The sequence below is a fragment of the Phoenix dactylifera genome, chromosome 9 (genome assembly GCF_009389715.1).
Source record: "Phoenix dactylifera cultivar Barhee BC4 chromosome 9, palm_55x_up_171113_PBpolish2nd_filt_p, whole genome shotgun sequence".
Lineage (NCBI taxonomy): Eukaryota > Viridiplantae > Streptophyta > Magnoliopsida > Arecales > Arecaceae > Phoenix > Phoenix dactylifera.
The window spans coordinates 6,988,622-7,060,710 of NC_052400.1; the positions used below are offsets into that span (position 1 = coordinate 6,988,622).

Consider the following 72,089-nt stretch of genomic DNA (forward strand, 5'->3'; position numbering starts at 1 on the left):
TGCCAAATTCTGAAATTCTATGTGCCAAATTCTGAAATTTGATAGAAATTTTTGACTTGATCATTTTCATTGTTGCAAATTGCTCCCCCTTGGATGCATATGCTTTCCTATATGATTTTCAAGTTGTTTTACAAGTTATTTCGTTATTTCTCCTTCTTTCTTTACTTCTCTTATCACTCTGTCTTTACTTCTCCCCCTATTACATTACTCTTTCTTTAGTTCTCCCTCTTTTTGTTATCATCAAATAGATGCATGGGAAAAGACACAATAAATAACAAGCATTCAAACTTCATTGATCAAAATAGGAACATTTTAGGACATTCATGCCCAAAAACAAAAACAGATACAATGTTCCTTAATCAAAGTTTAAACATACATGATAAAAGCAAAATACATATGAGAACTAGATATCTAGCCTAGGCTCTAACCAGAAATGCTAATATCAGCCTAGGGAGTATCTAATGGCTGGGATCTAGTCCTCATCCTCCTAGTGTACGTGGCGAGGGGAGGTCGAGCCTGGTGAGACTGTGTCTGGCGTGGAGCACGACGAGCTGGATGACTCTGTGCCGAAATCTCTGACTCAGCAGCCTGTGGCACAGATGGTCCATGGGTCTCTCTCTCTCCGGAGTGCTCCTATCTGCTGCCTCAGCTCACTGATCTCAGTAGACATGATGTCCAATCGGCTCGTCAGCCCATCAGTAATAGTCCTCGCCTGAGCTGACACAAGCTCAGTCATCCTACTCCAGAACTCATCTGTATCTCTCGGATGAACAGATGACGATGGTCCAGCCTCTGAAGGTACAGTAGGATGATCCATATGCTCCTCATCCTCAGGGATAGGGTCTCCAATATCTGGTGCATCATCCTCTGCCTCACCCTCTGGTGCCTCACCCTGAATCCCTGCTCCAGTATGAATCCACTGCCCGTTCACTTTCTCATAACCCATACGTATAAGTGTCCGTGCAGTGTATGTATCAGTATGAAGCAGATGCCTGGATACCTCCCCCTCGACAGATATGCCGTGCTGTCGAAAAACCAAAGTGAGTATTATACCATAAGGTAGGGATACTCTGGAGTTGCAGATCACTTTCCTCATCTGCTTCAGTATCATGGCCGGGAGATTCAGGGGAATACCCTGAATAATATACTCCATCACTACTAAATCTCGCTCTGTGATGCGATCGAATCTCCCGCTCTTTGCAAATAAAATTCTATTTATGATACTAAGCAATAATCTCATTTCAGCAGATAAAGAGCTTGCTATTACCTTTTCTGAGAAGTCAAAGCCCTCATTTTCCATAATCAACTGCAGAGCTCTCATCTTGTTTTCTGGTTTTTTCGGAGTGGCTCCTTCGCAGGGTAGATGAAGTAGCTCACTCAAACTTTCCTCGGAAACTCGAACCCTAACTCCTCGAACTTCCGAAACAAGCCCTCCCATTCCAGTTTTAAGGAAGGCATAGAACTCCCGAACTAATCCGGGGTAGATCATCACATCTAGGGAGTAAAGATACTCCCAACCTTGCCTTTGGATCCATTCCCTCAACCTAAACCCTTCTTGATCAAAGAACTCGGAATGGTTCCTTCTCCCCGTTGTAACCGGTCTCCCCGCAAATCTTGCAAGTATAACTGAGGGGGAAGGAGGAGGAGGTGGCTCGGCACGTGCCTCACGTTGTGGAGACACTGTAGATGGCTCCGTAGCTTGTCTTTCCTCACGTTGGATCCGTGAGACTCTTTCGGATCTCTTGGCTACGGCTCTTTTGGGTCCCATTTCTCCAAGATCTTAAGGTAATCTACTGTTTGGAGATGTTTGGAGGAGTTTGGAGAGTGGGGAATAGAGTATTCAGAAGAGGACAAGGGCAAACAGTGCCCTAATAGAGCTCTCGGGTCCTCTTTTTAACAGTGGGGTCCCGACGTTGGGTCGACTCAAGAAATTTCTTGGGTCGACTCAACGTTGGGTCGACCCTATTCTGGGTTGGGTCGACCCAAGTGCAAACTTTTTCTTTTCTCTTCCTTTTTGCTTCTAAAAATTTTTCTTGCTTCCAATCCTTATAAATTCTTTCTGGGACAATGATACATGAGTAAGGAATCTATAGATGACAAGTTTGACTCATGTTTCATGGATTTTTAGAAATTGGAGGAATGTATCATGAGAACTACTTGCTCCCTTTTATATTTCTTCAATAAAAAGGATCACATATGCCTAATTCCCTCCTTAGCGTGCAGAATCTATCTTCACTCAATGGTTTTGTGAATATGTCGGCTAATTGTTTTTCAGTGCATATATGCTCAATACATATGTTTCCATTTTGCACATGATCCCTAATAAAATGATATCGTATTTCTATGTGTTTGGCTTTAGAGTGCTGAACTGAATTTTTAGTAAGATTGATGGCACTAGTATTATCACACTTAATAGGAATATTATCTAGCTTGACTCCATAGTCCTCTAGTTGTTGCTTAAGCCATAGTACTTGAGCACAACAACTACCAGCAGCTATATATTCAGCTTCAGCTGTTGACAGTGCCACTGAATTCTGCTTTTTGCTAAACCATGATACTAAGTTGTTTCCTAAGAATTGACATGTGCCACTTGTGCTTTTCCTATCTAATTTGCATCCAGCAAAATCAGCATCTGAGTATGCAAGCAAATCTAGACAAGAGTCTCTAGAGTACCATAATCCAATATTTGTAGTTCCTCTTAAATATCTAAGGATTCTTTTAACAGCACTTAAATGTGACTCCTTAGGATCTGATTGGTATCTAGCACATATTCCTACACTAAATACGATGTCTGGTCTACTAGCAGTAAGGTAGAGCAAGGATCCAATTAGTCCTCTATAAAGCTTAATATCAATACTCTTTCCTTTTTCATCTTTGTCTAGCTTACTAGTAGGAATTCATTGGAGTACCTACTCCCTTATGATTTTCATTCCCAAACTTCTTTAGTATTTCCTTTGTATACTTAGTTTGATGAATGAAAATGCCTTCTTTAGTTTGTTTGATTTGTAATCCTAGAAAGAAACTTAGTTCTCCCATCAAGCTCATTTCGAATTCTCCATGCATTAAATCAGCAAATTCTTTGCAAAGAGTATCATTTGTGGCACCAAAGATTATGTCATCTACATATATTTGTACCACTAATAGATTTTTGTCCTTTCTTTTGAGAAATAGTGTTTTATCTACATTTCCTCTACTAAAGTCATTATTAAGCAGAAATTTGCTTAATCGATCATACCAAGCCCTAGGTGCTTGCTTTAATCCATATAATGCCTTATGTAGTCTAAACACATGATTTGGCAATTCATGATTCTCAAAACCAGGAGGTTGCTCTACATATACTTCTTCCTCAATAAAACCATTTAAGAATGCACTTTTTACATCCATTTGATACAATTTGAAATCCATGAAACATGCAAATGCTAGAAGTAATCTAATGGCCTCTAATCTAGCTACAGGAGCAAATATTTCATCAAAATCTATTCCTTCTTCTTGATTGTATTCCTTAGCTACAAGTCTAGCCTTATTTCTTATAACTAACTCATTTTCATCTAATTTATTTCTAAATATCCATTTTGTTCCAATTACTGAGTTATGCTTTGGTCTTTCAGTTAATGTCCATACATTACTTCTTTTGAATTGATTTAATTCACCTTGCATGGCATTTATCCAATTAGTATCTTTTTCAGCTTCTTCATAAGTCTTAGGTTCTAATTGTGAAACAAAAGCAAGATAATCATTTAAGTTTCTAAGAGATGATCGAGTTCTTACCCCTTGAGATGGATCACCAATGATTAAGTCTTTAGGGTGTCCATATGCATACCTCCATTCCTTTGGCAAGCTTTGGGATTGTGATGGCACGCAATCATCTCCCTTATTTTGAATTGGCACGTCATCAATATTCAACTTTTCAAAGTCGATAATTCCTGTATCATTATCAACAATATTTTCTTTCCTAGCAGACTCACTATCAGACTCATCAAATATAATATTGACTGACTCTTCCACTACTAGAGTTCTTTTATTGAATACTCTGTATGCCCTACTAGATGTGGAGTATCCTAAGAAGATACCTTCATCTGACTTGGCATCAAATTTACTTAGATCCTCCTTGCCATTGTTTAAGATGAAACATCTACATCCAAATACTTTAAGATATTTAGCAGTTGGTTTCTTATTCTTCTAAAGTTCATAAGGAGTTTTCTTGGTTATTGGTCGTATTAAAATTCGATTTAGAATATGGCAAGCAGTGCTTATAGCTTCAGCCCAAAAGTACTTTGGAAGATTTGACTCACACAACATCGTGCGTGCCATTTCTGCCAATGTCCTATTTTTCCTTTCAACAACTCCATTTTGTTGAGGCGTTCTAGGTGCTGAAAATTGATGTGAAATACCATTTTTAGTACAAAATTCTTCAAAGTATTGATTTTCAAATTCAGTACCATGATCACTTCGAATTGCTACTAAGGTGAGTTTCTTTTCATTTATGATATTATTATATAGTTTCAAGAATTCTAAAAATGCTTCATTCTTATGTGCCAAAAATGAAACCCATGTATATCTTGAAAAATCATCAACAATAACTAGTCCATACTTCTTCCCTCCTAGACTCGCAGTTCTAGTGGGTCCGAATAAATCCATGTGTATGAGTTCAAAAGGCCTAGTTGTTGATACTATATTCTTTGATTTGAAAGATGATTTAGTTTGTTTTTCCAATGAACATGGTCCACAGATTTTGTCCTTTTCAAAAATCAATTTTGGCACATCCTTTATTAATTCCTTCTTGACTAGTTTTGAGATTAATTCCATACTAGCATGTCCTAGTCTACGATGCCAAAGCCAACTTGTTTTATTTCTCTTTTCTTCATTAGTAATTAAGCATAATCCATTTTTCTTGCCTAAATCATAAAGATCTACCAAGTAAATATTTCTTTGCCTTTGTCCTACAAGTACAATGCTATTATCTTTAGGATTTGTGACTTTGCATACAGATGCTTCAAATGTGACTTTAAACCCTTTATCACAAAATTGACTTATGCTAAGCAGCTTATGTTTCAACCCCTTAACTAATAAGACATTTTCTATAAAAATAGATGGAGTAATGAAAATTTTACCCTTTCCAATGATATGCCCTTTACTATTGTCTCCATAGGTTACTACTCCACCCTTCTTTGATTCCAAGGTGACAAATTGATCTACGTCACCGGTCATGTGTCTTGAACAGCCGCTATCTAAATACCATCATTTTTCCACTTTATCAGCTGCAAGACACCCCTGCAATCAAGATCAAGAAAGAGATTTAGGTACCCAAACTATGTTGGGTCCTTTAGGGTTAGTACTTGATGTTCCTTTTGGAACCCAAACTTTCTTGAATTTAATCTTTTGATTATTACTTAATTTGTTATGACTGGACTTTCTATAGTTACATTCATATGCTCTATGTCCTAATTTATTGCAGCAATGATAAGTAATATTTTCACTTTTAGCTTTTACAAAAATGTTCTTTAAGAATTTTTGTTTTCTATTTGTCTTATATCCTAATCCAGCCTTATCATATACAGCTTTTTGACTATCAAGAATCATATTTAATTTGGTAGAGCTAAGTGTAAATTTATCTACCAAGGATTTATATTTTTCAGCATCTTCTTTTAACTTGATGTTTTCAGCAATTAGATTCTTGGTTTCATTTGTAAGTTTCCTACTTAATGTTTCATAGTTATGAGACAGTTTTAACTTATCTTGGATAAGAGATTGATTTTCTTCTTTTAGAATTTTATTTTTATTGATTAGTTTCTTATGTTCTTCCATGAGTTCTAAGAATGCATCATGCAATTCATCAACAGTAAAATCACAGTCAAGTTCAGAATCTACCTCATCGTCATTGGCCATATGACACACATTTGGGCTGTCTCTTGATGATCTTCCTCTTCCGAACTTGACTCCTCACTTTCACTCCATTCAGCCATGAAGTTCTTCTTTTTCAGTTTTCTTGCCATCCATTTCAAATCTGGACAATCTATCTTATAATGCCCGGGTTTGTTACACTCATAGCAAATAGGAGTTTCTTTTTCCTTTTCTTTGTCCTTACCCTTTTCTTTGCTTGAGCTACCTTTGAGGAAGGGTTTCTTTCTATAAAATCTATTCTTATCTCTCATAAATTTTTTGAATTTTCTTCCAAGCATAGCCATCCCTTCTTCATCAAATTCATCATCATCATCTGAATCTTTCGATTCAGTTTGTTGTTTAGGGGTGGTAGTCTTTAGGGCAATGGGCTTTCTTCTCTTAACCTCATCTTCCGAATTTTGCCTCATTGTCAACTCATGGGTCATGAGTGATCCTAGAAGCTCCTCTAATTGCAGTGTGTTGAGGTCCTTAGCTTCTTGAATTGCGGTTATCTTGGCCTCCCAAATTCTTGGTAGAGACCTGAGAATTTTTCGCACCAATTCAGACTTAGTGTAAGACTTTCCTAAACTCTTAAGCCCATTTGTAATTTCAGTAAAACGAGTAAACATATCAGTTATGGACTCAGTAGATTTCATTTTAAACAATTCATACTTGTGTACTAATATGTTTACTTTTGTCTCCTTAACTTGATTGGTCCCTTCATGAGTGACCTCAAGTTTGTCCCAAATTTCTTTAGCAGAGATGCAAGTAGATATTCTATTAAATTCACTTACATCTAATGAGCAATAAAGTACATTTATAGCTTTTGCATTTAACTGTGCCAATCTTCTATCATTTTCATTCCAATCCATTTCTGCTTTGGGTATGATAGTGCCCTCTATATTAAGTGTGGGTGTGTAAGTCCCTCTAGTAATGATGCACCATAATTCAAAGTCTAAAGCTTGAATGAATATCCTCATCCTAGCTTTCCAATATGTGTAGTTTGTGCCATTAAATAGAGGTGGTCTATTTATGGATTGCCCCTCACTCATAGAACATCCCACTTGGGTTGTCATGATCTTTAACTCTTGACTGTGAGATCAATGAGTACTATTGGAGCACCTTGCTCTGATACCACTTGTTGCCCAAGGTGACAAGCCAAGAGGGGGGGGGTGAATTGGTTTTTTTTAATTTTAACTATCTTACTTGTGTTAAATGATGAGTTAGTGAACTTAAACAAATCACAATGCAAACAACAAGAAGTATAGTGGTTCGGTGCTCTCCTTAGCACCTACGTCCACTCCCCAAGCGACCCCTTGGGAATTCACTATAATCCCGCGGATTACAGTTGGATTGTTTTCCGGGCTCACAATCCAAAAACCTTTACACTTTGGTTTTTCGGGTTCACCAAAAACCTATGTTGGTTTTACGGGCTCACCAACGAACCTATGTTGGTTTTTCGGGCTCACCAACGAACCTTTACAATTGATTTTCCGGGTTCACCAATCAACCTATTCTATTGGTTTTGCGGGCTAACCAACCAACCTTTACAAGTAGTTTAACAATTAAAGGAAGAAGATTTAAACTCCTAGATGAGCAAGTATAACAATATAATCTACAAAGAAGAGTTTAGAGAATAGTTATCGCTTGATGTGACTTCTCTCTTCTTTGTCAAGGATGCTTCACTCTTCAAGGGTGGATGGAGCTCTTAAAGACTCTTTCAATCTGCTCAACCACTTTCTTTTGATTCTTGAATGAAGCACTTGAATGAAGAAGATTAGGGCACTTTCTCTTTCTTGAGTACTCTTTGATATTCTTTGGAAAGGATGTTCTATCTGATGAATAGTGCCCCTTTAAATAGTTTCCTACCTCCATTGGACAAGCCCCAATGGTTAGAATTCAAAAACTAGCCGTTACTCACTGTTGGAAGGACAAAAAGTACATCTGCAGAACTAGCCGTTATGCTTCTGCTCGTGTTTGGGTCGGCTCAACCTGTTCTTGGGTCGACCCAACTTTCACTTGGGTCGACTCAAACATTCCTTGGGTCGACCCTCTCAGAATCCACAGAAACTTGAAATTCAGCCTTCCTTCACTTGGGTCGACCCAACCTTTCTTTGGGTCGACTCAAGGTTCAGTTGGGTCGACTCAACTTCTTCTTGGTCGACCCTTACAGAGTTTCTAGAGAACCTTTTCTGTCTTCTGTTCTGTCTTGCCTTTGGGTCGACCCTCTCAGGGTTTGGGTCGACCCAAGCTTGGGTCGACTCAACTATACCTTGGGTCGACCCTCTCAGTAAATCCAGAGAACCATTTTCTGTCTTCTGTTTGAGGATCTTGATGTTTGGGTCGACTCATGCTTTCCTTGGGTCGACCCAACTCACTGTTCATTTGTGCTATTTTTGCAGAAGTGTGCCAAATGCTTTCTTGATGTGCCGGGGTCGACTCAATCATCCTTTGGGTCGACTCAATCCACACTTTGCTGCATCTCAAGGTTAGATTCATTCAAATAAACAATGAAATGTATCTATATCAATTTATCCAAATATACTGAGAGTAATAGACTTATAAATGAAGTATCGATTTAACTTATAACATACTCTAGATAATTGCTTGTTAATCATCAAAATAACACTATCATCCTCAACATGGTGCATGACCAGTATGTCTCTCTTAGAGACAGTCAAATTTTTCTATCTTCGGAAATAGCATCTTGTTGATTATGTGATGCAACAGATGCATCTTTGCATTGAGTTGATTGGCACTAACTTCAGTCCAATCTTCTATAACTTTTCTATTCAGAATGGTGCTCACCCCTTCTTTCCTATTTTCCAGATGATCTCTATTCTCTCCAACAGCTAGAACTCGAAGAGCATCCTAAAGAATTTCTTCTAAAATTAGGATAGCGATCTCATTGACTTTGGACGAGATCTAACCTTGCCCAAATCTGGCGTTGTTGTAGAACTCTCCAAGTCTGGATAGATCGGCACGTTCAATGAGCACAAGTACTCCCAACCCTTCTCCTTCAGATTTTGACCTAGAGGAAAATTCTCCTTCTCCAAAAACTCAAAATCACTCTTCTTCCGGTGGAGACAGTTCTTACGGAGAGGGGTCCTTGCTTCAAAACTAAAGATGGAGGTGATAGAGGGGCCGAATCTGGCTGAGGTGGCGGCGTTTCTTGTCTTGGTGGATTCACGGTTCTTTCTGCCCTAGCTTTCGTTCTCCTCTCAGTTTGAGGAGTAACTCTTCCTCTTCAGTCTCGATGTGTGTTGCTTTCTTCGCACCATTGGAAGATCAATCGGGATCTCGGAAAGATTTTCTAGATTTTGGATGCTTTTTTGTTTGAAAGGGGGTTTGAAGACTGAAAACGTTCTAAAATGGAATGAGACGTTTCAGGTCTAACATTTCAGAGAGAATGTTTTTAAAATTTGTTTCAAATAGTACCATTTTGGTCGACTCATTTAACTTATGAGTCGTCTCCTATAGTTTAGGGGTTGACTCATGAAAGCAGTGAGTCGTCCCTTACTACATGAGTCGACTCCTCATTTACATGAGCCGTCTCCTCAAACAATTCAAGAGATAAAATATTTTTAAATAAGATTTTAAGATCGATTGCAAACCACATATCAAATCAACTAAAATTCAACCATTAATAATCAATCAAAATATACAATATAACATTCATAATCAGTCATCAAAATGGATCACAAATGCATAATTCTCTTCTTAATTTACAAAAGACTTCTTCATTAAGAGGTTTAGTGAAAATATCTACAATTTGTTTATCAGTATTTATTAATTTCATTTTTATATCTCTATTTTGAGCATGATCTCTTACGAAATGATGTTTGATTTCTATATGTTTAGATCTTGAGTGTTGTATGATATTTTTAGTTAGATTTATGGCACTAGTATTGTCACACCTTATGAAAATTTTATTTTGTTTTATGCCATAGTCCTTGAGTTATTGCTTAATCCATAGGACTTAGGCACCGCAACTTTCTGCAGTAATATATTTGCCTCAACTGTAGATAGTGTATGAAATTTTGCTTCTTGCTAAACCAAGAGATTAAGTTTATTCCAAAAAATTAAGAAGTTTCACTTGTACTTTTTCTGTCTAATCTACAACCAGCAAAATCAACATCTGAATAGCTAATTAAGTCAATTGTAGATGCTTTAGTATACCATAAACCTAAATGTTGAGTTCCTTGTAAGTATCTTAGTATTCTTTTAACAGCAATAAAGTGTTAGATGTATGCCCTAGAAGCCAATCTGGCGGACACATTATTAATTCTGGAATATAAATTTGTACTTGACTTTATTATTATTGAATAATAAATGAGCATCTTTTCATTCATATTGTTTATGTGTCTATGAATCGTCCAAAAAATTAATAAGATGATGATACATATTCTCAAGAGTTGAGAATTTGAGCCATGTATTATTGGTGATTAATTTCTAAATGCTCCTGATCAATGGATCATCACGAGGACGGTGATCGATCCGATCAGTGCACAGATCGCTTTCCTTATGGATGGACGAGACTCGAGTCCACAGTGTAGGGACACTGAAGTGATAGTGCAGGTGCTTGTTAGAGAACAAGGGTACTGAGCGTGACCAAGACAAGAAGTCACTTGGATGTCTATCCACTCGTCAGTGACTTACTTGATGTTGCAGTAGTGTGACTGGTCCTTTGACCTGCGATGCTTCGGCTACTCACAGTGAGGTTATTATAGTTTGACTGCACATATACATGGTCTCTAGTCATATGGGTCCTTGTAGTGTAGATTGGCTGCTGTAGATTCACTGTAGGAGTAGGGTATGCACCTAAATGGAATCTATCGACCTTGATAAATGAGGAGTGATCCTATGTGATTTATTAGACTGAGTTCTAAGACCTTGGCTTGGGTAGTAATATACAGTGGAGAAAGAGTTTTCTCCACTATCGAACTCAAGTCGAATAAATCTAGACATATGACAGACGACGGAGTTTGACGAGTATCCATGACCTCCGGTCTGTAAGGATCCACGATAGAAGGACTGTATCATATGATAACTGCACCTAGAGGTTCATCATTCTATTCTGCTAGGTAGCCACTATATACTGCTAGGTGTCGCTGGTGGATGGTGAGACTCACAGGATCATCTTGATGGTCGATAATCCCTGGTGAGTTGAGTTGGAATTGTTTCAACCCATTGAAAGAAGTTTTCAATGATATTGTGATAGAGATCGCAATATATCTTACTACCAGTCAGAATAAAATCTATGGAGTCACCACATTAGAGATAATGACCAATCCGATGGTTGAATTGTGATTAAGAATCACATATGATCAATTAGATTGATAATTGGTTAACCCGTTAAGAGTTAGTAGTTAGAAGAAGGAATAATTACAATCGGATTGCAATTTAATTTAATTAATTGGACTTGATCACGAGTCCTACTTGGAGTAGGATTTTTGGAATCCTAATTGGACTAGAATTTCAAATTAAATTAGAATCCTACTTGGAGTAGGATTTCTAATGTCCTAATTGCCTTAGGGCTGAAATTTAATAAGTCCTAATTAGATTAGAATTTTCTTAAGTCCTAATTGATTTTAATTTTAATCTAATTAATTAAATGACTCCTAATTGGATTAGGATTGCAGAGTTCAATTGAGTCATGGTTCAATTAAATTTTAATTAGATTATAATTTGGAGAAATTAAAATGGGTGTACATAATCCTATTTTGAATAGGATTGGACCCATCCTTTGGACCCAACCCTCCCTACTTGATTTGATCAACTAGGGGCTGACCATATGGGAGAAGAGGGAGGGGCCCATGCCTCTTCCTTGGCTGGTGGCGTGAAGGAAAAAGGAGGGGCCATGCCCCTCCTATTTGAATTCAAAATAGGGATAAAGATGAGCTCCTAAAATTTAGGTGCTCATCCTTATCCACACACCATAAAAGAAGGGGGTCAAGGGGCTGCGAATTTTGAGTGAATTCCTTTCATTTTCAGCTGTGAAGACCTCTCCTCTCTTCCTCCTTTCATCCGCCATCAGCAAGAAGAAAAGAAGAGGAGGCTTTCATCTCCTCTTGGTCTTGCTTCCTTGGTTCTAGCATATGGAAAAGAAAAGGCTGCGAAGGGCCTTTTATTCTTCTTCCTAGATTCCTTCTTCATCTTCCTCTTCTCAAGGGAAGAGGATCTCAGCCATCAATAGCCTTCTCTCCAAGGGAGCTAGCACCCCGAGGAGATCCAAAGGCTTCGATCGAATCATATTTCGTGTGGATACTCGTAGAGGCCGGACGCGTGTGCGGCTTCCACTGAACCTTTATCAAATACCACGTGAATCAGATTTGTGGAGACCATCTACCCGCACAAGGTGAAGATCTGATCTTCTTAATCATAATTTTAAAATAATTTAATAAGAATTTAATCCTAACCTATCTATAAATGGTTTTATAATACATTCATGGGATGAACGGGATATGCACATGTCTTTCCGCTGCATATCTGAAAATTTTTGAATTTTCAGCGGCATGTGACAGATCCTAACATAAAGTATGATTCTTTAGGATTTACTTGATATCTTGCACACATACCAACACTATACATTATATCAGGTCTACTTGCTGTAAGATAAAGTAAAGATCCAATCATGCCTCTATACAGCTTTGAATCAAAAGATTTATCTTGCTCATCTTTTTCTAATTTACAAGAGAGGCTCATAGGAGTACCTAATAGTTTTGAATCTTCCATATCAAACTTTTTTAAGATTTTCTTTGTATATTTACTTTGGCAGATGAAGATTCCATCTCTTGTTTGCTTGATTTGGAGTCCAAGGAAGAATTTGAGTTCACCCATCAAACTTATCTCGAACTCACTATGCATGAGCTTAGCAAATTCTTCACATAAACTTTCATTAGTAGCACCAAATATAATGTCATCAACATATATTTGAACAATTAGGAGATCAGCATTTTTCTTTTTAATAAACAGAGTTTTATCAACATTTTCTCTTGAAAAATTACTCTTTATGAAAAAGTTGCTTAATCTATCATACCAAGCTCTAGGAGCTTGCTTCAAGCCATAAAGTGCTTTGTTCAATTTAAAAACAAAATTTGGAAGTTTATGATTTTCAAAGCCGGGTGGCTGTTCTACATAAACTTCTTCAGTAATAAAACCATTTAGAAATGTCCTAAATAAGTTTAACCTAAAAGAAAAGATTCGAGATGGTTCAATATGCTTATGAGTAAATTAATCTGGAATCTTTTAATTGATTGGAGCATAGAATTGATAATCTTAAAAAGAGAGGTAAACATCAAATGGTATAAAGGAATTGTCAAGGGAATCTAGAGTTGGTTTAGTTCAAATTGGATCTAGAATATGATAACTTGATTATATAATGGTATAAATATAGCATTTATCTTGAGAGTTAATCATGATCTAGTATGCTTGGAAAGTAAGGATAAAATTTTTGCTTGATTTTTATTATAAAAAAAGGATAATGATCTAAGATCATTAAGAAATTTTGAAGAATATTGATCAGAGTTGCGCAGTGAAAGTATGGTGGATTGAGTCATTTTAAACTGATCAAAAATGTTAATTGTGTTTTGTAATATTTATGATAGAAGACTAGATTTTTTAAATAAAAAATGCCTTTGTTAATAAGAAAAGGTGAATATTATTGATTCTCAGGTTAATCATGATATGACTATGTTATTCTCTTCGATAGATTATTCCATAGTTGGCTATGCTGAAAAAAAAAATGAGTATATCATGACCAAGGTTAGTTCATTATTGACTAAATATGGTTTAATTTGTCAAATATCCAAATAAATCATGTATCATTCATTCCCACCTTATTATTTAAATATTTTAAGTTAAATTTTAAGCCTTGTGACATATTGAATCATGGTATCAATACTTTCCTTTTTTCGATTTGCTTTTATGATTTGATGCCTATTAATGAGGTATACCATTGTTGTCCACTGACCATCATTACATGTTTATTTTGTGAATCACATTCCTAGTGATATGATGATTTAACTATAATTAAGATTGGTCATTATCTTTTGTGGGATCAGCAGTCTACTATAATAATTGTATTGAATCCATTTCAAATTCGATCCCAAATAAAAATAATTTTAATCAATCTTGTTATGAATTGATCTCAATCCGAACTAGAGTGAATCTACATCAAGATGATGATTTCAATTTTAGATTTTAGTTAGTTACTTATCTAGTGCTAATCTTGCTGGTTTATATAAAATTTTTGATAATTGATCTAAAGTTATCTATCACACTGATTTTGATCAAGGAGAACGAGACCTTGGATTTACAATACTTAATTGGCTGAGCATCTCTAAATTTGGAAGGCCTAATTTTCTTAAATTTTGAGGACGAAATCTTTCTAAACAGGAAAGAATGTGAGAATAGGCCCCAAAAAGGGCTGAAGTCAGCAAGCCCAGCCAACTTCAGCCCATGGCCCTTTAAAGAAAAAAAATGAAACAGAGGATCGTGATCTCAATCTTCTACTCAGGCGTTACGGGAGTGGAGACGCTGCAGCAACCCTGCGTCCACTTGAATAGCCACTAATCTCACTCAACCACTAATAAATCACGGTGGTGAAAGAGCCACGATTTTCTTTCAGAACGTCGTATAAATTCCTCTCCCTCTGTGATCGACCCCCTCATCCCTTTGAGAGCCTTGCCGAGCCTTTCCTTCCTCTCCTCTTTCCTTCTCCTCTTTCTCTAGTGGCCGGCATACCGCCCCGGCCAAGCTCCATCCGAATTTTCTCCCATGGCCCTATTTTCTCCATTCCAAGACTTGTTTCGAGCGCCACCGCTACCGCTAGCCCGCCAGACTAGCTCCCCTTCCCCTTGTTCTTCTTTCCTAGATAATTCGAGCCTTCTTCCTCTATTTTGGCCCCAAACTAAGGACACTGTCGGTTTTCCTCTTCTCGTCAGCCGCCACAACAACTGTTGGCTGCTACTGCCGTCGATGGCTGGCCATCGGCCACCTAGGTTGGCCACCATCAAATCATCTCCACTCTTCTCTCTTCTCCTTCCTCTCTTCTGTTGCCCAAGGAGACAACCCAAAAGGGAGGGTGAATTGGGTTTTAATTAATTATTGACCAATTAAAAATAAGATGAGTGATTAACTAAATCTATTGCAAGTGAATTAGTTAGATCACTAGATGCAATGAGTGAAGAGAGAGAAAAAGACAAGGTCCAACACAAACACAAAAAGGTTTATAGTAGTTCGGAGCCAACTCTTGCTCCTGGCCACTCCCCAAGCCGCACTTGAAAGTTCACTATAATCTATAGGATTACAGCCGGTTGTTTTGCAAGCTCACAACCTAACTTGTTGTTTTCGCGAGGTCACAACGAACTCGGTCGGTTTTGATAGGCTCACCGACTAGAACCATTCGATTGTTTTTTCAGATTCACAATCAAACCCAGTTGGTTTTTTTCGGTTCACCATCCACAACCTTACACCGTTGGTTTTATCTTTGGCTCACCAACAAACCTTACAATCCTTGAATCAATCCCTTGATTGAATCAAGTACGAAAACAAGAGTTTAAAGTTCACAAGAAAAGTTTCTAAAAAGCAAATATGAAATAATGTAAACAAGATTGACTTAGAAGCCCTCAAACATATTTAAGATGAGGAAGTGGGGGCTTCTCGATTTTTGAGTCTCCTCTTGAATGAGCTGAAGGATGTAAGACTATAGGTAGAGCTTTGAATGTGAAGGAATCCCTTTTGGTTTGAGTTGAATGCACTTTTTCCTTCTTTTGCTTGGATTCACTCTACGGAAGCTCTTGGTGGTTAAAAACCTTTAATGCTCAAATGGAATAACTCTCTTGTTGTCTACTACTGTTCACTCTAGCTATTTAAGTGATTTTCTTCGAAAACTAGCCGTTAGAGAAGAGATTAGAGTCGTTCTGACCCGTCTGCACATTCTGACAGTGTATCCATTGGGATCGGAGTCGGCTCGCGTGATCTGGAGTCGACTCGGCTGTTACTGAAGTCGACTCACGCTTTACTGGAGACGACTCGCCCACTATTCTAGATTTGAATTAAAGTGCATGCCATGTCTTGGGATCGACTCGGACCAAATTGGAGTCGACTCGCCAACAGCTGGAGACGACTCGTGCACCCAGGGATCGGCTCGTTCTCAAGGTTCCAGAAATCCAACTTTCTATTTTTCTTCCTCGAGTCGCCTTGTGTTTACTTGGAGTCGACTCAGCTATCTTGAGAGGCGATTCGAGATCTTCGGAAGACGTCTCGCTCTCAGAGACCGAAAAATTGATTTTCTGTCTTTTGAACATATCTGTCTCAGAGTCGACTCGGACCTTACTGGAGTCGACTCGGCTATCTTGGGGGTCGACTCTGGAACATCTGAGGTCGACTCGTTCATAGAATCTTCGAAACTGCGTCTCTACCTTTCAGACTGCTTTCCTCTGGGAGTCGACTCGGACATGCTAGGAGTCGACTCAGCTGATATGGGTGACGACTCGTAGTCTTCGCGAGTCGGCTCGCTGACAAGGTCTCAAAAACTAACGTTCTGTCTTTTTGTCAGCTTTTCTTTGGAGTCGACTCGGAACCATCTGGAGTCGACTCGCCAAGCATCGGAGTCGACTCGCAACCTTCTGGAGTCGACTCGTTAATAGGATCTCAAATTTTATCGTTCTGTCTTTCTGTCTGTTCTCAGTCGGAGTTGACTCGGCATGTTCCGGAGTCGACTCGAGCTTGTGCTAGAAACTTTAAGTGTCCCGGAGTCAACTCACAAAGTTCAAGAGTCGACTCGTGATGCAGACTTTGGTTCAAATAGAGTCCAATACTTAACCAAAATACTTTTAACCAAAGCTCGAGGCACTTAGACATAAATTTATAAAGATTTATCTGAAACACTAGATTGAATTCATTAGAACAACATAAGATATACTCAAATGCTTTATGCTCATCAAAATCAATTAAGGAATACTCAATCACTCCACAATCTCCCTCTTTTTGATGATGACAAAATACTGAGTATTTGTAAAGGGAATTACTCATCCAAGAAATGATTCAAGGTAAAATTTTGAAATGAATTCAAATGTCTAGTCATTTAGTGTATCCAAAATTGAAAGGTATGAGTTAGTAAACTCTGAAATTAAAGCTCTCCCTTTCATTTGGAATTATATAAGCCTTCAAATCATACAATCAATTGTTTGGCTTATATATCCTTAATGAATTTGCTTTCTTAGAATTTCAGATTCTTTCCCTCAACATGTGCATTCAATTTTGTTTGAACTTTGTTCAAATTTTCTGGATCTTCCTTTAATGTTTTAAACTTGAACTTAAGTTCTTAATTATAGAAGAAAAAATCTGACGATTTGTTCTTGAATATGATCCAACTAATCTTCGAATATCTCTTAAAAATTTTCTTGTTTAGTGATTCCCTTTACTTGCAATTATATCATATGTTCTCCTCCTTTTTGTCATCGTAGCAAAAAGGTGAAGTATCAAAGAGTCAAAAACATACAAGAAGCATAGTTAATGAGACAAAAAGATATGCTTTTCATTCATTGTGAGCTTGAATACATAAAAAATGTTCAGAAAGTACATAGTACTCAAAACACAAAAAGCACAAAATACACAAGTTCTTAGAAAAGACTTTTCAATTCATTGTAAGTATTACATAATTGAGTACAATGATTGAAAGTCCAAAAGGACTTCAAATGATTTTTAAGAAAAATACAAGTTTAGGAAGGTGGACGTCTAAGAAGATGAGGCTCCCAAGGTTCGTCATTGACACTCCATAATCAAACGAACTGCCTCAGAGATATTGCCCAGTTGCTGAATGATTTCTGAAGTAGTCCTATTGTGGGTTTGGGTCAGCTGGGTTACACTGTCGATGTTTGCGTCAAGCTTATCTACAACAGCGTTTGCTACTCTTTTAGCTCCTTCATTTAGCTTTAACAACTATGATCTTACGGAGTCTTGCATCTTCTTTGTAGCTTCCTGAATATCTGAGAATCTCATGTATTGACCCTGAATAAGACATCTCAGACTAGATAACTCCTCCTTCACTTTAGCAATCATCATTGAAACAGCTATAGTGGAAGGGGTCAGATCAGTATAGGGTGTACTTGTGGTACTCCTTAGTTCTCTCACAATATCATCCCTCAGTGCTCTAAGCTGCTCACCACTAAGCCTAACCTCAAGGGGCTGCTGAGATGGTGGCACAGTGGATGAAGGTCCAGCAGTGGATGAAGGGCTAGCAGTGGATGGAAAGATGGAAGGATCTGTGGAGGTATTCAGATCAAGGTCAGAAGTGGGAGAGTGAGGAGCAGTGGGGTCAGATGGTATGGCAAAAGAAGTTTTTCTAACCCAAGTACCCTCTACCTTATGGAATCCCATTTGGGGGAGAGTCTCCTCGTCCATATGGTCAATGTAGCGAAGTGAACGAGAGGGTTTTCCCTCAAGGATAGGGACCTCTAATTTTCTAAAGATCAGGGTGAAGAGCATACCATATGGAAGACTCAATCTTGGTTTTTTTAGGGGATCACAGATATGACTGTAAATGAGTCTAGAAAAGTTGAGAGGGACGTTATGTAGGATGTTAAACATGATAGCTAGGTCTCTCTCAAAAATAAAGTCAAACCAACCCTTTTTAGGAAAGAGGGCGCGATAAATAATACTCAGTAGGAGGCGCATCTTAGCAGAGAGCTGATTTGCAAAGACCTCCTCAATGGGAGACTGGGGTACTCCTCCTAAAATGGTCGTAAGGGCCTCGAATCTATCAGAGGGGTGAGTGGGAGCTATACCCTCATAAGAGAGGTGGAGGTCTCGGGCAATGAGGTCCTCCGAGATACAGATAGGGACATTGGCTACCCTTTCTTGAAGACCGCCGCCACCCCGTGTGACGGTGCCATAGAATTCTCGGACTAACCCAAGGTATGTGGGTAGATCAAGGGAACAAAAGAAATCTAGACCTTGAGCCCTAAGATGATGCCTTAAGGTAAACCCTTCTCGAGAGAGGAAGTCAAAATCGACTTTCCTCCCGGTAGAGACAACTCTCCTGGCGCACGAGCACGAGGGAACCGACCGAGGCGGGGAGGAAACCGGAGGAGGTGGTCTCACGGGTTCATTCCTCGTCTTGGATCGTCTCTCGGTGCCGCTCGCAATGAGAGGCCTCTTCCGGCGAGATACAATGGCTTTCCTATGCATCCCGACCTACTAAAGGAAGGAGAGACGTGAAATGGGAGGAAAATCGGAGGAAAATGAAGGAAGGAGGCAGAGACGACCGTGGGAGATGACTCGAGGGTTTTGGAACAGTGACAGCCAAAAAGAAAAATTTGAAAAAAGTCGGTTCGTTTAGGATTAAAAGATGGATTTCCGACCTCAAGTCGACTCCTGAAAATTCGCGAGTTGACTCGCCCACGAGTCGACTCTCAGAATCATCCGAGTCGACTCGAACTTTGGTACAGACCAAAAACTCAGTTACTTAGAACCATGCCAAAAGAAAGAAAAATAGTAATCTTTAGAGCTTAAGGAATAATTTGATGATCATAGACGTGGAATACTATATAAAACATAAATTAATGATCAAAATCAATGAATGAGAGAAAAGAATCAAAGAAATGGATCAATCACTCCTAACCCTCTTCTAAGAATACAAAATCGATATTCACTCAAGAATTTTGTGAAAATATCAGCAAGTTTAACATTAGTAGAAACAAAATCAAGTATCACATCATCATTTAATACATGATCTCTTATGAAGTGATGTCTTATCTCAATGTGTTTAGTTCTTAAGTGCTCAATTGAATTTTTAGTTAGATTTATGGCACTTGTATTATCACAGTTTATGAAAATCTTATCTTGCTTAATGCCATAATCTTCAAGTTGTTGCTTGATACATAAAATTTGAGCACAACAACTCCCGGCAGCCATATATTCGGCTTCCACCGTAGATAGTGCAACCGAGTTTTGTTTCTTGCTAAATCATGAGATTAAGTTCTCTTCTAAGAATTGACATGACCCCCTGGTGCTTTTTCTATCAAGTTTACAACCAGCGAAGTCAGTATCAGTGTACCCTATTAATTCTATGCTAGATTCTTTAGAGTACTATAACCCTATATTTTTTGTTCCTTTTAGATACTTAAAAATTCTTTTAACTGCAATTAGGTGTGATTCCTTAGGATTAGATTGATACTAGCACACATGCATACACTAAACATGATATCAGGTCTACTTGCTGTAAGATATAATAATGATCCGATCATACCTCTATACAGCTTTTGATCTACTGACTTACCTGATTTATCTTTGTCTAGTTTGCATTATGAGCTCATGGGGGTACCGATTGACTTGTTTCCATCCATATCAAATTTCTTTAGCATCTTCTTGATGTACTTAGCTTGATTGATGAAAATTTCTTTTTTAGATTATTTGATTTGAAATCTGAGAAAGTAGTTCAGCTCTTCCATCATGCTCATCTCAAATTCACTCTGCATTAATTCAGCAAACTCTTCGCAAAGATGATTATTAGTAGCACCGAAAATAATATCATCTGCATAAATCTGTACTATTAACATATCGTTGCCTTTTTTTTCAAAAACAAGGTTGTATCAACATTTTCTCTAGAAAATTCATGATCTAATAGAAATTTGCTAAGTCTTTCATACCAAGCTCTAGGGGCTTGTTTTAGACCATAAAGTATTTTATTTAATTTGAAAACATGGTTAGAGTATTGATGATTTTCAAAACTAGGAGGTTGTTCTACATAAACCTTCTCATTAATATACCTATTTAAGAAAGTACTTTTTATTTAATTTGAAAACATGGTTAGAGTATTGGTTTTTTCGGGTTCACCAACCACAATCTTACACCGTTGGTTTTATCTTTGGTTTACCAACAAACCTTACAACCCTTAAATAAATTCCCTAATTGAACCAAGTACAAAAACAAGAGTTTAAAGTTCACAAGGAAAGCTTCTAAAAAGCAAATACGAAATAATGTAAACAAGATTGAGTTAGAAGCCCTCAAACAGATCTAAGATGAGAGCAAGTGGGGGCTTCTCGATTTTTGAGTCTCCTCTTGAATGAGCTGAAAGATGTAAGACAGTAGGTAGAGCTTTGAATGTGAAGGAATCCCTTTTGGTTTGAGTTGAATGCACTTTTCCCTTCTTTTGCTTGGATTCACTCTACGGAAGTTTGGTGGTTGAAAACCTTTAATGCTCAAATGGAATAACTTTCTTGTTGTCTACTACTGTTCACTCTAGCTATTTAAGTGATTTCCTTCGAAAACTAGCCGTTAGAGAAGAGATTAGAGTCGTTCTGACCCGTCAGCACATTCTGACAGTGTATCCGTTGGGATCGGAGTCGGCTCGCGTGATCTGGAGTCGACTCGGCTATTACTAGAGTCGACTCACGCTTTACTAGAGACGACTCGCCTACTATTCCAGATTTGAATTAAAGTGCATGCCATGTCCTGGGATCGACTCGGACCAAATTGGAGTCGACTCGCCAACAGTTGGAGACGACCGTGCACCTAGGGATCGGCTCGTTCTCAAGGTTTCAGAAATCCAACTTTCTATTTTTCTTCCTCGAGTCGCCTCGGGTTTACTTGGAGTCGACTCAGCTATCTTGAGAGGCGATTCGAGATCTTCGGAAGACGTCTCGCTCTCAGAGACCGAAAAGTTGATTTTCTGTCTTTTGAACATATCTGTCTCGGAGTCAACTCGGACCTTACTGGAGTCGACTCGGCTATCTTTGGGGTCGACTCTGGAACATCTGGAGTCGACTCGTTCACAGGGTCTCCGAAACTGCTTCTTTGCCTTTCAGACTGCTTTTCTCTGGAAGTCGACTCGGACAAACTGGGAGTCGACTCGGCTGATATGGGAGACAACTCATAGTCTTCGCGAGTTAGCTCGCTGATAGGGTCTCAAAAACTAACATTCTGTTTTTTGTCAGCTTTTCTTTGGTGTCGACTCGGGACCATCTGGAGTCGACTCGCCAAGCATCGGAGTCGACTCGCAACCTTCTCGAGTCGACTCGCTAACAGAATCTCAAATTCCATCATTCTGTCTTTATGTCTGTTCTCAGTCAGAGTCGACTCGGCGTGTCCCCGAGTCGACTCGAGCTTGTGCTAGAAACTTTAAGTGTCCCGGAGTCGACTCGTAAAGTTCAGGAGTCGACTCGTGATGCAGATTTTGGTTCAAATAGAGTCCAATACTTAACCAAAATACTTTGAACCAAAGCTCGAGGCACTTAGACAGAAATTCATAAAGATTTACCTAAAACACTAGATTGAATTTATTAAAACAACATAAGATATACTCAAATGCTTTGTACTCATCAAATCAATTAGGGCATACTCAATCACTCTATATCTTCTTTCTCTTCTCCTTTCCTCCATATTTTTTAGTTCACATGATGAAGAACACCATTTGGGACGTGATTGGGCCCAATTCATTCATTTTGGGCCTTTTGGGCCATGCTCATTGTGGGCCAATTTTGACCATATTGACACTGTTGGTTCATGCCCATTATGGGCTGAGTTTGGGCCCTATTCATCCTATTGAGTCGTGTCTATTATGGGCCGAGTTTGGGCCTTGTTCACTCTGTTGGGCCATGTCCATTATGGGCCCGAGTTCGGGCCCTGTTCACCCTATTGGGTCGTGTCCACTGTGGGCTACGTTCGGGCCTTGTTCATCCTATTAGGTTGTATCCATTGTGGGCTAAGTTCGGACCCTTTTCACCCTATTGGGCTATGTCCATTGTGGTTCAAGTTCGGACTTTGTTCACTTTGTTGGATTGTGTCCATTGTGGGCAGAGTTTGGGCTATATTCATCTATTGCAGTCATATTCCTTTTGAGCCCTATTTGGCCTTGTTCATCCATTATGGATCATATTTCTTTTGGGCCCTATTGGACCTTATTCATCCATTGTGAGGTGTATTCAATTTTGGGACTATACATCCATTGTTGGTTGTATTCCTTTTGGGCCTTGTTGGGCCCTGTTCATCTATTATGGGCCCTATTCTTCCATCGTGGGCCGAGTTCGTTCATTTTGGGCCAAAAAAAAGAAAAAAAAGAAAAAAAAATTCTCTCTCTTCTTGACTCATGGACCAGATACATTGATTGATCCAGGTCGGCCCAAGCCAAATCTCTATTTTTCTATTTTGGTCAAACCGGACTGAATAGGCCAAGCCTTTGATTGAACCTAAGCATGTGGATTAGACCTGAAACTAAGTGGATCAGGCCTAAAAGCTCAACTAGTCTTAGATCATATATCTCCTTTTCTCTATAAGCAAGCACACATCCAGACTAGATCTAGACCTTTCAACTAATGGTTAAGCAGAACCACTCGGTCCGAGCCCAAGACCAGGATCAGATAAATCTAGACCCGAGTTTAGATTCACTCTCCTCTCTTTTCTCTCTCTAGACATGCTCGGAGATCCTAGTATAAGCCCTGTTCTTCTTAATGCACGAATCCAAGTTGACCCAATTTAGAGATCCTAAACCATCCCGGTACCTAGAGGGTAGACCTGCCATTACTTCAGCCCTAGCTGAATTTGACAACTTTTGATATTTACCGGAACCATTGAATCCTCCTGTCTCGGAATGACCTGAGCAGTCCGCCACTATCACTCGACCAACCTGATCTGGGGGCATAAGATCGTAGTGTTTAATTTTGACTTCAAAAATGATGGTAAAATTAATAATATTTTAATGATATTAAATAGGTACACCTGACCCATTTGCATGAAGTGGGATTTTAAAAAAAAGGTAACCTAATGCTTCAAAGTGTATTTTTCTAAATTTTTAGTAAAATTAATTATTAGTTGATTAAATTCTAATATTTATTTTGTCCTTAGTAAAACGGATCAAGCATGTTGACAATCAATTAAAAAAATATGTTATATGTTATAAAATCTAGAAAATGTGACAAGGCAAATTATGAAAAATCTATTTTGTGTGTATGTACTCTCAACATGGCTATAATTTGGCCCCGCCAATGAAGTTTATTTGTTAGCCTTGTCGACTTGTAATATGTGAAAAATTGGTTTCGTCACCACACACTGGTGATTAGAATAGTGAAATTTGGACATTATTGCCACCGGTGGTTAATAATAGTAGTTTTGGTATTTTGTGCGACCCATACCACTGGATTACATGGACATAGCCTGTTGATGTTGGAATTCTAGTATACGAAAAAGATAATAAATTTCAAAATAAAAATATGTTTATTAATGATTTATTTCTCAGTCATTATTTTATGTTTTAATTAAATATTTGGCATGCTTTGATCCCACGCTGGGGTATTATGTTGCTTACTAAGCTAGTGTAGCTCATTACTTTACTTCTTTATTTTTTAGATCCAGATGCATGATTGCACGGGGCTGGGGAGTGCATTAAATTTTTTAAAGATACCTTTAGTTGATGACATTTTAGTTAGACTAGTTAGAGTATTTGATTTGATTTATGTTATCAGTTAACATGTGTTACTTTAAAACTATTGTTAGAAATGAATTAAATAAATTATTGAGTAAATAAATTTGCTATTGTTTTGATATGTTATGTAGCCTTGCATGCATTTATGCTCTACCGTACAGGCATGCGGCATCTATCACGCTCCGAGTTTGGGCGTGATAGATTTGGTCTGTCGTACTTTGGATTTAGGGCGTGACAGACTTGGTGGCATCAACTCCGATGGCCAGCCGTCGACGATAGGAGCAGCGGGCGACTACGGCGGCGGCCGGCGAGAAGAAGAAAATTGAGGGCGTCCTCGGTTTGGTGCCAAAATAAAGGAAGAAGGCTTAGATTCTCTAGGAACAAAAGAACAAGGGGAAGGGGAGCTCATTGGTGCATCACTGGAGGGGAAGTTTCTCAGCCGAGGGTAGCTGGTCCGGCGGGCTAGTGGCAGCGGTGGTGCTCGAAACAAGTCTTGGAACATAGGAAACATGGCCATGGAAAAAACTTCGGATGGAGCTCTACCGAGGCGGCACACCGGCCACCAAAGGAAGAGGAGGGAGGAGAGGAAGGAGAGGCTCGGTGGGGCTCTTAGAGGGATGTGGGGGTCGATTGTAGAGAGAGAGGAATTTATATAATGTTCTTGAAGGAAATCATGGCTCGTTCACCGCCGCAATTCACGCAGCAGTTGAGCGAGATCGGCGGCCATTTAAGTGGTCGCGGGTTTGCCATAGAGCTATCGCGGCATCTCCGCCCCCTTGTAACACCCAAGCAGATGATCACGATTGTGATCCACTATTCTATTTTTTTTTTCTTTAAAGCGCCATGGGTTGAAGTTGGCTAGACCTGACAGCTTCAGCTCTTTTTGGGGCCTATTCTTATGCATATCAGAAACCATTGTAGCATGTCCACTGATTTCTTTTTCCACTATGTTTGCTTTATTGATATGCTCTCTTTTTTGTTTTTTCTCGTAGCTGCACTCACGCTTGAGATGTCTTTTCTTTCCACAAAGATAGCAAGTTGTGCCTTTCTTTATTTTGGATTTGTTGGCATTAGGGTATTTCCTCTACTTCCCTTCCAAATTCTTCAGGACTTATTCTCATCAATATAATTCACTTTAGAGCCAAAATGAACATTATGATTCTTATCATGAATTCGAGCTTCGTCTTCAATTCATAAATATTTCTAGATTGCTCTAAAGAAATCATCTGTGGTGTTTAAATAGGAGTTTCAAACTAGGGGGAAGTTTGGCAATTATAGCCCCCACTTATAATTGTTAAGGAATCTCCACTTTTAAATTATTAAGTTTATACAATAGGAATTAAAATATGAGCTTGATCCATAACTGTAACAACCCAAGACCTCACCCAAAATAGCTAGTCAGAAAATATTATTTGGGTTTCTTGATCCTGTATAAGAACCCAATATTTATCCAGCGAATAACTGATGTGGGACTAAACACACACTCGTACGGATCCTTACATACTCTCCCATTTAAGCCCGGACGTCCTTGTTGGACTAAGGATTCAAATCCATTCAAATCTAATCACACGCACCACGATTGGCCCATAGGCTGCCCCAATAAATTTATGCTACAGTATTTCCTAGTCCACATAGATTTTGGACCAGGTCTACTTTAATACTCTTTGCAACAACCAAAGACTCCAGCCAAAATGGCGAGCTAGAAGATATTATTTAGGTTTCTTGATCTTGTACAAGTACCCAAGATCTATCTAGCGAATAACTAATGTAAGACTAAACATATGCCCACACGGATCCTCACATAATAACTGTCATGCCTGGATTCAGAACTTGATTTGTGACGCCCCAAATCTAAAGCATGACATGGTCATGATACCAAGGAGTACAACCCAAGATAACACGAAGCCAACATTACTCTTAGCCTTCAAATCATCTATTAAGAAAAACCAATATTGGTTCAGAGCGTCTAAATCGGACATCAATACCAAACCCATCAACCTCAACATTCAGAAAATCATTAACTACAAATTAATAGTCAATACTAAAATTCTTCTACAACATCGCCAAGCATGCTAGCGCGAACTTCAAGCCGAGACCAACCTTCATCCTACTAATTCTATTTGCCTGGAGGGAGAAAAATAAAAGAAGGTATATGAGTGACACAACTCAGTAAGTAAATCTTTCACTACCTTAGTAGATCAAGCATAAGTTTTTCATATCAATGCATCATTTAAGAAAAATAATAGATATTCCAAAATAAGTATTTCATAATATATTATATTATAAATAGATCTGAAAGTAAATCATGCATTAACAAATCATCCATCTTTCATAAATATAGTATCAAGTACATATTGTAAATAAATTCGCAAATCGTTCTTCATGTCATGTAATCCTATTATAGATCAAAACATCGCTCACAGATTTTTATGCTATGATCACTATAACCTGTGATAGGGCCATTTTCGTAATCGACAAGATATCGTAGTTCATATTCGTTATCAATTTTAACCCGTTGGCAGAGGGTCGTTTTTGTTGGATGCTAGCTTCAGGGTGTTGATTGACCCTTATTTCTAGAGGCGGTCATAGCAATCTGAGAGTCTTTAGAAAATTTATATATTTTTCTTAAAAATATATATAAATTGGTGAAAAATACTAAATATCATGATTAGATTCATATTTTATAACAAAGCTATTTTCATCAAAATATTTGTGAAACTATTTTTCATAATAAGGCATGATTTTCATAACACATATGTTAATCCATAATTTTAAGAAAAAGCATGATATTTTCACGAGCAAATTTTATACACAAAAAATATGATCATTTGAAACATAAAAAGGAGTGCAAGATCTACTTACATCTTCTGTCTTAAACTGTCATACTAGGCGATTCAGTTAACTCTATAAAAATATTAAAAAATAATTACTTTCTGTTTGACAATTTTAATCGAATTAAAATAATAAAAAATAGGGACGAGCATTCGACGATTCTGGGTAGGTCAGGCCTGAGCGATTCGATTAACAGATTATAGGGCATAGACATGATCAGGGCCAAAGTCGTTTAACATAGTTCCTCATCAGTGGGTTCCATGGACTTTCACAAAGCTGGGTGATCTGTCCAGTAAGCGAGTTGGGCCTCGAGGCATTTCAAAGCCACTTTCTAGGGGTCAACTTGAGTTCGCAGATCAGGTCAACATGACGATTTCTATGGACATTCCAGAGAGAGAAAGTGGAGAGAGGAGAGAGAAAATAAAGAGAGAAAGTGGAGAGAATAAGGGACAAGGGAACCGTGAGGCCCTCTCTCTCTATCTTCTTCTTCCTATGAAGTGGAAGGAAATGGGCTGCAGCAGTCGCTCATGGCCGGTAAGCTCTGATCTCCCTCGATCTCCTCCTCCCAGTAAGGCTGGAGAAAGAGGAGGACTCTTGTTCGGAGTCCAATTCTCTCTCTTCACGCACACAAGGCGTATGGGCCTTTGCTCAATGGACTTTCAGCCCAATTTATATATGGGCCGGTCAGTGGATCGGGCCCTCGCAATAACAGAAACATTATCAATCATAATAAATTTGAAATTATTTTGAAGTTAAAAATTTGACGGCACCTTGATTTTCTGTGTTTGTATTTGATCTGCAAGGCCTTGGAGATTTTGCTTGGGGAGTTGGTTGATGTACAAACGATATGATTACGTGTTGAGAATATGGCCGCTGCATGGCAATTCATCTTCTTCACATTTCTTACGTTATGGCCTACACTTGATCAGTATCATCTAGTTTTACTGTTTGAATCTCTGGCTGACTAGGATCAAGGACATAGCAGATTTTTTGTGCGGTGAGTAAAATCGGCATCTTGTCCTTCCAACGAGTAAAATTCATCCCATCAAATGATTCATTACTTTGAAAGCAGTTTCTGATCCTGACTCCATTGCAACATCATCTCAACACGTCTTGAGGCAATGGAGTACTACGAAAGCGAATCAGAAAATTTTATATGGCTTTGAGGCGTGTATACATATTATCTTTAAGGTGATGTTCGCCCCCACTTGAATTCATTTGCTGCTAGGTTTGTAGCTATAATCATCTCCAAGACAACAAAAGCACCAGAAATCTGCACACAGCAAATCTGAAGATCTATCTTCAGAACTTTTATAAGAAACTGCGTACTTGACCATGAAAGGAGAGAGAATAAGAGGGAAAATTAAAGAATGAGTGATTTGAAATTTGTGATCAGATTAATATCTCTATTTACAGATGTTGACACACCTATATTCATCAAACAACATGATTTTTCGGAAACATATATTCATGAGATAATGTGACTGTTCACATTAAATTAGTAGCTATTTAATTATCATACGCCCACAATCACATTGATTTCCAAGAATCACATTGATTCATCGAACCGTTGTGTGTCTTTACTGAAATGAAAAGAAAAATTAAACATTGAAGAATCATAATCACACACACCCACTCTCATAAACTGATATTACAATCTATAAATCACAGCCTATTTTGGCAGGTTCAAACACACAGCCAATGTTCAGGTGCATGCATGGGCAGGCTCGTTGGGCTTAAGATGCTGTCAATTGTCTTAAGATGATGCGCTTGTTATTTTTATCCTGTGATGGACGTTCAGGATTAGATCTCCACTGCGAGAGCGGTGTGGTGTGACGTAGTGAAGCACTTTCACCTTACATCCATCCTCGGAACAACATATCCCGCATGGGCCGCACTTGGCGCACCGTCAAATCAAAGACCCGATATACGATTCGGCGCCCGGTCCCATCACCACCCCGGTGCATGCATCGACACCAACCATTAACGTGAATTGACCACTCACCGCCGACCGAGAGCGAATCCATGCACGCCAGTACCGAACGACTCCACCACTCGTACGCCGTTCTCCTGGTTGTGGAAGACTAACACCGTTACATTCTTCTTCCATCAAATCACGCCACATAGGTTCGTTCTCCGTCTTTGTCCTATTTCTAAACAGCAAAGACATTAGATCTTGTCAGATAGCACCCTGCATTTTTCCTTACTTTTATATGATTTTGTTCGTTTTATTTTTCATACAAAGTCAGTAGTTAGACACGTCCAAAACCTCTCGGAAGTCAAATATTCTACAGGTTAGTCACAACAAAATTGTTGACATCCAAGGATTTCTCATATGCTCCCAAGTTGCACCAGACCTTGCCCCGCAAGTAGTTTACTGAAGATTAGGGCTGCATCAGTCTCTCTCTCTCTCTCACACACACACACACACAAAAAAAAAAAATCTATTTTCTTCACACAAATTAACCGTTAGATCATCCACCATACAATTCTCAAAGCATTCCAAATTCTATCATTCATATATTGTACATATCTCAAAGCAATTGGTGGATGGTCAAATGGTGGATTGATGTGAAAGAAGATGAATCCTTCTTTCTCATGGAAGATACACCCACTATTAATTAAGAGGAGATGCTATGTGGAATACCTTGAGTAGCTTGATATCAATGGAAGGTAATATAGTCATATTGCCATTTATTTCATCAGGGAATATATCTAGAGGGCCCGTTATGATATTCTTACCGTAAAAGGAAGCAATATATAGGATACTTTGAAATTCATGCTCCAACCCATCATTAGTTTTTAATGCAACAGCATTCAGTTGTAAATGCATCATGATCTAAATACAAACCTAAAAGTATTATTGAAACTAAAGTATTTGTTGTATACTAGATGTAATTTTCATCCTATAAATAAGTATCCGTATATTTGCACTAAAATTATCTTAGGAATAAAAATTCGACATACAAAAGTATAAGAGTGTACAGATCCTCTTTTTCCCACATATATAATTTGAAGGATTTAGATAAGAATAAAAAGAAAACCAAAAACAAGAAAGAAAGTTTAGGAACAAGAGATAGAACAAAGACACAGAGAGATGAAACCTCTAGTCTCTTAGTTGATTTTATCATTCAGAGTTTTCTTATATCCCTACCTGAGATCACACAATTCCGACACTTCATTCACGCACTCTAAAGGTCAATATAATATTTAAAAGAAATGGCTGTAAGTGTTCCTACTGTGAAAGGTGTCATTTAGTGTCAATGAAAGACACAAGGGGTTATACGCAAAAAGAGGGCTTCATCATCCAGTGGGTGTTATCATAATCTTGCACTTCAACACGCAAAACTAATCAACAGGCAACACGAATACACGTGGATCCCACCAACCAAATTCCCAGCGTACGTAGAAATTTTGTGTCTCCATCGCATGCGATTAAAAAAATCACAAATACAGCGTCCAAATTCCATGTACTTGTTTACATACTAGAATAAAAATCCACATATTTAATAATACTTAACTAAAATATAAAATTACATATATCTACCTTGACTTCCGACCATCTCTCTCTTCAACTATTTCATCCCCACCAGCACCTCAAATTGGGGAATCCATGGAAAGTGAGATCCCAAAGCCTCTCTCTTCTCCCTGTCTTCTCCTCCTTTGTTCCTCACAAAGGAAGAAGGAACCCTAACCTCACTGTCCCCATCCTGCAGCCTCCACTGCCTTTGCTTCTTCTTCTCCCCCTCTTTCCAATCCCCACAAACCTCCCTTCTTCTTCTCCTAGCCCTTCTTCCGAAATATATAAGTAGTCACTTGTCTCCTACCACCATCATGGAAACGATCGGACGGCGGCAGGTCCTGAAGAAATTAATATAACATGATGGTCCCAGCACGTAACCTTCTCGGGCGACACTACAACAGCTATGGTGGCCATTTCGACGACTTCCAAACGGAATTCCAGCGAGAAAAGGCTTCATCACTATCTGGCCTAATGGCCGAGGAGGTTCCTCAGGGAAGTGGCAGCAAGGAGGAGGAAGGAGAGGAGGCGGGGTCTAGATCTAAAGAAGGTGATGACGACTACCAAGGGTGGCTCCAATTAGGCATCGGTCGCCGGCCGTCTGGTGGTTCAAGGCTAGATGATGCTCCGGTAGATCCAACGAATAGCACGGACAGGAGTAGGGGTGAGGCAGTGGAGCTCAACTTGCTTGCTGATAGGTCATCAGGTGCCTCACGGCCCCCATTGAGGGTCGTTGGTGCTCCCACGATGGTGCCATTGTTTCCGCCGGCGGCGGTGGGGTACCGGAGCGCCGGTGCAACGGCGAGTAGTTCCTCGAGGCCGTTGCCAATGTTAACAAGCTATAACTGGGGGCAATTCATGTGCCCATCGGAGAGCCTGGGCCTGTCGGTGGAGATCGGCGGCAAGATGAGGGTGGTTAGCCCACCGCCCAGGCAGCAGACCGGAGTGTGGTTCTTGCTCCAAGCGGCAGAAAACCAGTGAGTTCTGAGGGCAAGGATCAATACCCTTTTAATTTCTAGATTTCGATCGTACTTCTACTGTTTATGTTTAGCTCTTATGCATGTATTGTTCTCCTCATGGATTGCGCTTTGATGCAGCAAGGAAGAAAGTCTAATGTCTTTTTTTCTTTTTTTAACTTTCTTCAAGGGTCTGAGTGTGTGATTTCCCCCCTCCCACTATTTTCCATTAAAGATGTTGATCTATTAATGATGGGTTGCACTTTTTCTTTTTAATGCAGAGTGAAGGAACCCTTTTTGCCTCAGATACCCAAGAGCTACTTGAGGATCAAGTACTTTTGCTACCTTTTGTCTCATCTCTTTTCTTTTATCTTTTCCGTTTTTCCAAAATATGCATCTTTTTGCCCCATCTTTTTTCTATTGCATTCCAAACTCTTCTCCTCTCGGGTGCTGGATTTTATTTTCTGCTTTTTATAAAAAATGTTTGTTTTGCAGAGACGGGAGGATGACAGTTGGATTGCTGATGAAGTACTTGGTTGAGAAGCTTGGACTAGATGGTGAAACTCAGGTAAACTCTAAAGCCATTTGTCCGTTTGTTTCCTTCTGTTTATATTAGATACTTGGTGCTGTTAGTTTTTAGGACTTTATCCACTCATGTTTACGTAATGAAGCCAAGATTGACTTGATAGAAGCTCATAACTAGAATCAAACCCATGCTTGAGTTCATCTACATGGTTTTAGGCACCTATTAGCCTTACATCTTCATGATTGGTGTTGGAAGAGCGAAAGGAACTTGAGATCCATAAGGATTCATATGCTGAATGCTTACTTTTGTAGTTGTATATTTAGGTGAAATGTGTGTATCTGAGTGGCATGTCATTATTTTCTATGATTAAGGTTCTCTAAACTTGGATTGAGACAAATCAGGTTTGGTAAATAGTTTGCTGTCAGTGGTGGTAAGGGGTTTATTAGGTGTCGGTGTTAGGATGCAGATGGTTAGCTTGTATAGGTTCTTGATGCCTTTAGTTCTACTTCTCAGATCCCTCACAAAAATTATTTTAGTAAGTACTATAAGACATAAATTAGAGGTGAAGATATGTCCTAATTAAACCAGTAATCTTGTAGAAATTAAGGAGGGAGAAATCCGTATAAGATTCTAGATCTTGGCTTGGTCATGATTAATGTTGAAAATATTGCAAGCAATGGCCTCTTCACTAACTATTTTCTATTTTTTTGGTTAATTACTATTTACTAATTCATTAAGAACTCTACTGGCCTTGTTATTAGTTGAAAACTCTGGAAATGCTAGAACCCTCAATTACATTTGATGAAAGATATCTACAATTATCAAAAATGAAGCTAATAATTAATTATAGAATTTCTATAGAATTCCTTCAATAAAACATTTGTTCACGAAGCATTTTAAAAAAATTTCCTAGTTACAATCTTATTAGACACATAGTTCCAAAATTTAATGTTATGTGCAAACTGTGCAACAGTACCATATATATAGTGCATACATGTGTATCCCGAGAAACATGGAACCCAAGACCTTCCCCAACATGAGAGGGGTTCCAACCAGCTGATCCAAGTCTTGTTAGCTTCTTAAACTAAATGTACTAAATTATTGTTCTATTCTACCTGCATTAAAAGAGTATTTGAATGGATTTTGTTCAACATTTTGTTCGACAACATGAATAAATGCAAAAGAAAGTGGTATGAAATAGAACAAAGAAGTTCTCTTATTATCCTAAAGTTGATATTGACATTAGAAATGATTTCTCCTTAAAAGCATTTATTTTTACCAAATCTGAGTGTCAAAAGAATAGCAGAATAATTATTTTATTTGTTATCTTTCTAGATTGGTAAGGGTCTTGGTAACCATTTACAATGCTAATTCTCTATTTTGAAGGCAGGACTTTGACTCCTCTTGAGGAAAGGAGAAAATTGAAGAGCTAATAAATATAGGTTCAAAATTAAAATGATTGTCGAGACCCTTTCTCTTTCAGAATTCTCAAGTTTTGGACTAGACGCAAGTTCGCACTTGCTTGCAATATTCACATGTTTTCGCGTCTTAATCCTGTCTCACTAAAATCATCTCTCTCTCTCTCTCTCTCTCTCTCTCTCTCTCTCTATATATGTATCTATCTATCTACCTATCTCCATCTCTATATCTGCATGCGTGATGCTTAGGGAATATCTGTTCCTCAGACTTGGTTGCCTTCTCTCTTCTCATTCCTCTTTTTGAGCAAATTTCCTCTCTATATCTTTAGTTACCTATCATTCTTAGTTTAGCATTTCCATGCGTAGGAGATTTTGCATCATAAACAAAAGGCATAAGTTTGGTCTCTTAATGTCATAGGCAGAAAAAACTCTAACACATCCATGAGGCCAGTTTGTAACTGAAGCTAATTAAAATTATGAAGTTTAAGACTGAAGAAAAACTAAAACGAAAGAAAGAAATAAAGATGAAAACATCATAGAAGTAATTGATAATTGGAAAGTTTGCTAAACTACACCCATATTTTAGTGCCTTGCAGAGACAAAGGAAAGTCACCAATGTTTGCATATATGTCCTTTCCTCCACCATATTTTTGAGAGTCATCATTTATAAGAGATAGACAATATTTCCTTTTCTGGAACTGAAATATGCAAGTTAATTAAGTCTTATTTTTCTGGAATTTTCTTATTTTAAATTTCCTCTTTTTTTTAGAGTATTTTCCTTAAAAATATAGGAAGATAATTTTTATATTCTTGTTATGCAGTAACTTCCACAGTTATGTCCATATACTCAAGCATAAATTTAATCAAGGATTAATATTCTTAGAGATTTTTTTCCCTTTGTGTTCATATGTATACCAGAATATTTAATTTACGGCTTAATCTGTGCTTCATTTAATCTTTCCCTTTTTCACTATTTAAGACATTCTAGTTGTCTGTGTATGTAGTCTATTCTATCGTGTTTTCCCTATTTAACACACACCATTTTTTAATTGTTTTTTAATTGTTATTTACTCGTAGTTTACGTTTGACTACACAAGTTACTTTGATCTCTTCAATAAGGACTCAATAGCATCAGGTTTATACATAAGGTCATATTGCTGCAAAGATCCCATCAAAATTATGCTATGCTTCCATCACTTCTTAACCATGTCTATTGACAATAGAAGAAATTAATTTGAACTTATTTCAGAAATTTAAGTTCTTTTGTTGTGAGAGTGAGAAAGAGATGAATTTGACTTTTTCATGTCAATGGGCAAATTTGTGATCTCTAGTGTAACTCAAAAAAGAGAGAAAAAAGTCAATGGGCAAATTCTAGGAATTACCTTCAATTTGGACCAGATTCTTGCACCAACTGCGTTCTGTTTAGTTGTCAGCCACAACTTCTTCTTCCTTACTCAAACATTCTATTATCAATTATATGATCCTCATGAGTTGTTAACGTGAACATTAGTGTCTAAATCATTCCTCCCGTATAATACTTCTTTAATCATATATGTCATTATATATTTCTAATTTTTTATTTCTAAGGTCAACTCTAGATCATCAATCCCTTGTGTTTCTCTTAATCTCTAGTTTAAGCTGTAAATGGTATTAAATGCATTGATTGATGCTCAAGTGGTGTGAATGAATGGAAAGGGGGTGATGATATTAATAAATAGTTTGTCATCTGTTATAGAAACAAACTACACATTCCACTTGACACATGCCTTGTCCCTGAATAGAGATTGATTAAAAATATGAGAAACATGTCACCTGAATTAATAGAAAAAAAACTTCTTAATGATTGGAACCCAAATCTTGAAGACATCAATTAATTCAAATTTGTCAAGCTTTTGAGCTTCATATTGTCCATGTTGAAGCATTCTTCTTGTCCTATTTTGAATGTGCAAACTACCATATTAACATTAGCGAAAACTACAGATTATTTTGATGAAAACTGTAGATTAGAGAACCGTGCCCGTGTAACCATTATAAAGACATAGTCTATTATGGAGACCATCTCAATCATTGTTAGCCATCAGCCTGGAATGCATTGACCTTGCAACCTAAGCAACATCTCCAACTATGATTACATGACCCAATGAAAACATTAATGTGGGAAAAGTAAAAGAAGTAATGGCAAAGCGGCTCAGAATTCTCTTGTAGAGGCATGAACATAACGTGTTGACCCATAATCCTCTACGGTGTATGTTGTTTGCATTGTAGAGTACTGTGTAGCACTCGATGACCGTCACTAGAATATGGGCTGCCATCAAAAAAAACATGTTGTGTGTATGATATGTAAGACAACCTTATTTGAGTTGTCCATCTCCTAATGGCAACCATCGAGTGCCATATGTAAAGCACTCTGCGGTGCAAACCGCGCACTGCAAAGAATCCAAGCTCATTTGCATGACCATGGCGGTGATCAATCTTTTTTGTCATGCTTTCGCATGGCTCACGACAGCTGACACAAGGCCCTACAAGCCCCCTAGAATTGTCATTAGCATACCAATCGAGGCCCTAAGTGGTGCACCTTTTTGGAATATTGAAGGCCCTCATCATCTCATCCACAACATAAAAGGCATGATAGGCAATGGAGAGCGGCATTGCATGGGAGTTTTTATCAACAACAAAATGATTGCAAGTAGGCGAAGCGGAAACCATCAGAACATAAGGAAAAAGAACGGACCACCTTCCCCTTTGTAGAGATGATGTATTCCTCGATGCATGGGGATTATAAAGGCTTAAGAAAAACTTTTAAGGCGTGAAAACAAGTCTACATGGAGACATGGGCATGGAGGCGTTCCCATCATTCCTCCCTATAATTGTAACTAATGACGAAGGTGGGGCTGGAGGAATATTGACTTGTTTTGGCTTCTACGACAAGGGGAGGGTGGCAAGAGGAAAGGGAACGTGAGAGAGACGTGCATGAGATGATGTGTTTGTATTCGTGTCACCTTAGGTTAGGTAAAGGTAGGATGTCCAGAAAAAATAAAGAAAACTATACTGGCCGATTCCTCGACGTGGTTTTAGGATAGGATCGTCCTCTCTCTCTCTCTCCCCTCCCCCTCCCCCCCCCCCCCCCCCCCCCCTTCCTCTCTCTCTCTCTCTCTCTCTCTCTATCTCTCTCTCTCTCTCTCTCACTCACTCACTGATGTATGAGATAGTGGAGGTCTGGTCCCCTATTTGGCCCAAAACCAAAATAGTGTCATTTTTGAAAAAAATAAATAATATATATATATATATATATATATATATATATATCATACTGTTTTTCTCTTATTAAAAAAGAGATGCATATGAGTTCTTATCTCTCAGATGGCGATAGCACTGCTGTCATCAATGCGCATACTGTTCTAACTTTTACACCTTCATGGATGATAGTTATCCAATTTGACAATCGAGACACTAGTACCAGCCGGCTAAATCTCTTATGTTCCCACGTTTTAAACTGAGCTTATTTGTGGTGCTTTTCCAGTTTGTTTTCTTTCATTCAATTTGGTAGAGTCATAACATTTCTTTTTTGAAAGAAAGCACACTAAACAAACCAATGCAAGAGAAAGTTCAACTCTGTAAACTTAGGAAACAAAATTTGAAGTCAATCAACATATTCACACAATGTCATGAGTTATCCAAGTCACATTCTGTATCGTTTTCTTAAATAAACGTTGCAAGAGGAAGGGTCTTACTATTATTTGCTTAAATAATACATTGCCACTTTAGATTCAGTCAATAATAGGGATTGATACGTTAATTAACTAAATTCAGTTTTCTGAATAATAGAAATTTAAGAGGGATCAAGTTGTCCGAATCCATAGACTTTTATAATGGAATTTTTTTTAGACCGATAATAAAACTTTCTAATTATTTTTGGGTAAACATAAACTATATCTTTAATAATGTAATAACAAATATAAAAAAATATAAAATCAAGTTCGTGGTGAAAGGGACAATTAAAACTATCTAACCTCATTGACCACCAATATATATTAGTCTGAGTAAGACAATATTAGCTTGATTAATTATATAATGACCAAAACCAATGTTGAGCAATTGTCCCAACTGCCCTAATTAGTGCTTTAGCTAATCATAGCACAAACCATGCCATGAGCCATGGACTATATTACAATTGATATTGAGCTAGTTTACTGTTATGCTGCATGGTTTACAATAACAAAGCCATGCAGTATGTTGGAATCTCCATGTACATTTAGCATCTCCTGCACTGAAATCTATCTTTGGATGTTATGCCTGTTAGAGCTGTTTACATTTTATTAATCCCCATGGACATATCTTCTAGTAAATAAGTTCTCAGACTTATAAGCCATGGGATGGTCTGTGATCATTATAGTATTCTTCAACTACAAAAGTAAATAAAACGATGAATTATTTTCTTTCAGCATGATTTCATTTGTAATTGTATGACTTAATTTATATAGAAATTTACCATCAATGTTACATGATTATTTTGTACGCATACATAAATGATTATTTAGTTTACGGGGTGACGTGGGTGCTTAATGGGAAAGCATGGGTACTGGGCTGTGGGGTTGGTGTGACGAAAGGAATAGCGAGGGGGCGGGCAGCCTACGGAGGTAGTTCGGGCAGCTACATCCGTCGTTTTCGATCGGCCGAAGGCTACCCGGGAAATGGGAGTTACGTCCACGCGTAGCTGTGGACCTGTGGAAAGGGCCTTTGTCCATGACCCCAAGGGTAAAGTAGACGTCCGCCCCTGACCATACCATGATAGCATAATTAATAATATACCAAGCCTACTTTCAAATGTCATTGTTATTTTATTTTATTTTATTTTATTAAAGATTTTAAATCTCAGTATATTGAGTATCGATGAAGCAAAAATGTCGTTTTATCTTATCCCAATATGTTAAATAGAAAAATTTTGAGGGATAACCAAGGGTAAAGTAGACGTCAGCCCCTGACCATACCATGATAGCATAATTAATAATATACCAAGCCTACTTTCAAATATCATTGTTATTTTATTTTATTTTATTTTTTTAAAGATTTTAAATCTCAATATATTGAGTATCAATGAAGCAAAAATGTCGTTTTATCTTATCCCAATATGTTAAATAGAAAAATTTAGAGGGATAATGATTTTTCAAGCTCACCTTAGCCAAAAATATATTTAAATATCAATTTCAAAAATTATTAATAAATCTATTTAAGGAAGTAAAAGGAGTGTTTGAAAATTGGTCGATATGGGTAATTGTATCGGCCGATTTCTCAGATTTTACCAATTTATACCAACTAAAAAGTGTATATATATTTTGGTCTAAATTTTTAAAGATACACCGTCTAAGAATCAAACCTAGAATTTCTGATTGCTAAGCTAGAACAATTATTGCAATTATTTCAAGAACTATAAAAGAACTTTTTTTTTAGTCCAATGCATACAAGAATTCAAATGACTTTGATAGAATCATAGCATAGTGGTAATCATACACTGGATTGTCCTCAAGTTTGATGGTTGTTTTTATACTTAAATCCAGCTGATTGAGAACTTATTTGTTGATAGAAACTTAGTGCCCTTATAAGTTTTCTGGCTTGCGGTAAAATTCACAACTTACCGTATCAGTTTGGATGCTTTTCATCCATTGTTCAAGGATATATACCTTAACATCTGTCAAGAAGAGAGAAGGAATGAAGCAGGACGGAGAGAAAACTGTTTATGAACGGCATGCCAATGTCTTTTGATCATCATATTTCAGGAATAACAAAACCCTCAAAGGTGATTTATCTCGTTCCTAAAATTTAGAGATTAGATAAGCCTTGTCCAACTCCCTTTCCCACCTTGAAGCATCTCCTCCCCTCTCTCAAATCCCTCCTTCAGTGGGACCATAACTTATCTATGAATGAAGCAAAAGGCACTTAATTCACTTGTCGCACAAGGTATTTCTTGCATTAAACTTACAAGTAAAGCTAATACCAATACATTTTTCATGCATTTGTAATCTAATATTAACTTTTCTAGAATACAATAGAATGGTTTTCTTTCTTAGGAGGTCAGAGGGGCTAATCCCCAGCTGCTACTCTAATACCCACCGCACCCCACCTAAGCCAGAGCTTAGGCCACCAGGCAGGCTCAGTCATTGCTCGCAGCAGAGCTAGAAAAATTAATTAATTGAGAATCGACACTAGGGGCTAAAGCAGGCTGCAATCAAGCCCTTGGCATCTTGCTTAGAGGGCAAGAGACAGTATCATTCGAACTAACATTTGATGGTTCGACAGCTGCTTTTCAACATGCCCATGATATGTGATTATGGGCATCTATATTGTAATTAAAATTAAACATGATCACAATAAACTAAAAGAAACTGTTATGGTAATTAAGTGAACTTGTCCTACGATGCATCGTTCTTCAGATTTTATGAATAACATAGCCCATGGAAGAAAATTTCAAACCAGATCTAACAGCGATATATTGGTATTGGTTTTGTTAGAATCCATTAAATGATTGATTGTGCCAAACTTAGCCGGCCTTATCAAACTTTGTCAGCCTTCTAGTTCTATATAAATGCTGCTTCTGTACATTGTAATTGACGGATAGAAATATAATTCTCTTTTCTCCTTCTCCTCTTTCAACAGGTTTTATTTAAAATGAAATAGCAAAGCTTATTGATTCATTCATGCTTAACTTGGAATTTACTAGTTCTTGTTATGCATCCTGCCTTCCCTTTCTAATTATCTTTCTCACACCACACTAACACATCCATGCAACTAATCAGGTAGTGATTACATGTAGAGGCCAGCAGCTTCCTCCCTCCATTACATTACAGCATGTTCGAGACCAAATATGGGGTTCGAGGGAGGGAGCGGAATTGCTCCATAGCTCACCGAGCACTGAGCGTATCATGACCCTTCAGTACAGCAGAAGCCGATAGAGTGCTTCACTCGGGCGGAACTCGTCATCCCGGTGGACGTTTTTGATCTTCGTGCTTATACTTCCACTCTGACCTGGTTCCCTTGTCTAACTTATTTGACGAAAAGGATTTGGAGCAACCAACTCCACGTCAAAACAAGGTACCAGGAATGATAAAATGAAATGCGTAGTTCCAAGTCCACTGGGCTTGATTTGCTTTTGGCTTTCCTTTCTAATTCACTAATTCCAGATCCTGACGCTTGTTTGCCTTGTTCCCTTTCGCTCAAAACTAGTTTTATTGTGAGCTTCATATCGTGGAAGTAGAAATAGAAAGAAAGCAGAAGCATGATTGACTATATAGGACTGGTTTGGTTTTTGGGACAAAGAAAGGAAGAGAGAGAGTGTAGTCAACTAAAAAAAATTATAGAACCTTATGTTTTATTTTTGAGTTTTTAAAGAAGAAAAATAGAAAAGTAAATTTTACATAAAAATAAGATTCCATATTTCATAAGCAAGAAAAATCTATGTAAGATACGAAAAAGTTCAATTTTCACTAACCGAGAATTGGGATAATTTTTTATAAATAAAATTTTAAGCTTTAAAAAGAATGGGATAAATCTTTTTTTAATTAAAAGTACAGATATTCTACACAACTTTTTGAAGAAAATAAATACTCAACCAAATATAAGCCACTATAGAATGTGCCACTTTTCATAATCAACAAAATATCCAAAATCCACTTTCTCAGGCATCATATACTTAAGCATCAATTTTTTAGAAAAAAATATTTTAATGAAAGAAAACCAAACGAGCCCACAAGTGCAAAAGGAGAAACTAAAAGCTAGTAACACTCAAGAAACTGTTTGGACGAAAGAAAACTTCAATACCGAAGAAAAGAAAAACCGAAGGGACGCTAAGGGGCTTCAAGATCGACTGCTTTGAATCTAATTCCTTGAACACCAATCAGGCAGTCTTAAAAGATGATAAAGAATTTAGTATGCAAGCAATAGTTTAGGTATGTGTGGTTGTGTATATGCTGTCCGCAGCAGTGGTGTCATAAGGGACGAGTTTTACTGTCATCAGCAGTAATGTCAGCAGATTACAATAATATCATAGATCCATATAAATCCTTGGAAATGATATAAATATGATGCATAAGCATCAGCAACAGGTTGCAGACAGATTGCTCACAAGCCCTCCAGGAGTACATGTCTGGCAAGAGAAAATAAGCCAGCTCTGGTCATGCTGCGATCAAATTTCGAGCACGAACGAGCTCGGGAAATGCAAAGATGTCAGTTGAATAATTTTCCTAGCCATAATCAAACCAAGTTGATATCATCATGATCACACGTTGAACAAAATCAATGTCAAGGATACCCCTTGCATTATACTAAATCATGTTCAATGATATCATTCCGATAGGCTATGATAACAAATACTATTTCAAAAACTAGTTTCATAAGCCCCGGAAGAAAGTATCTTGAAAGAGCCATCTCTGTCCCCAATGATAGATCGCAATTTATTTCATGATGTGCCATAGTCCCAGGTGTGATAAAAATCAGGCAATTACTACTTCTGCAAGGCCTTTCTACTTCTAAGGGAACTCTATGCAATGGAAATGTCATGGACAAGAGAGCATGGAAATATAGGCTTTAGATGAACAAATATATGTTGAGAATGATAAAATGGATATAAACAGGAGTATGGAGTAGTGATAACGAGCTCTTAATTGCTGTCTTAATCTACTCAGTTGCCAATACAGACTCCATATGCTGAAGAGGATACCGTTCACATATAAAATATAACAAGCAGATTCTGATGCACAAGCAAAGGCGGCGGCAATAAATCAATAGAGCTTAGCTGACAAAAAGATCCCATTCAGGCATCCATATTTTCTGTAACAAGACACATACTGAGACACAAGCAACAGCAACAAGGAATATAGAGCTAGAAACTTGTCCATGTGGACGACATCATCAACCAGGAAATATTAAGAAGAATGGACGACACATCACTAGAAGAGAACGAGCAACAAATCACCATACCAACCATTAGGATGTGACCTGAATTACCAGGTGTTAACATAGGCGTGCAGATATATTCAAGAAAACAAGAAGAAAGTATCATAGTTGGAAATACAATCATCCCACAAGAAATTAGAACCGGTAAGTCTAAAATTGCAAAACCCTCGAGTTTTCAAATACATATTCTTGCTGAAACGAACCATAATACACGAGCTTCTACTTGTTCCACCTAGAAGAGAAATGGCAATAGATTATATCTTCTAGAAAAACCTGCAGTTGAATCGGAGAAATACTTTCTGGTACACTCAAAATTTACATTTCTGAGGCTCTCAAGCACGCCCAGGAATAAAAAATCTGAACCGGATCCACAAGGATGCATTCTTAATACAACTTTCAGCTTTGAAGATAACTTTTCATTTACCATGCTAACTCCTTGTTGCGAAAATTCTGATTATTGCAATGTCAGGGTTCTTCTTTTGTCTTAATTTCCTTTGTCTCAAAGGCATGCAGCTGTCACATAGCTCCTATAAGCACTTCCTATACGCTGCTTAAAACATGGTAACTATTTTGCCTATTGCTATGCTCTCCTGGGAAAAAGAAAATGCTTGCATGATATCACCTCTAAGACATAAATTTTGGGTCTCAATTTAGCTCCACACAAGAAATTCATACAGTGCTGGAGGGCACAGAAGCCCCATCCCTGTGCTTCAGAATCTCAAAGATTGAAGACCCTGCTCTCTCCACAAGATAAAAACACAAGTTGAATGTATGAATAGTGTCAGTAAGAGGAGGGAGCAAAACAAGAAACAAAAGGATAAAACACCAAAAACATATGAACCCTACACACATATAAGATCATATTCCTGCAAAGATTTAACCCACCAAATGAAGAGCTTAATACTCTCTTCCAGAAGAACACCCTAAGATGTTATGAATGAACAGAAATTTAGTTTAGTTTTATTTACCGTTGTATATAAACAAGGGCAGTACCACACTAGGCTTAGGTGCACTTCCGTATATATACCACATGAAAAGTTAAATTCTTATAAATTTAAAGATAAACAAATTCTAGAACATTCTCCATAAGATAGTAACCAAGTGTTCTAAATTTTAAAAAGAGAACAGTCTTCTTAGATAATTTATTGTGCACATTCATTAAATGTAATGCAAACATACAAAAATTTGAGTTCATACGACTCTAGCTTGGGCTATTTTTCTGCATACTTTACAGTGAAAAATGCCCTAATATTATTGAATTTTATTATTTTGCAATATACTATGCTCACAGGTTTTTCTTAACTTTTAGTCATAATAATAATAAAAAATATGTAACCAACTAAAAATAATTTCTAATATCTTACAACCAGATCCATCTTTTCTAGGTACCAAGTTCAAGTACATTAATTCCCATTGAGTGCTACCTATATTGTGTTACCTAATCAGGAGCAAGGACACGGAGAACTTCTCTCTACTTCATGAAAATGTAGCGAGATAAATCACTGAGCCTCACCAAAAATTGCTTTTCCAATACATTATTTTAAAGAAAGAGGAAGTTGAGTAGATTGGAGTCTGCCATACAAGATACCTTTAAAAAGGAGCAAGTTCATAAACTCTTTTGCTATCTCAAAGAAAGGCACAGAGTCCTCGATCTTCCTTTATGAACAGCCTCAATATTGTCTCTCCTTCTAGTTCTTCAGTACTTCCTCTAAGAAACAAGTGGTGCCTATCATTGAACAAGGCATGGCCTCTCACCCATCTTTAAACCCCCAAGAACCACCGAGCACTTGCTCAAGTGGTATCACCCCTTGCCACGTGGGCAACAGAGGCGGAGTTCAGTTCCAGATGGAGACGGTGGGATAGGTATGGGGTAGAAAAAGTGGAGATTAGCCCCACCTGATCCCCAAAAACAAAAAAGCCCATCTTCTAAAACCCATCCCTCCAACAGAATAGATGCCTCTCCTTTCCCTGTTGATCACCCTTCTCTCTTAAAATGTCACCACACAATCCATGCAATATTGTTCGATATGAAGCGATGTACTACCATAATAACTCAAATATCTTGAAGAAAAAGCTAGGTTCGATCAGATTAATAAAATGTGATCTAACAAAATAATGGCTTAAATATGTCAAAGCAATGCAAGGTTAGATCATATTAATAACATAACTAATGATATACATAATCCAAGATTTAAGTGCCAATGCATACCAACTGGTACCAACCATACCAGATTGTATCGATAGCAATATGCCCCCATGTACTAGTACTGCATTGACACATGTAGCATTCTCGCTTTTTGTTACACCGGGACATAATGGTGTACCAAGTTCGGGCACCATACAGTGATCTGTGTCATTGCATGGCGATATGGAAAAAAAGAAACCACCATACGCATTTAATAGGGAGTGAATATTTGAGAAGTTGAAGATTGATGACTCAATAGATTCTAATCCAATAGAAACAATTCAAAGGCTGCATATCAGCTTTCCAATGATCCCACAATCAACGATCAATAGGTCCATTCAGCTGAAAATCCATTTTGTATCTAACTGTGGAAGATCCAATTGACAAAGATGACTATCTACAAGGAGTCAATGAGGATGGTCAAGTTTGAGCTCTTGTGCCATCAAATATCTAATTATTGACACCCGTCCAACTGATGATCGGTTGCATTGTGGTCAACAGCTGAGAATCATCAGATCATGTGTGCATTGTGTTTGTTCATGTTATTCTTAATGTCAAATATGTTCAACATCATGAACTCATAATATGATTATGTATACATAAAAATACGTGCACATACAAAGTCTGTGCATATGTCTATGCCTGTCTGTTTAGTTTGTGTTTATGTACAGTATATGAATGTACATACAATGTGTACATATATGTGTATATATGAATACATATACACACACACAAACATATGTATGTATGTATGTATGCATCCATACATATCCATATACATCTATGTGAATGTATAATAAATTGATTATGTCATATGAATTCATGATGTCAAACACATATGGCAATAAAAGTAATACAATCAAAGACAACACACGATTCCACATAGAAACACAATGAAAAATTTCAGCCGCACCCACAAATAGCTAATGACATGCAAGAACAAAAATACACAACAAATCCACATCTTCAAAGAATACAACATACAACACCACATTACAACCACCCAAACTCGTATACATGCACAGTTCAAGAAATCACAAAGACGGCCCTTTTCGCACCTTGCCGCCTCTGCAGGATGCACATAAGCCATGCTTTGTGCACCTAGGTGAAGTTACTTCACCATGAGGTAGGCAGTGTGCTGAGGTTGCACCAAGATCTGCTTTGCATCTTGGGCATACCCACAATAAACTATTAGGTTGGACCTTAGAAAGATCATGTCAATTTAACGAATGAGTAAAAAAAATCTATATTGGGTAGCAGAAGAAAATGTCTTGAGAAAACAAACAGTTTGATTCCAAGTTTATTATATTTTCAGATTTACTTTTATGGTAAATTACAAAGAATTAAGTCTTTTGTTTGGTTTTTGTGGTCCAAGTTAGGAGTCAAAAGTAATATTTATTAGAATGTGAGAACATTTTGTGTTACAAGGTTTTATGTTGATTACAAGTCATTTTTGAGTCAAATTATGTTGAAAGAGTTCTAAACCAAGCATGTACTTTTGAGTCCTTCAAAATTAGGAAGGTTTATAACATGGTTGTTAGGCGTAAGCTCCAAAAGATCTTCCAAAATGACAAAACCCTTTCCATTAGCAAAATGGGAAATGATTCCCATATCTGGTTCGGAGATCATAAGCATATTGCATTGCAAAAGCAATTTACAGTAATCTTTACAGAGATGGACTTAGAAGCTCAGATCACCAACTTGGCAAGGCCAAAAGAAAAGATAGATGGAATCATACTTTCATTTCATTGGATTAACTGAACCCCTAAATTTGTACAAGATAATCAACATGATCTCCTATTCATTCAATTTCTCATTGCAAATTCTCAGGTCCTATATACAAGGAGATCATGTTCTCTCATTGTCTGCTATCCAAGTAGAGATGGGAATCGGGCCGTGCCAGGCCCGGGCCGGCCTAGGCCCACCCGGCCATAGACCAAACGGGCCGTGCCTGGCCTAGCCTGTTACTAAACGGGTCGTGCCTGGCACGGCCCGCTTAACCTAAAGGCTAAACCCGACACAGCCCTAGGCCCATGGGGTGGCGGGCCATGCCGGGTCCGGCACGGGCCGTCTGTCTAAAAACAATAGCCATTATAGGTGGCCCATAACGGCTATTTGTGGCTTTTTACCCATTTTGCCCCTCCCAACAGCCATAAAACGGCTAATTTGAGGGGTATTTTAGGAAAAAAATTGGAGTCCTATAAATATCCCTTTCCTCCCTCATTCTCACCACACCGTGCCGTGCTTGGCCCACGAATCGAGCCAGCCCAGGCCCTTATGGGCCGTATCGGGCTCGGCCCGCGGGCCAGAAATCCTTAACCCAGCCTAGCCCCCTTTTATGAACCGTGCCTAGCACGGCCCAATACTGTAGCAAGCGGGCCGTGCCTGGCACGGCCCGCTTCGTGCCGGGCCATGGGCGGCTCGACCCAATGCCCACCTCTATATCCAAGACAGATAAGGATAACAAACGAATGCATTTAATATGAATAAATGCATTAGCACACGAGCAAGTCATCTGTGTCCCAACAAATTAATCATGTTCTTTCCATAGGGATATTAAAACAGAGATTAGAAGCAGCTTCCAAGATCAAGCTTGCTGAAGAGCAAGCACAGTGAAAAGAAACAATTACCAAATATTCCCTTTTTCAATTATATGATATGTGACGAGAACAATGGGTGCCTATATTCTCTGACTCATTAAAACCAACTTTTAATTGGCCCTTGATTGTGATGATGGTCTTTCCACTCCCATAGTCACATTATCAAATGCAACAAAGTTAATATTAAATACCATAATAGACTGGACTCTTTGCTCCCAAAGAGGACGTAACAATTTTTGATCCACAAAAACTTATACAGGAGTTGCCTACTGAAAACAAGGAGATGGGGATTATGACTTGGAAAAGATATCATTATATTAATTAGCCAAGACCTTTGCAATGATGATGCAGCTCCAATTACATAGGCTAATAAGTGAGAACTCAAACACTTTCCGCTTTGTCTTTTCTGAAAGACCGCAAACATTTGGTTCAATCCTCGGGACTGCATAAAGATGAGAATCTAATTGCTGTGTAGTCATGTTTAATGATCAACCACATTTTCCAATAAAAGTTAGGAATAAAAAAAGTAAGATCCTATAATTATTAGGATTCGAAATGAGAACACTATCTCGTAAATCGCCTATATATCTGAAAATCTGATCAGAAGTCATTTTTCCTTTTCCAATAAGATAGGAAGAAATCAAGGGTGGATTCTCCTCACTATCAATTTTTGCTTCATAGCTCCTCATAGAGTTCTGCGCATTATTTCAAGATATCATCTTCATTTATGTCAATGTTATAATGCGCTCTTGGATTGTAGTTTTCATCTCCTTAACAATTTGTAAATCCTCATATACTGCTCTCATCCCCGAACAGTTTCTTATGCATGCTTCTGATCAATCTAATTCAATAGACATTACATAAAGCTTCATTGGTAGATGAAAAAAAAAAAATTGTCTGAGACCCCTCAGCGGATCCACATAAATATTCCATTTGAATATCTACCGCCTTACATTTTTTTTAACTCCATGAAATTGGATCTCATCTAGCTCTTTAACAATAAATTAAAATCTATTAATTGAATTGCCAATCAAAATTTTGTTATGATTTACTGTGGATTTTTTAAGGACCTTGGTTTGTCAGCATGAGGCTAGATGGTTGATCTTCACCAATGCTTACACCACAACCAAAACAAGTCATTCCATAACTAGTAGAAATTCTCAAAAGTAGAAGGGTTTTTAACTATAAAGTAAAAGGTTACTCATCAAAACTTGGACAAAAGAATGGTGTAAGGCCACTCCAACTAAGTGGAGATCTAGTAATCTTGGAAAATAAACATCTGAAGCGAGTCGATAATGCAAAGTCTAGAATCTCCAAAATCCTTCACCTTTCCAATTGTACTACACACAAATGGAGATCCATGAACCCTAGATCCCATAAAACAGCATAACACCAATTATATAAGATCATCCCTCACTCAAAGCCCATATGAAACCCAAAATACTTTATCCAATAGATAGCTAATTCCCCTAAAATACATATGGCAAACTTAGTCTTTTAAGATGAAGAAGCTCCCCAACAAGGTCTCTTTTCTCTTTGCAATTACTATGTGCATAGACAACTACAATATGCACTAAACAAATTAGTATTTACAAAACCACCACATCCGGTTGCTCACGTACGAACCATCTTAAATAGCTAATGTATGAGTCCTTGACAAGCAAGTCTTCAGGATCTCCTTAATGCCCTTGAGCAAGCAAAATAGGAAAAGTTCACAGCAACAGAACTTAAACATTTGACTGGGCTTAGGAGAGGAAAATAAACCTCAATGAGCAGATAATAAATGGAGTATTTATAGGGCTCAATATGATGCTCATGCCTTCCTAAAATGGCCTTTAAGTCATAACTTCATGATTCATGAAAACACTACAATAGTAAAATAAGCATAAGATTGCGAAGAACATTTAATCTCATCCCATACCATAAATTTGATCCTTTTGCCTTCCTAATCGGCATTCATATCATATCCAAGTGAATTGTAAAATATACTTGAAAGAGGCAAGACATCAAGAAAAAGGTGATGGATTTGCAATACAACATGAAAGGTAGAATTTTGATCGTCTACAAGAGGTGTGATATTTTGTTCCAATTATGGCCAAGGAAGAATATGGAGAAGTTGGTGGAAATTGTGTCATGTCAGACATGGTAGCTTTTGTCCTTCGTTACCAAAAACCCCTTCTATGTGCTATAATTAAATCAATCAGCCGTGTTCAGTGCCATGTGCAATCTGGCATCTATCTCTTTGAGTTTCAAAACCTTTTCCTTAAGACATGTCAATCTTTAATTCAAGCTATTTAGGACAAGCCTCAACTAGATCCTTAGCTTTTGTTTCATTTTGCTAATTGAAAGAAAGGAGAAGAAAAATTCTCATCCTGCAATTGCAAACTTGTTATTATTGCACCATTCCAACATACTGAAGGATAACAAGAAGGATATATAGTGAACTATTAAATTCTGATTCCACTTCAGCCCTATCCTAGTGAATGCAGCAAGCAACACGTGTTATAGGCCTGTTATTTCCTCATACAAGTTGTCGGTCTAAGTATAGATTCTCCAAGATCAAAGGACATCTATAGTCAGTTTCTTAACAATAAAGATCTATAGAAGTTAATTGCCCTAAACAAGAGCAAGTGACCCACATATGGACTGATGGTGACATATGATGGAGTGGCAGTCATATTTTTCTAAACCCCATGTGTTGCACATTGTATCGACCTCATGTTGATGGAGATTAGGAAGATTCATAGGATGTAGCAGACAGTGAAGACAGTCCAGTCCATCACCAGATTTATTATAACCATATATAAATCCTATCACTGATAAGAGATACGCAAAGATGGAGATCTTGAGACCATATGTGACATGGTTTACTACTACCTACATTGTATTGATAGCCTCCTTAAGAAAAAAGCAGACCTGCATCATATGTTTACCAGTACCGAGTGGCAAGAGAGTACATTTGAGAAGGCCGGCACTAAAGGGAGCCATGTGAAGAATTTAGTGAAGAGGCAGACGTTCTAGCAACAGATCAAAAAGATAGTGAATGCTATCAAGCCATTATATGAAATGCTTCAAGTACCCCCAAATAAGCTTCCAATATTATATGATGAAGAGAGCAAAAAATCAGATCAAGAAGGCAGATCTAAAGCATGTCCAGAAGTACATCAATATCATTGAATAGAGATAGAACCACCATATGGGTAGGAACTTGTATCTAGTAAGTAAGCAAAAACATTAAAAATTTAATTACTCCTGTATTTGTACAATTTTACTAAAATAATCACAATCTCTATCACTACCTCAACCTGAGGTTCCAATACACCGTACCTTGGATCGACATGGACGAGAAACCTTTAGTTGCCCCGCGTAATATGATCTACAAGATAGAGTCTAATCCAGAAATCACGACTCTATGCCTACAAGAGATAAATTAACTTAAGTGGCATATATAAATTAATCAACTCGTGTTTTCAATCATTAATATATTATAACACATTTTTTTCACAAACGAAAATATTTAGGAAGGACACTGACAGTTTTAGAGTCTCGACAACTGTTGTAAATAAAAAAGTATGAATACAGATATATTAAATATTAACGATAACTATTACTTGATGTTTTATAGTTATTATGATACTATCTTATATATAATTTTTTTCAATATTTTGCAACTGAATAGCGGATCCATTTTGGACTCACAACGAAAAATCTTAAACGGCTAGTCATCCGGATCCTCTTTCAAACGATCATCTTGAGTTGTTGTGAGCGCAATTGATCCACCTTCACCTCATCCACAACAAGCATTAGAACCGTCTAACACAAAAGCACTCAATGACTGTGTATATGTCCACTACAATCTAAGGTTAAGGTTGAAATGCATTCAGGAGGAAGTGGAGCTGGAATACACGAATCCGATTCAAAATGCTTTTGTTCGAGATGAGGATGATCCCATGATCTGGTGGCTTATGGGTTAGCAGCAAGAGCTGGAGCTTGATGAGCCAGAATTGCCTCCACGACCTGCAGTCTCGTAACCAGCAAGACTAGGATGAATGCAGATCGCAATATTCTATGCATGCTTCAAGTTGATCAGCCATAACCGTGCGTCATAAGAAAGCCGATCATTATATAACTCCATATCCAAGACATCCTTCTAAAGATATGACCGAGAGTTGCTTAGATGAGACCATCATGCTACCTAGTTGACTCAATCAAGTGGGCGACATCCATCCTCCCAGCATAGCTGATTGGAGGGGGCACGAAGAAAAAGCATGCAGCTACTCATTATAGCTTAAAAGAAAAAGAAAAAATAGCTGCATCCCCAATGGAGAGAGTGGAGGAGTTAGTTTACTCAAATTCAGAGACCAGAAAAACCAGCGATGACAGTTCTAATGATTATGGATCTAGCGGCCAAGAAATTGAGGACATGAGACCATCATTTATGAGACAACAGCAAGATAATCTTGGATTTACTAATGAGTCCCAGTTTACGTATGCCATATAGGATAAGGACCACGGTGCACGAGCTGGTGAAGCTCGCAAGAATACAATTGCATATAGAAGCTGGGCTCCTCGAGATCGTTCAGGAGGACATAATGCAGATGCAGATGACCTCGCATATGGAGTAGGATCCATAGATATACCAGATTTTAAGTTGTATGCTGAATTCTACCTACAACCACAAGCAGCATATGATTCATATAGATATGGATATGATACGTCTAAGGCATAATTTTCTAGTGGCCATTGTCCTATGCAGCCCAGAATACCTTACGGATCGAAATTTGTTGCTGGCATATTCGGATGGCTCCTCCCTAGTCGTATTATCAACCAGAGGATACCTCTTAAAACTAGAGCTTTAGTAAGAAATCCGAGACCGGTTATAACTTAGAGCACGTATCTTATGAGATGAGCATACAAGACTACAATATCGCTTGGTAAGAGAGCTAGGCTGATATGCCTCCTATTATGCTAATGATCCATATCTACGACAGACATCGCTACTCGACGAGCTTCTAAATGTCAGTATGTATATTATAATTTAAATACATTTAATTAATTTATCATTGTATATTTTGTATCTCATAAACTGATTTGAGGATATTTCATGTTGCTTCTTTTGGCGTGCAAAACCAGGATCATTGGCTTTCCTTTACATTTTAGTTTTCAACCTGATGCTAATGCAATAGACTGGGGTAGCAAACCCAATGACACAAATTTGCCAAATTTTTGCCTCCACAAGATAGCATTATTTTAGATCAATGCTAAGGTAGATGTTAATGTACATCTCTACATCCTCCATCTCCTTGCATTCTGAAAGGAACAAGAAGCCTAGAGGAAGATTCCCTGTAATCCTCATCAATATAGCAAGCTTGTTAAATCTTTTATTCACCATTTGCTTGAGACATTCAAATTGATTTCCATATTGGAGAAGCTTGACATCATGTCCATTTCCATCAATAGATATACACCAACTGCCAATATAAATCTTCAAGAACCTGGCTCTAGGATCACTTTGATGTAGCCTTGTAGATGAATAAAGGCTGTGTGAGATTTAAACCAGCATTATTTGGTTCAGATCTACAACAATCTGAACAAATCTCAGCTTTTCAATATTCAAACCTGAATTTAAAGAGATTTTCTAAGCTACAGCAGATTTTGCTTCGTGGCAGCATAGGACATCAAAGATAAAGAGAGACAAAGTGGAGAGAAGAGGAAGAATAAGAGAAATAGATGGGAGAGAAAAACAGCAGAAAGGAACAAGACACCTATAGCTTTTCTTTCAATAAAATTCTGTGTAGCCATAGAAAAATAACCTTAGAGAAATAGCATGAAAAAGAAAACTTGAAGTCTATCAGAAACTAAAAATAAGTTCTGCTATTCATCTTTTTCCTTGAGAAATACCTATAGGATTTAACCCTGGACATCCAGAAGGACAAGTCTCTAGGAGTGAGGTTCCAGCCAACCATGCTAACAGTTGTTGGCAACATAAATTCTGCTATCATCCATAAGTGAATCACAAAGGCAACAATTTCTTGCAGAAGCTACCATTATAAGGCAATCAAAAAAAGGTTTCTAATACCGGTTTAGAGCTAACATGTAAGAATTCTAAGGAGTCTTTTTGTCAGTCTTGGTTATTTCATTGATCAATAAATGAGATAATATGTTAGGTTGTTTCATTGGATATAACAGCTGTTGCTCTAGTTTTTAAGATACAAGATCAAGCCAGCAACAGAGTGCTTTTTTTCAGGGCTAGCCAAGAAATGTAGATCCAATCCCTATTATTTCCTTCCTTATTTAAATTTGCGTCTATGATAAGCCTTCTTTGATTTCTTTTCTTCTTTAAGGAAAAATAAGGAAAGAGTATTTTGATTGCTTGGAATCCAAATCAGATAGTTTGAAAGGTGTTTTAGGGTTTAAAAAGAGTCTTACTGCAGCAATTTGAGGATTGATTTGCAGGAAAAATCAGAGTTCATCCTTCTTATCATTTTTCTTATCACATCAACTTGGTTCTTAAAGATATGGCTTATTGAATTTCTTTTTCTCAATTCCAACATCAGTTTGCCCCTTCCTAATGTAACAAACAACACCAATGTTTTTGCTACAATATCTAGCAAGTGCTTTCCATTTGAAAGCGGGTCTTCGCTTATCACAAAAAGAAAATAAGGTTGGCTGTAAGTTGCGCCACCACACAAATCAATATAAATGGAAAACAAGAACAGAAGTTATAGCCAAACACTTCTAGAGACCCCTTCGCTTTCCTAATAACCCAAATCTTTTGTCCAATTTTTCCCCTTTCCTTATACATGTCGGAGCTATTTATGCATAGGCACTATCACTAAAAGTCTGCTGCACAGTCCTATTTCATTTCCCAATGCCACATCCTACTTCTTTTTCTTTTCTTCTACCATCATCGTTTTGTCTTCCTTGAATCCAAAGGCAGCCACTTCACAGTTCTAGTGAAAGATATTGTACTGGAAAATGGTTACACATTCATACTTGTGAGTATATGGTATCAATTTGTTTTGTTATCTCTCGATGTATTACTGTCAGTAGATTAACTGCTTCATGTGTATCTATGAGCTAGATGCATATTATAGCAATGCCTGGCTCAAAACACAAAAGTTCAAGTAGCATTATCCAAAGCAGTGCAAAGCATAATCCTCACCTCCTGGGAGATTTTTAAATATGTGAATATGGTTGGCCAAACCCTTATTGAAGCAGCCACTATGCATGAACCGAATTCTCAAAGCATCCCTTAATTTCACTCAGACTTTATGAATTAACAATAGACTATGAGCAAGACCAGTTAACAAAGCCTTATAGTAACTACAATAGTTATAGGAATCAATTATATAAGGCCAAAGTAGTAAAATATGCATCAACAGCACACTTCATGCCTTTCAGAAAAATAGGGAACCCATATGAGTTCAAAAATCATAACTGAAAGCTTAGTGCAGAATGCTCCTCAAAAATTTGAAGCTATAACACATAAATAAGGTCAAAATCCATCATTAATTGCATAACAACTTTCAACATATTCTACTTGCAACTGGCAGAGAAGAGCTTGCCATAAATAATACTGGTATGATAAACTTTTCACCTTGTTCTTTTAAAATCTTATATTATATTTGAACTTGCCATAAATCATTTCCATGGTGCTCCATCAAAAGTTGCGAGAAGCTGAGGCCTCATAACATTTATGATCACAAAACAGCATCAAAAATATACAAGAATTTAAGGCGCTATAATTTAAAGCGCTATGATTAAAAACAAGTTATATGTAACTTAGATTCTAAGAAACTCTGCAAGTTGATTCATGAGAGAGAGATCACCAACCAACAACTTCAGGCAGCCAAATATCCTTTTTCCTTGAATGACACCATCCGTGCGAGCTACGAATCACATGGCCTTCTTCCTGAGCTTCTGGATAGAACAGTACATCTTCCTCCTCGACCCGACTGCATTAATCCCCATGTCCTTCAGATCCTCCAGAGTCAGCATTGGCAGCACCTCATCATCCACCTCATGGATCTCAAACACCGGAGCGTACCGGCCCAGCCCCAACCCATTGAGCCACGATCGGACGCCACCATCCTCGACTGACCGGCACCACCCGTTCTGATTGTTCCAATCCCTATTATCCGTCTCCGACGGCAAATCACCCTCAGCCAAAGGACCACCATCCCGGCTCTCCGAAACCCTAACCCTAGCTGCCGCCCGCCTATCAGGACTCTCTGAACCCTCCCTGTAGCCCTCGTCGCCGGCGTCCTCCCCGCCGCTCGATTTCAAGTCGGCGCCGTCGTTGCCCTCGTCGACCTTCAGGATCCAGCTCGACCTCGCCCGCCTCACTCCGCCGCCCCGCCACGCCTTCCCGTCGCGACTCCCCCGCCGGATCCCGGAGGCGAAGGGGTCGAGGTTCTCGTCGACGGGGAGGAGGACGTGGTCATCGGCGGCCGGGAGGGCGTCGAGGGCGTCGCCGTCGGGGGCGAGGGTGGTGAGGGGGCGGGTCTTGGAGGTGTGCTTGGTGGGGTCTTTGAGGGGGTGAGCCCGGGGCTTGTGGTCGTCGGAAGGGAGCTTCCAGTGCTTCATGCGGCGGAAGTAGGGCTCGTAGGGGATTGCGGCAGGCTGGTCGCCGATCTCGCCGAGGCGGACGCTGGGGCGGCGCTGCCGCTTGGAGCCCGGGCAGGGGACGAGGATTTCCACCGGGCCGCCGCCATTCGCCGGGGCCTCCGGCGGGTGGAGATCCGCCATTGGAGCCGAGCCGGAGAGAGAAGAATGCTAGAGGGTTCGGGAGCGAGCGGAGGAGTGAAGGAGTGGGGGGTTGTGGATGCGAACTTCCCATGGGTGCCGGGAAGGGATTTTCGCTCACCGAGAGCATCAACGCTGCAATGCCTGTTTCAATGATTTCATAGAATAGGCTCGAATGCACGACATATGTTAATCTGACGGCCGTCGGTGTAGTTTAGCGAACATCAAGAAGGCGTTTGCGCCCACGGTCCTTTCCCACGGGTAATGAGACGTTTGGATCTGACAGTTGTCATGCATTTAAGGCAGTTGGAAAACGGATAAGAACTTTTCTTGCAGCGAACCGACGCTATATGTTAACGAAGGGCCCACGGCTTTTTATGATATTAGTTGACTCGGTTGTCTCTGAATTCAAGCGAGTCAATTCCTGCGGGTGGGGCTCTGCGGGCAGAAGCCTGATGATGTGAAATCTGAACGGGAAAGGTTATCTTTCTTTCTTAACATACGCAACATGTAAGTCCCGATGGAGGAAAAATTATATCGTACCAAACTAGCACGGTATAAATCAATAAATTCTATCATATCAACAGAAGAAATTATCATCAAATAAAATAAAAGATATTTATAAAAAAAAAAAAGATTTCCTCGTCTCCATCCTAGACAAGACTTCAACAAATCCATCAGCCGAATCTCCATAAGAGAGCTATTCAATCCATCGACGTCCGACATCCTCATTGACACCATTTGCACCCTCCTCTTCCACCCTCACTCCTCCATGACCACCCCGTCTTAATCTGCTGCCCCAATTGCTCTGCTCTTAGAACATCCTTAACCTTGATATCTCTCTCCTCGATGCCTATATCCGCTCCCTCCCCATCTACATTGACCTCGCCACGGCCGGCACTCCTTCTGTCGTTGTCTACAGCAAAGCCTCGCCCTCTCCCCATCCCTTCCTTTTTTTTTTCTCCTTTAATATGTCCAGAATGTTCATGTGGTGGGTTTTTTTTTTTGGCCCGATGTACCGCTGAGCTAGTACACTAGGTGTAGGATATAATTTCTCTAAGTGGAAGGTTTGATTATTTAGAGTCACTCTCTGAAGGTGGGTTGTCGATAAAGATAGAAAGGCGGAGACTAGTTTATCTTAATCTAGAAAAATTAATCTTTTTCTAAGTTTCTAACCCCAAGTGCAGTTCAATTCTCTAATATTGTCTTTCTGTTACCACTTATATTACACAGTTCCTTATTGGTCCACATTAGTCTAAGCAATATCAAATGAAGCGCTACATTTCCACATTGCAATGGAGGTTTTTTATTTGGTAGATTCTGTAAGATAAACACATTAACATAAATAAGGATTTCGGATCACTTACAGATTTTTCTTTTTGATTCGATTCACTGATCAAGGAGTGGATTTTACCAATGAAAATCTACTGTTTTCCACAACCTAGATGCCCAAGTCACTTGCAGAGAATCTCATAACCACCCCCTTTTTAAATGAAGCCTTATGCATAACTGTCAATAGACAGTTTCAGGGTTGAAGAGATGTCTATGGAAAGACATCTCTTTTGGACATGAGATCATGTCTTTTGGTTACCGGTTTGGTTGAACCATCATGGGTGGACCAAACCTGTTTTTCCAACATCTCCCACTCACACATGATGGGTTCAACAGTGTGAGTTTTAACCATTACGAACAAGTCTTTTCTCTGCGACTTTCATACAGGCAAATAGATCGTGCGACCAGCATACCAAAAAAAAAAAAAAAATAACGAGCTCACACCACCATACATCTGTTAGGAATATATAGTAGTTCAGTAGAGTAAGTATGCAGTACCCCAGAACATTTAAGTCATATTTCAAGTACCTCATGATCTCACTTTAACTTATCACATTATTTGTTTTCTGTTTTGTATTCACAATCATGCTTTAACACGTAGTCAAGATGATTGGTCGACCAGTGAATACAACAAAGAAATGAGACACAAAATGATCTTCCTTTCTATCTCGAATCTCTTAATTGTAGTTTAGTTGCTTTTCCAGATATGTCCCAATAAATCGAATCAAGCATGATTGCAGGTAACATTCCAAGATAGCATACACTGAACTAAATCTCAAGAAACAGTAAAAGTAATAAGGGTACTAACAGAGGTAATTATAGCCTCAGGGCTCACACAACGAGAGAGAAGAGATCAATTCTCTCGTTACCCTTATTGGTCGAATTATGCACATGTGGTATGAAGCGCATGTTATGGTATTTTTCTCCTTTTCCATGGAGCGTATGTTGATTCTCATTATATGAAATACCATACAAATGATAGTTCAGACACACTTAGTGTCCAACTTGAGTTCACCGCCCTACTTTCTTTCTCATCATTACTACAGAACTCACATTTGGCATTTAAAACAGACAAGGTGATTTGTGGGTTTACTCACCTTCGGTCACAAAATATTACATAGTGACCTCATCTTGATTTACTATCAAGGCGACATTAATTTTAAGCTTGAGCTCATAAATACGTTATGCTTAAAATTGTCTCATCTCTATCAACCACAAGTTATAGAGGCGATTGCCCGTGTGAGAAGGCCAATCTAATTTCTGTCCAACATACATTTCTTTAAATGAACTAATCATATGCACTAAGCATTAACGCATATATATATATATGCATATGTGTGTGCTTAAAAAAATAAGAACTTAGCATTAATATAAATACATACATGTGAATCCCAAATAAGAAATTAAAATATCTCATTATTCAAACCATTATGTACATCAAAGTCTACGAAGACCTAAAGATTTCACATGTCTCATAAATACATCTCCAGGAATAGATTTAGTAAACGGATCTGCGATCATTTGATTCGTAGATATGTACTGTATGTTCACTTTCTTTTGTGCAACCATGTCTCTCACAAAGTTATACTTTGTATCAATATGCTTAGTCTTTGAGTGATATTTGGGATCTTTTGTATAAGCTATCGATGCTTGGCTATCACAATGTACTAGTACTGGATATGCAGCATTTTTCATAACCCCCAAATGATTAAGAAATCTCTTTAACCAAACTGCTTCTTGTACTGCCGCTGAAGAAGCTACAAATTCAGCTTCCATCGTGGACAAAGCTATACAAGTTTGTTTCTTACTACTCCATGAAATTGCCCCATTACTTAGTAAGAAAACATAACCAGAGGTTGATTTTCTTTCATCCAAATCACCTCCCCAATCAGCATCTGTATAGCCTTCAAGATGCAAATCATTTCCTTGATAACATAATGAATAATCCGCAGTACCTTTTAGATATCTCAATATCCTTTTGACTGCTTTCCAATGGTCATGGCCAGGGTGTGATTGATATCTACTTACCATACCAACTGCAAAGCAGATATCTGGCCTTGTACACATCATTGCATACATAAGACTTCCAACTGCACTGGAATAAGGAACTCTTTTCATTTGCTCTTCTTCTTGTGGAGTCTCCGGGCACATTCTTTGGCTTAACGCTTCAGCTTTTGCAATGGGAGTATCAATGAGTTTACAATCTTGCATATGAAACTGTTCAAGAATTTTCTTTATATAAGGCTCCTGTGAAAGAGATAATAACCTTTTTGAACGATCTCTTTCAATTTTAACCCCAAGAATATAGTTAGCTTCTCCCATGTCCTTTATTTCAAAATTCGTAAACAACCAATTCTCAACTGATGCTAAGAATTCTTTATCATTAGCAGCCATTAGTATATCATCCACATAAAGTGATAAAATCACAAATTTGTCTTTGGATCTTTTAATATAGACACAGTGGTCTTCATCAATCATGACAAAATCATATGATATGACAGCCTGATGAAATTTTATATTCCACTGTCTAGAAGATTGTTTAAGGCCATAAATCGACTTCAAAAGTCTACACACTTTGTGCTCTTGGCCTTCTTTAATAAAACCGATAGGTTGTTCCATATAAATTTCTTCTTCCAATTCTCCATTGAGAAAAGCTGTTTTTACATCCATTTGATGTAATTCAAGATCCAAACTAGCTACTATGGCTAAAATTATGCGAATTGAGGTGAATCTCACAACAGGAGAAAATGTCTCTTCATAGTCAATCCCCTCTTGTTGTGTATAGCCTTTTGCTACAAGGCGTGCCTTATATCTTTCCATTGTGCCATCTGCCTTGCGCTTTATTTTGAGAACCCATTTGTTCCCAATTGCTTTTCGACCTTTCAGAAGATCAACCAATTTCCAAACTTGGTTTGATCTCATTGACTCCATTTCTTCTTCCATTGCTTTCATCCATTGCTCTTTTGCAGGACATTTAAGAGCTTCATCAATATTTCTCGGTTCACCTTCCTCTTGAGGTGTAACAAGAAATGCTTCTCCTTCAATCTCAAATCGTCGACGGGGAACTAATCCATGGTTACTTTTTCGTAATTGAGATTGTTGTGAAATAAATTCATCATTTCTTGAATTTCTTCCACTTGAACCAGATGTTGTTGATGGATTTTCAAGATTTTTTACCAATTGAGTTTGATTAAACAAATTATCATGGTCCTCTATCTCAAATAAAGATAAACCTTTATTTATTTCACCCTGATTTGGAAAATCATTTTCCAAAAATGTGGCATTACGAGATTCAAACTCAGTAATACTTCCATTGTCAGTGTTACCAACGAACACATATCCTTTGGAGGTTTCAGAATATCGAATAAAAATACTCTTTTTGCCCCTTGGACCCAATTTTCCATATTTATGAGAAGAATCATGAATATATGCAGCGCATCCCCAAGGTCTTAAATTACTTAGGTCAGGTTTGCGACCGGTCCATAATTCATAAGGGGTGGAAGTTACTGATTTTGAGGGTACTAGGTTAAGTACATATGCAGCTGTTAATAATGCATCACCCCAATAGGTGATTGGCAAATTAGCTTGTGCCATCATAGACCTAACCATTTCTAATAGGGTTCTATTTCTTCTTTCCGCAACACCATTTTGTTGTGGAGTACTAGGAATAGTTAACTGTCTACCTATTCCCTTTTCATCACAAATTTGTTTGAACTGATCAGACAAATACTCACGTCCACGGTCAGTTCTTAACACTTTGATTTTCCGGTCTAATTGATTCTCAACAAAGTTTAAATATCTTATAAAGCAATCTAATGCATCAGATTTGTGAGATATCAAATAGACATAACTGAAACGTGTATAATCGTCAATAAATTAATGTGATGAAATAAGAAGCCCCATGTCTTGCCCTTACATTCATCGGCCCACAAATGTCAGAATGAATTAATTGCAATGGAAAATCGGCTCTAGTTCCTTTACCAAATGGTTTTCTTGTTGTTTTTCCTGCTAAGCAATATTCACATATAGCTAGATTAACCTTTTCAACAGGGCCTAATAATCCCTCTTTGGCTAATCTATTCATTCGTTGTTGCCCAATGTGACCTAACCTAGCATGCCAAATATTTTCATCCATATTTGGATTACTAGTAGATGTAACAAAGGAAAAAACAGTACTTATTACATTACACATACTATAATCAGTATCAAGTACAATAAAACCATTTAGTACATAACCAGATCCATAATAAGTTGTCCCTAGCAATATGTCTACACCATTACCATGAAAATTTAAGATATAGCCAAACTTAAGTAACATAACAACAGAAATTAAGTTTCGCCGAATATCTGGAGCATATAATACATCATGTAGAATTAAGGGTTGACCACCTCGCATATTCAATTTGCAGGTGCCAATCCCCTCTACTGCAACTCTTGAATTATTTCCCACATATATCCATCTTGCTCCTTGTGGAATTCGACGATATTCCACGAAAGCGTCTCGATCTCTTGCTACATGGTCTGTGGTCCCTGAGTCTACAGTCCACAAAAGATGAGATTCAGCTAAAAACACAGAACTTGAAACATAAGAGATACTTATATTTGTGCTAAGGGTTTTTACCTTCTTTGCCTCGGAGCATTCACGAGCAAAGTGACCCTTCTTGCCACAGTTGTAGCATCTCAATTTTGCTTTGTTCCTCTTAAAAGGACGCTTTCCTTTACCCGGCTGGCTATGCTTGAGCTTCTTAGAGGTCTTGTCATTACCATTGCCTTTCTTAAAATGACCACTAAAATGTTTTCGCTTGAAGCCCGAAGCTCCTTGCGAACTAGTGTTAGCCATATACACTTCATTAGAGGTTTTATTTGCCTCAAGACGGTCTTCCTCCAATTCCAGATGACGACCAGCATCAGTGAAAGTTCTAATGCTTTCATTATGGGTTAAGTGAACTTTCATGTGCTCCCAACTATGAGGCAAAGATCGAATTATAGCTTGAACTTGTTGTTCATCAGTTAGCACATGTCCAGCATCTCGCAGTTCACTTATCATGTTCGACATTTCCCTTAAATGCTGCTTCATATTATTATTAGTGCGTTTCTTATATGTGTCGAACTTGATGGTCAGCTGCCTAAGTTTGGTGACAGAAGTTCCACCAAACTTTTCTTTTAATGCTTCCCATATTTCCTTTGCCATCTCAAAAGGCCTGAACTCTCGCATGATATCATTTTCCATGCTACTCAGCAATGTAATCCGAGCAATTGAGTTCTTCTTTTTCCAGGCAATATAAGCCTCCTTATCCTTTATGTGTTGAACCGTTATTCCATCCTCAGGCTCATTCATGGTATGGTTTAAGGCTTCCAGCGCCTCTTGTTCCTCCAATACATATTGGATTTTCATTTGCCATATTTCATAATTTTCACCATTCAATTTCTCACCCTTATTAAGTTCAGCTACTATATTCTTAGATGCTGAAGCCATTGCAGAAACTAAATTTCTACATAAAGACAAACATGCTCACAATTAATGCCAAGCACAACACATATTTTTCTTTGCCACTAAACACAAATAAAATTAATGCTAATTCACATAATGGCATGGAATTGAAAGTTCACTATAAACATTAATTTTGATTCTTAGCAGACAAAGTTTTAGTAATTAAGACAAATTATATAGTAAGTCTTAGAACTCCCACTTAAAACATGTATACTAAAACATTAAAAAATTGTATAAACATGGAGACATTTATTATCATAAAAAAATTTAAATAATTAATACACAAGTAAAGAATATAAGTCATTCTAGCTTCGACTAGTTTTCAACTAGTGATTTTGCCATCTAAGAACCCGAACCCTCCTTGGAATAGTATCCTCAATTTCTTTTTGAATCATAGTTGATACTATTTGTTCGATCCAAGGAACCATTATTCTACTAATGGTATGACCTCCTGCTACTGTTAAAATTTCACTAATCTCATGCATTAAGTACTCTTTTATAAATGCTCTCACCAATTGAGCATAATCTCTCACTGCTAAGGAATTCCAAATATCTCTTAGAACTTGTTGCCATGATCCGAATAGAGAATCATACAGCACTTGGTACCGTTGATGTTGACATAATGCATGTCCTAGATGAATGATTTCTTCCATCATATAATGAATAGTTTGTACATGTAAAATCATGTCATCATTAGGATCCATCCTTATAACTCGTAACGTGTGCAACAAATCTCTAAGCCTCGCCCTTTGTTCCGGGGTCCTTGCTGCCCTCGGAACCCTCACTAAAAGTGGTACTCGTGGCATTATTTCCTACAACAAATGTGGAAAAAATGCTTAGGCATAACACTGAAATATAATAACACACAATTAAAGGATGCGGGAACATTCAATTTCAAAATTTCCAAATGTCACACATACAATCACGGTATGATTGGAAAAATTTCAGAGAAAAAAAATATATATATTTTCCTGTAATTTTAACTCATTTTCGAATATAAATAATAATAATAAAATTATTTTAATGGATGAAAAAATATTTAAAAAAAATTACAGAAAATTAGAAAATTAATTATTATTATTTTGAATCCAACGGTACAAACTACGTCTCAATATATTTCTCCAAACCATGTTTGGAAATTTTCTCTCCAGAAAATTGGTGGCCCGCCCGTTAAACTTCCACCGTTGAGAGCGGGAAGTGTACGTTGCTCTGTTAAACCAGCCTCACGCGGTCCCCTCCGCTTCAGGGGAAGCGCGACCCAAGCTTTCGCTTAGGCCATGCATCCCACTACCCAACTTGGACTGGGCGAACCAGCCCTTTGCACCAATTGCACCCAGGCTCGAGGACGAAACCCAACGTCCAAACCACCAAACGCCCCCGTTTGGGTTATAAGCTCCCACTGCCTTCTTTGTTTAAATATTATATTCTTCCCAACGTAACCCATCTCTCCTCCTTTCTCTTCTTCAGGATGTTTGGATGAAGAAAAAAAAAAGTAAGAAGAAGATGAGGAGGGGAGAAAAAAAATGGTTTGGGGCAGTTGGGCTTCCTTTTTTTTTTATGAGGTGGCCGCATGGGAGACGCCATCCGTGAGCCGTTTAGAGGCTGCGCCACTGTGCAAAGGGAAGGTCTTCTTCTCATGAAAAAATTTTTTGCAGAAACAAGCCTGAAAATTTCGGGCCTCGTTTCTCCCTCCATAGTGAACGAAATTAAGTGTATTATATATTGATAGAAAGCTTGTTTCAAGGGCTTTCCATTGATATAAATTTCGTTTCCCAAAACAAACTGTGGAGAAAGTTATCAAGGTTCAAAGTTCCGGGTTTTTGATCTTTATGAATTTATATCTCTCAAACCAGTGCACCAAACATCACCAAACTTTCAAGATATCATCTACATATCATATAGTATCTTCATGCAAAAAATCACGGCCTAACTCTATGTGTAAACAAAACTGCCATTAATGGCCATTCAAGATGGTGAGTGCGAGAGCAATGGATTTAAGATATTAAAACATGTAATATCCACTCCAAAACATTTCAGAAATCGAACAAACATGCTCTGATACCAATGTAAGATAAACACATTAACATAAATAAGGATTTCGGATCACTTACAGATTTTTCTTTTTGATTCGATTCACTGATCAAGGAGTGGATTTTACCAATGAAAATCTACTGTTTTCCACAACCTAGATGCCCAAGTCACTTGCAGAGAATCTCATAACCACTCCCTTTTTAAATGAAGCCTTATGCATAACTGTCAATAGACAGTTTCAGGATTGAAGAGATGTCTATGGAAAGACATCTCTTTTGGACATGAGATCATGTCTTTTGGTTACCGGTTTGGTTGAACCATCATGGGTGGACCAAACCTGTTTTTCCAACAGATTCACAAAAAAAAAGGGAAATCCTAGTCTCCCTCATCTTGGAAGACCCTCTTCGCCACCACCCAAGCAGGAACCCCCTCAGCCTCCCCCTTCATTATTGTCATGGCATCAGTTGCTACTGGGGCACCGCCAACATGATAGATCCACCTTGTCATCTTCCTCTCCCTTGAGACCCACTTTGGCCATCGCAAGAGTGCGTCATCCTCCGTCCTACCACCTTCCACCCAACCAACCTCATACCACCTTGACACCTACTCACCCATGCTCACCACACCCATTGCACCAATCTCATGCTCTTCACCAGCGGCTAGCTGCGGTCTAAACGCTCAAGGGAGCATCCGAGCTGAATGCAAGATTTGCGATGTGGTCGATTGCTCCAAGGATCCAAGAGAGTAGGTCAACATTCGCATACCATTGTAGTGCAGGTCACCATGAGAATTCTAGGGAAAATTTAAAATTTGAAAACAAAGCCAGTAAGTGATAGAAAAAAATAAGATAGTGGGGGTGACCAACTGGGACACACGACAAAATGGGAGAAAAGACATATCCAAATAGTCAGCAGAGGAAAGTGACAATGAGGGATGTATAAATATAAAATTATAAAATTAAAAGGGATCTTTCAGCAGAATGAGTCCATGAAATTATCAGCATGGTTTTATCCTCCATTTTTTTATTTTTTTTAATTAGCTTCTAATCTTGGACGGCTTAAGTAGCATTCTGAAAGTTAAAAGTCTTCGAAGTTTAAGGCAATGGAACCTACAATTGGTCAACGATGACCAGTGGCATGCCTGAACAGCCATCAGACTTGATCATAGACTTGGCTTCCTCTCTATCCCACTTCAAAAAAAGGGAGAAACACTATCATGTCATTGACATTCATCGCCCTCTTCAAAGTCACTCCTGGATTTTTCAGGCCCAACGGTATGACAAGCCATTTGAAAGCTACAATTGACTCTAGATGCTAAAAAGCCACCTTGTGTACATCTTTTGCTATAAAAATCTAGTAATAGCTCGAGTATCTATCTATTGAGGAAAGTACCTTGTACTAAGGAGGACTATATCTAAACATTCACCAAAATGTTTACAATCCGCATTGCTATTCAATGCACACCCTCAGCATCCCATTCTTCATTACCTCAAGGACTATATTAGAAACTTCTCCACATACCGGTGGTTTGGATGAACAGGGCCCTGTATAGCGTTTCAACCTTTTCGTTCAACTTAAAGTGTCACCTTGGCAAACATTCTCCTCTTCAATTGGATACACTGTCTGAACGCTTCTTTGTTGGTAGTTTATGTTCCACTAAACTAGGTCGAGTCGCGGTATCTCTTTGTAATCCCATGAAAAACGATCATGATATTCTTTAGAAGAACCACCAAATTCTCCCGATCTTTTGGATTTAACAAACCATTTACCAATGTAGTATGTTTATCAGCTTCAATTCCAAGATTAATTTCAATCAAAGAATCATAAACTGGCCTTTTGTATCCTCCATTGCTGTAGGTGCTCATCTGGAATGTCTTCTTCATGTATATACTTCACCACCCAAGCCGAATTTGCTATAAATTGATCTAGCTATATGCGTAGGCCACTATGTTCCACATAGTATCCTCTACGGCTTTCACCTCCTCAAGATTTCTACCCATGAATATTGTGTTGGTTGGGCGGCTCTTGGATACCCATGTAGGTCATCACTCTTCAGAACATAGGACAGTCCAATAGTGTCTATTCTTGGTACATTAAAGGCTATAAGGCTGGTTGGCCTTCCATAACTCTCCAACCCCAGGAATTTTATGAGGCCGAGATTCGAGTTATAAACTCATGGCTCGGTCACATTAGCATTCACCTCAACTGGCCTATCATTAGGCATGACTATCTTGATTCCATCTTCTCCTTCTCTAGCATCTAAGTTGCAGAGTAGAAGAAGATAATGCAAAGATGAAGATACATAATAGTTGGCATTAATCCAATCTTGTCGGAGCAATGCACTGTAAGTGGAAGCTGCATGCATTGATCATAAAGAAAGTTGACACAGATTTCTTTATCCCACTTGAAGGTGAACTGGAAGGTCTCCTTTGGGTTTATTCAAACCACCCATGAAAGTAATAACCACCACATTTTTAGTCAGTAGATCATCTTCTCCTTTCCCTAGTCTCCTCAGCCTTCATTGTCCGCCAAGATTTGGCGTGTATGGGCATTAATATAGAAAGGTTTAATAGATGCCAACCTATTTCTCTTGTAAACTTTTGCAAGATACATCGAACCTTCAACTAGCTTCCTCTATAGTAATTAACGATCTTTGTGTGCTAGAGCTATACACACACACACACACACACACACACACACACATACACACACACATCACCAATGTCATCAGCGTGCAAGATCTCTGGGTACTCCCCTTATTACTCTACATCTCTCTCCATAGAAGCTTGCTAATCAATCCTAGCTTAGAAAATGTAAGGCAGAATAAATGCCATATTCACATCTACGTCTTTGGACAGTGATCCAAACGAAACTTTCGTATCGAAAGAAAAAAGCTGGTTGGTGCTTTCCTGAACGGGTGGAGCTGCTCCCATTGCGGTTTTTTTCCGAACGGGTGGTGGGTGTCACTAATGTCGGAAAGTAGGCCGGAGAAGATGAAGGCTCCGGCGGCTGACCCAAGGCCAATCCTTCCGGAGTCTGGAGAGGGGGGTCCGTCTTCGGCGGCCATGGTGAAGAACGGCCCGAAAGTGCCAATGTGGACCTCTCACCGGATTACCGATGGTGAGGTGACCAGGCTGAGGATGCTCTTTCCGACTATTGTGGAGATCCCGGCGGAGCAACTGGAGGAGTCCAGGTCGGCTTGGATGCAGCGGGCTGTGCTATTGGGGAGCCTGGGCCGGCGCGTCCCGATCGACTAGATCGCCAGGGAACTGAGGCTCGGGGGAAAATTAAGCTTTAACGTGGAGTGCCTCCCCTAGGTCATAACAATCTGAAAACCTTTGTAAACTTATATATTTTTCTTCAAACATACACACATATAGATAAAAAATTACTAAATGACATGATCTGATTAATATTTTATGATAAATTATTTTCATCAAATTATTCATGGAACTATTTTTTATAATAAAGCACAATTTTTATAACACATATGTTGATCCACAACTTAAAAAAAACTATGATATTTCCACAAATAGATTTTATACACAGAAGATATGATTATAAGAAGTGCATGACCTACTTACAAGTTCGAAAACTAATAAGAAGTATAAGATTTACTTATCTCTTTCGTCTTAAACCGTTAAACTTAACTAGGCAATTCAGTTAACTCTATAAAAATATTAAAGACAAAATTAATTCATGTTTGACGATTTTAATCGAGTTAAAATAATAAGAGAGAATGAAGAGCGTTCGACGATTTCGGATGGATCAGATTCGAGTAATATGATCAATAAACCATAAGGCATGAAATTGATCAGAGCTAAGATTGTTTAATATAGTTCATCATAAGTTGGGTTTATAAATACTTAATGAGGTCGGGTGATCGGTCCAGTAGGTGACTCGAGAACCAAAAAAGTTTAGGAACTCATTCTAGGGGTTAACTCAGATTTGTAAATCAGGTCAACATAACCTGACTCCAGAGATTCTTGGACATTCTAAAGGGAGAGTGGAGAGAGGAAAGAGAAAGTGGAGAGAGGAGAGAGAATGCGCAGAGAGGCTAGAAAAACTAGAGAGAGAAGAGTAGAGAGAAGAGAGAAAGAAAGGGATGATTCTCTCTCTCCTCTTCTTTCTCTTCTTCTTTTCTAGGTAGCAGGGGAGAAAGGAAGGTGGGCTGGTGGTTATCGTAGTCATAGTCTGGCGAAGTAGCAGCAGGCGGTGGCAGCCAGTATAGGGTGACCGGCGGCGGTGGGTGGCCTGTCGGATTTAGCCCCAAAATAGGGCCAAATAAGGTGTCATGGCTCAGTCGATCTTGGGTCCCAATCCATTCGCCGAAGGCGGAGGCTCCGACATTGGCCAAAGGACAACGTAGGGGAGAGGCCAAGAGTTTCGGCGACGAGTGCCGACAGCGGCGATGGTTGAAAAATAGGAGAAACAGAACCAAAACAGGGGCATCCTATTTGGAATGCAAATGTGGCGATTGCCGACTCTAAAAGGGCCAAGAATAATGGCTACAAGCTTGAGAAAGAAAGAGAAGAAGGTGGAGAACTCTCACCATAGTCCGACAAAGTTCCGGTGGCCTTTTTCCAGTGATAATTCGAGAAGGAGCTTTGGAGAAGAAGCCTGGAATCAACGGTGATTACCGACGATTCTAGTGGTGGAAATTAGAGAGAGGAGGAGAAGGATTAAATAAGTGAAATCTCCGAGTTCTAGTTAAACTTGGAGTCCCCATCTTCCACTAGAAGCACAAGAGAAAGAAGACTCTTTTTGAAGTCTTCTTCTCCGCTTCATCATGCCACAAGCCACGATGACCTTGGGCTGGCCTCTTGTGGGGGCCCAGCCCACAAGCCCAGTTTTCAGGTGCCAGCCCAGAAGTCGAAGAAAACTGGGCAGCTACAAATTCAGCCTCAATATGTAATGATCTGACTTACATTGCTACCTTGGTTTTCCTTTGCTTTTATTCCATCAGGGTGGGGTCCTTCCCAGACCCGCAACACTACTATTTCCTTTGAGGTATGTCCTCAAAACAGACAAGGTGTAGTTATCCCTAGACACTGACCTGACCTTTCACATGCAATGCTTGCTTTTACGACTGAGGATTACTGCTAATACCATTCTGACCCAATCATGTGATCCCCTCTTGTCGGCAGGGACGAAGTTAAACCACCGTGGACCACGCCCGAATGTTTTCCGAGCGGTTTGGTTACGAGAAAAGGCATTGAATACAGTCCCACCTCAAGGCCATACCACCCTGGAGACAGTGATCCTGCCACCCTATCCAACAACAACTTGGCAAATGTGCTCTTCCCTTCCTCCGTTTCGAGTAAGCTTGGCACAAGAAGATTGAAGAAACAGTAGAGAGGCGGGGACGGGGCATTAAGCATCAAGCGTTAAAGGCAGAATTGCCTGCTATGTGCTAAGTGTTCGAGCGACATCTCTGAGCAGCCTAACCCCACACAAACGTCTTTTGCATGGCTTCACTAACGCATTGCATGTGTAGCTACAGTGAAGTGAGAAATCTTGCATGGAGACAACTAGGAACATTAGCCTTTCCAACCTCTTTCCTTCAAACAACGTTTGGTTTAAATGATATTATCAAAGCATTTGGAATACGTTTTTCGCGATTTGTTGCAGTCATGTAAGCCCCCTTTTTCACTTTCGTTCGCAAACATCTCCTTCACTTTATAGTCTTGAACTTACTTGGGGCCTTGAATGATGAGATCTTTGCAGCTATCTAATTATTTGGTTACGCCTGTGACGCAATTCTAGTAGTTACTGCTTCCACACACAGGTTATGGATGAACACCAAAATCCAAAGGAGATTTTGGATAGGAATGGGCAGCAAATTATCTAGAGTTAGATGGAAATCCTTATCTCAATTAATGAAAGCCTCCAATGGATAGAGGGGCATGATTCATGAATTTGACTTCAATTACATGGAGGAGCATTCTTTTTGATGTTGCTGGTTTACCTTGATTAAGACAGGAACTGACCTGATAAGGTTTCGTCTTGTTTTGGATGCCTGTGGTTAGACCAGTACTATGGTTGTGCGCGAAAAAATCATGTCTTCCCAGTTTTTGTTTGTAGAAATCTCACAATTAGAATTGAAAAATCTTTTACATATTAATATTTCATAGTCCATGATCTTTTTATCGCTCATGCTGACCTTACTGACATCAATGGAGCATTCATTTAAGAGATTCGAGTTTAAAATTAATTTTTAGGTTATTATAAGAATATCTTGTAGTTCAAATTCACTCCCACATATTTGATATCTGCCAAAGGTTTGGCTAGTAGGAAGCATCAAAACATAAAAAAAAAGCTAGGAACATTGACAGCTTTGGAGTAACTTAAAAACTTATAAAAATTTAAATCGATTCAATAGTTTGATATGTTTTTTTAGGAGCCAGTAACATGCAAAACAATCATAATGTGAAGCGTCAAAAGAAGAAAAAAAAGGGGGAAGAAAGGAAAAAACTACAAGAGATCATGAGTACTGCATTAATTATTTGCCAATGAGACATTCATTTACATTTGTTTTTTTCCATCTCCTGGTGAAAGATATCTTGAGCTCACCTTACATAAAAGTTATCATGATTGCAACTAGATTTTCTATATGCGGCCTTTTCAACCGATCATTTACGTGGCTCAACGCGCGCGCGCGCACACACACACGCGCGCGCAGAGAGAGAGAGAGAGAGAGAGAGAGAGAGAGAGAGAGAGAGTTAAGAATAAGCAATAACATGTGGAAATCAGTAATCCATCCATCTTTTTGACTGCATGTATTCGCAGAGAGGAAAGGACGCCATTTTACGTTGATATTCTTTGTTAACATCTTAACCTTCACCAGACTCACCCTCACCTGTTCCTTTCCAACTTCCAAGACAACAATGGCAAGTCCCGTACTACGCTCAGCCGGGTGGGCCTTCACCAGCCCTGAGCCGAAACCATCTCATGTCGGCCGGGCTGGGCCCCTGATCCGGTCCCTACATGAAACGCGCAACATCCTCATCTGCTGGCCGGTAGAGAAAATTATGATAGTGAGATGTAAAAAATAAAAAAAAAAAAGAAGCAATTATCAATAATGTTTTGTTCCATCCAATTGCTGGAGACAATCTAACATGTATTTGGCATCAGCTTGTACTTTGACATATGTACGAATATTTATAGGTGTATATGAGGAGAAATTATTAGGTGGGCCAGG

At 38.5% G+C, this 72,089-nt stretch overlaps 2 protein-coding genes across 4 annotated transcripts; one reads left to right on the forward strand and one right to left on the reverse strand.

Annotated features, from left to right (window-relative positions):
- Positions 1 to 30,690: 30,690 nt before the first annotated feature.
- LOC103717037 (protein LAX PANICLE 2-like) lies at positions 30,691 to 40,683 on the forward strand. Of its 2 annotated transcripts, none has more exons than XM_008805267.4 (4): positions 30,691 to 31,633; positions 31,894 to 31,944; positions 32,108 to 32,180; positions 40,348 to 40,683. In XM_008805267.4, exons 1-4 carry the CDS (start codon positions 31,017 to 31,019, stop codon positions 40,501 to 40,503), a joined length of 897 nt encoding a protein of 298 aa, XP_008803489.2. In that variant the 5' UTR covers positions 30,691 to 31,016; the 3' UTR covers positions 40,504 to 40,683. The 2 variants fall into 2 exon arrangements, with proteins under 2 accessions (XP_008803489.2, XP_026664228.1); XM_026808427.2 differs by having other exon boundaries at positions 40,365 to 40,683.
- Positions 40,684 to 42,540: 1,857 nt separating this feature from the next.
- On the reverse strand, positions 42,541 to 56,167 carry LOC103717032. Of its 2 annotated transcripts, none has more exons than XM_008805264.4 (2): positions 55,124 to 56,167; positions 42,541 to 43,243 (listed from the first exon to the last, which is right to left on the reverse strand). In XM_008805264.4, exon 1 carries the CDS (start codon positions 56,036 to 56,038, stop codon positions 55,187 to 55,189), a length of 852 nt encoding a protein of 283 aa, XP_008803486.1. In that variant the 5' UTR covers positions 56,039 to 56,167; the 3' UTR covers positions 42,541 to 43,243; positions 55,124 to 55,186. The 2 variants fall into 2 exon arrangements, with proteins under 2 accessions (XP_008803486.1, XP_008803485.1); XM_008805263.4 differs by having other exon boundaries at positions 42,541 to 43,236; positions 55,124 to 56,161.
- Positions 56,168 to 72,089: the final 15,922 nt, after the last annotated feature.

Bases quoted from the DNA above. Each gene is read 5' to 3' on its own strand.
- LOC103717037 (XM_008805267.4), top strand. From the start codon at position 31,017: ATGATGGTCCCAGCACGTAACCTTCTCGGGCGACACTACAACAGCTAT. The intron at 31,634-31,893 runs GTGAGTTCTGAG...TTTTTAATGCAG, and splicing joins CTCCAAGCGGCAGAAAACCA to AGTGAAGGAACCCTTTTTGC. The intron at 31,945-32,107 runs GTACTTTTGCTA...TTTGTTTTGCAG, and splicing joins AAGAGCTACTTGAGGATCAA to AGACGGGAGGATGACAGTTG.
- LOC103717032 (XM_008805264.4), bottom strand. From the start codon at position 56,038: ATGGCGGATCTCCACCCGCCGGAGGCCCCGGCGAATGGCGGCGGCCCG.